The sequence below is a fragment of the Rhipicephalus sanguineus genome, chromosome 1 (assembly GCF_013339695.2).
Source record: "Rhipicephalus sanguineus isolate Rsan-2018 chromosome 1, BIME_Rsan_1.4, whole genome shotgun sequence".
NCBI classification, from domain to species: Eukaryota; Metazoa; Arthropoda; class Arachnida; order Ixodida; family Ixodidae; genus Rhipicephalus; species Rhipicephalus sanguineus.
Genome location: NC_051176.1, coordinates 281,938,525 through 282,010,613, shown reverse-complemented (window position 1 = coordinate 282,010,613; position 72,089 = coordinate 281,938,525).

The following is a 72,089-nucleotide window of genomic DNA, read 5'->3' as shown; positions in this document are numbered from 1 at the left end:
TGATTGGAAAGCTGGCAACGGAGTATCACGCAGGATGGAGACAGACAATAAAGACGCCAACCTTTGTAAACAGTGCCGATGAGTGTCAACCCTGGTTTAGTATCTTCCACAGCTGTCATGAATATTTGCACGTCTCTCGTTCTGCAGGAACGAAAAGGCTTTGAATGAAGACGAGCTGCTTCGCTCATGTTTGTCTTGGATCCAATGTCTTAGAAGCACACGGCGACGATGTCGTTAATTTGTGTAACAGGAAAGGTATCGCAACGCGCTGTCGGCGTGGTTGAGCGAGAAATACAAACTCCGCACGCTAATATAAATCAGTTCATCGGACAGCGCCCTATACAAAAGCAGAGAATTGCCAAAGCGTCCCGTAGAAAACAACAGTTTATAGTTTATAGCGGGAAAAAGAACTATACCCTGTAGTGATTCGTTTTCATTTCTTTATATTACTCGTCGCACCGTTGCGTTAAGAGGAAGAAATATACGAACAGGACAATTCTATCAACACCTGATGGCTGGAGAATCAATTAGAGACAATCTGCATGCGAGAGACCAATCTTTTTATAACCAATTGCACTGTTACATCTTGCTGTCTGACACGTGCTCCTGCGGCTATAAACTGAAAGTGCATGGATTTGGGACCCCTGAGCAGCAACGAATCCGCGGCACGCCCACGCATGCCGCCTCATGCCCCTCTCGCCCCCTTTGAGCTCCGGCGGGCCCCTTCCTCGTACCCGGCCGACCGCCCTTTCCCGCAGCCAACGTCTCTACAAGGCCTGGAGCTCCTTTCGCGGCGTCGGACGAGCAGCGCCAACAAACCGCTAAGCCGACACCACGAGGCAGCATTGGCGAGAAGATTGACGCTATATGCGCGGCTGACTGGAAAGTAGAGCACGCGTCCCCCGAGTGCACGCTAACCAAGCATATGGCGACCCAGGGCACAACAACGCCTGTGAGAAGAAACGCGTGTACAGCGATGCGCTTCAACGCCCGGCTGCACCGAAATGCGCAATCGAGGAAGTGCATTATAGTCGGCAAATTTTGTTCTATTCAAAGTCTGTTTAAGAGCAGGCACGTGAGCACGAAACGACGGAACAACTGGAGCGGTTCTGCTGAGAACCCTGCAGATGTAGTAGATTCCGTGCACCGAGGGTTTGTTTTTTGTTGTTGTTTTTTCGAACCAGCTGTAGGGCGGGATCTCCTGACCATGTCGTCGGTCCTGCAGTCCCGCCATCAAGGATGACTTTTCTAGGACAACAACAGGCATGCGTGAAATCATCGCCGCCATTTTGGTGGAGTGCACGAGCCCGCTGGAAGCTCATGTGGCCACCCCGACGACGCTGTTGGGGCAAGGCGGCGCACGCAGCGCCCCAGCAGACCCGTGGAGCGAGAAAAGCGACCACAGTCCGTGCTCACGAAGCGCGACCTCGCCGACTCGGCCGCGCCGTCGACGGCAGCCCTTCCTTTCTGGCCACAGTGACAGACCACCGCGTTATTTTACGGCGGCCAGGTGTATCATAGTATATCGTGGCGCTTTCCTTGCCTTCCTCGAGAACGCGCATTCGCTAGGGCGGTTCTTGCGCTCGCCAGGGAGAAAAAAAAAAAAAAAGAAACTTGCTCTGCGGCGCGCGCTGTCAAGAGGCGCGGCGGAGCAGAAAGCAGCTGAGCGGGAGACGAGTGGTGTCCGGCGGAGCGCGCGGACGATCGAGTCACGGTGCGAAAAGCCGCCACGGCGCAGGGCGGGCAATCAGCCGGGCCTTCGCCGCATTCGCTGAGGACACAATCGCCGTGCGCGCGCCGGAAATGGCCGGCGAGGAGGCGGCCACTCTAACCTTGAGGCCGACAACAGAGTCCATTAGGGCGGTGTGTGCCTTGTCTTACCGTCGGCCAGGGTCAAAACCCGGCGAAGATCGGCCGCGCACACGAAACTGATAGCGCCCATCTCGGGCCGCCACTTATAGGTGCCGTCCTGCTAACCACTGCCGCTGGAGAGCCACAGGGAACGCGAAGCTATATTAGGGCGGCCGACTCTCTCATCGAGCCCTCGCCGGGGCTCCGATCGCTGCCGACGACGAACCCGTTTCCGACCAGCACCCGCCGGCGCGGCGGCAATCTCTACAGTCGCACGCCGATGAGCGCGGGTTCATTTTCGCCTGCGTGAGTGTTGCCGTCAACGAGAGAGCAGTCGTCTTCCGAGCGACCGCGTGCTTAAACATGATTCGGGTGTACGGAGAGCGCGATATTCGCGTGTTCCGAAACCGGTAGTTCTGGAACGCGTATCAACGAGGGGGAAAATAAGAAAAGCGTGACTTCGAGTATCGAAACGTGTATGTCAAAAGCGCCAAGCAAGCGCATGTGCGACACTGTCGTTTATCTGTGTATAGTACACTTAACTATCCTGGTAAGGTAGGTATAAGTATAGCTGAGAAGGCAAGAGAAATACATTCCCTGCTGCTGCATTCAATGCCTCCCCATAAAATCCAGCGCAGAGCGTAACTCGGTGCACCCGTGAATTACCAGCGCGAAATTACGTGCCAAATACATGCATGCCCGGCGCGCTCATCGCTTGGAGCCAGACCTTCAATTTCAATTTTTATTATCTCAAATTAAGTGTTGTTGTTTGTTTGTTTTGGAAAAGGGGGGGTTCTAATTATGGCTAAGTCATAATTAAATTTGTAACATCCTACAACTAAACAACCGCCCTCCAGTTAATAATTTAAAAGTAACGAGTTTTTGTTAATTACTCATTTCAATGTTGGGCAAAGTATTTCCGCCTCGACGCAGAAGAGTTCGTGTGCGAAGATGACAGGTGCCTGACTGTCATAGCAATTTTATAAAAAGTCTGTATCGTCTCAGAAAAGAAACAGCCTGCATGAACTGAGCGACTGTCATGTCGCCGCCTTTGTAAAACTATGCACAGAGTACGCCTTTTCCCAGCTAGCCCGTACTGCAGCACTCAATTCAAAAAAGCCCCATTTTCCGAGCGTCAAGAAGGGTTGTAAGGCTATAGCGGCAGCGGACATTAAAGAAACGAGGTACGCGTTGATATGCGCGGTTGGTGCTCGCCGAGCGCGAGCTCCGGGTTCCGTGAGAGCGGCAGTATATACCGCGGTGCCAAGTGCGGTCTCGGTTAACGGATGGTTTGAAACCTCGGGCCTGAGCTCTCGTTTTCACCTTGGGCGGTGCACTGTTTCGTATGTGTTCCCCTATTTCTTTTTTATTTATTTGCCCGTACCTTCTGAAGGAAAAAAAAAACGTTTTCTTCCAAAGGAAGGTCTCCTCCGCGACATCACTGTCGCATGGGTCGACCAGCCTGACATCGTTTCACGAGCTGGATGTGACAGTAAGAGAGTCCCTTGCACCTCGATGTTGGAGATGGCGACAATGTGAGCCCATGCTGTCGGGGATGCCATAAACACAGATTTCTGTTACTGGCTGCGAGGACAATCGCTATCCGCCGCGGTGGTACCGCGGTTACAGTGCTCGGCTGCTGGCCCGAAAGTCGCGGGTTCGATCCCGACTGCGGCGGTCGCATTTCGATGGAGGCGAAATGCCAGAGGCCTGTACTGTGCGATATCAGTGCACGCTGAAAAACACCAGATAGTGGAAATTTCCGGAGCCCGCCACCAACGGAAGGCCTCATAATCGTATCGTGGTTTTGGCGCGTAAGACACCAGCTATCATTATTATTAATACAGTGAAACCTCGGTGATACCAATCTCACGGGACCACCAAAAATATTCGTATCATCCGAATTTCGTATCACCAGAAAGCATGGAAAATTAGCATGCGACAAAAGAAAGCTGGCGTACATTTCCATTTATTGTTTTTCAGGGCTGCGGCAACGTCAGGAAGAAGAACCCTGAATGATTGTCAGTTAAGTTTTTAGATGTCGGCAATCATACCAGCACTCGTAAATATACGGCCCGTACGCGCGCGTTTAATTAATGAACCATGTGCGTTGTGACCCACGACACTCGGAGGCGGTGACGCGTCTCTGAAGGTTTATTCTGACCGTAAGAAAAGCGTTTTTCTTACACCGTGATTCTGACAATTTGGCGGTGTGGCGCGCATGCCCACACTTACGTTCCCGTGCTCGCACGTGCTTGGCGCGTCTTCCGCGACAGCGCGGACAGCACCTCTTCGAACCTGAGTGGTAGCGTACGTTCGTATCAAACGTCACTGGGTGAAAATCGGTTCGCAACTACCGTACTCCATTACACTGAGGCCAATGGGCCTTGGCCGGGACCAACGAAAAATTCGTATCACCCCGAAATTCGTATGAGCTGTGATCGTATCACCGAAGTTTCACTGTATATGAGGTTCTATACGTCCCCAAACCCCCGTATGATCATGAGAGACGCCGTAGTGGAGGGCTCCAGGAATTTCAACAACACCTGGGGTTTTTGAACGTGCACCTAAATCTAATCACACGGGTCTCCAGCATTTCGCCTCCATCGAAATGCGGCCGCCGCGGCCGGGATTTGATCCCGCCACCTTCGGCTCAGCAGTCCAGCACCATAAGAGACCACCGTGACGGGTTCGGATATTATTATTATTATTATTATTATTATTATTATTATTATTATTATTATTATTATTATTATTATTATTGTTGTTGTTGTTGTTGTTGTTGTTGTTGTTGTTGTTGTTGTTGTTGTTGTTGTTGTTGTTCAAGGACACAGACGCTGACTTCCGACTGGTGCGGGTCATTGCGAACACACAAACAAAAGGCCACGTCACATAGGGAGGCTCCTGAAACGACCGCCATCGCGAATGCAGCAGCAGTACGTGAAATTGTTTCTCAGTGCTTTAATGACATAGTACGTGCGGCAGCACACTGCAACGCTCGACTCTCGTTAAAATACGCCGGGACGACCGCATACGCATAACCAGAGAGGTTGCGCATATGGTGTGGGAAGGTGGTTTATGTGTGCAGCAAGCCACAGCACACAGCACAAATGTTGTTCTTATCGTGGGGAAACGTTGACACGCATGCTCGGCCGCAAAGAGCGCTTTCTTGGACAGATAGCATTTCGCTTTATTTTTATCAAGTTTTGCACACATGATGTCTCAGCAATGAACCTCACCGCTTAGAAGTGAACGCGTGTTCGTTTTCCTCTTCCTGTTTGTCTGAAATTTTCTTCAAATTACAAAGAAAATTGAGAAGGACTGAACAGCCACGTTTATAGCCAGAAACAGTTCAAAGTCGATATAATATACTCGCACAGCTGTGCACAATAATACGCTGGCCCACTTCAGCATTCGTCAAGCTTTTCTTTTGTCAGATCCCCAGACTCGCCCTTGTCGCCCATCTCGATCGCGGTCTAGCCGCGAGTGCGCCAGATGAAAAAAAGAAATATATATATATATATATATATATATATATATATATATATATATATATATATATATATATATAAGAAAGCGGCTCGAATAAAAGCCATTAGTGTCATCTAAGAGCTGTCTCGGCTGTCACGAATACAGTTTATAACAGCACGACAGCTCACACTTCGCGAACTCGGTACTGAATCCTTGGTCGGGATAAGCTCGTCTTTCTTGGCGACTTCAGCCAACAAAAAGGTGACGGTGATAATAATGACGAACATCATAAAATCTAGATGAAGTACAGCTGTCACAGTCAAATTCGCGAGACGCTAATCTCAGGGCGACTGCGCTTGGCACGATCTCATCTATCTGTCAGATGGAGTCACGAGCTATACGGACTGGCTCTAAAGCGTGTATACCTGCCTCTGTCGGCAGGCAAGTTACACAGTGCGAGACTTTATGGGCAGACACAACGCACCACGAGCAGCAAAATGAATGCAACAAACAAAAACATGCATGTGGGTAAGGAGTGCACAAAGCCTTCTCGATACATCATCTTGTGCTCTCTCACGAAGCGTCACTCGGACGACCGGCGTCGGAAAATTCAGGTCGTGACCCGGGTATCCCTAACCCAACCGCCTATTCGGTTACACCTTACGCGCCTTCGATCGTTCCTGCGTCCCACCGGGTTCATTACGTCAACAAGAGATGCGACCTGAGGAGGCCGACCGCTCTGCGCGGGAAACACGGAGCTGCCGTTGTTGTTACCCAGCAATCGCAGCCAGCTATAGCTTTCACGGCTGCCTGCCGGGAACCGCGGTTTTTCTTTGGCTACTTGGGCTTCTGAGGTCGGTGCGGCAGCGCGCTGATTGGTCCCGCGCGTCTCTCCTCTGTGTATTATCGCCGACATCGACCATGCAGGCCCGGCCGACAACGATAAGCAAGCGCAAAAAAGCACGTAGCGCCGCCGAACCAGGGCGCGCGCTGTTGTTGTTGCTTTCCCGCGGCAACAGCCCCGCACTCGCCTGGTGTATAGGGTGCATCAATTAGCGGGAGCAAGCGCAGTCATGCCATAGCCTGAACAGAGCCAGAAAGCCACGGCAGAATAAGCAAACATCTCCGAGTGAGAGGTGCTCCTATACCTCTGAACACCAGGACCCTTAAATTAATCTATCACCTGGTGACGCCGCTGGCGCTTAATCTCTTTCCAATCATCGAGAATGTCACCCAAGAGGAAGACGGACGGGTGCGTGCTCACGCGTGCTTTCGATGCAGAAAGGCATAACGCTCGATGTTAAAAGCGGACAAGGTGGCACCCGAAGGAAAAAAGAAAGCGACATTATCCATCGAAGGAGCAATTACCGAAGCGGACTAGTAGCCCTTTCTTTAGGCGCGGAGGATAATTTCCGGAACAAAAACCCCTGGCATCGAGGTAACGATCGTCACACGCGGCGAGAAAAGCCCGATGACGACTTCAGGAAGAAAAAAAAAAAAAAAACCACGCGACAGGCACACGGTCCGGAACGGCAGCTCGGTGTGCGCACATGGCGACACCCACGGCAGAGTACCCACTCCAGCTTGCGGGCGATACGGCGTTTCCGACTTCCGGCCAACCACGCAAGAAGGGAGCGGAGGCAGCCGGTTCCGCGATTCGAACCCCCGCCCTCTCCCGTTTCCGCTGATGCGGGCCACCGATTGCACGGCAGCTGAGAAGTGCACTGCACACGCGCCAGCAGACAGGCGATGCTCGCCACGTCACGAATACGTCAGATGGGCATAAAAGGTGCCCCGTCATCTCTGTTGTTATGGCACGATTTGAAATTAAAAAAAAAAGAAGAAGAAAAGCTGGGCCCCTCTTAGTCGGGCCTGTAATCTCGAAGCAGCGTCGAAACGGCGAAAGCGGCGATCAGATTGTGTGCCTTGCTCGTGAATTACATACCTTCGCTTTGCACAAAGTGTTCAAAGATAGATCGCTGAGGCTACTTTGAGTCGTCCTACTTAGACTTGACAGACACGAGAGAAGCATTTCAAGAAAGAACACACTGAGCAATCGATGTAAGCCTCCCGGCATCTTGTCAAAAAAGCAACGACATTCACGAAACAACTTTGAATGAGTCACGAAGAACGGCCCTAGTTACCCAGGAAAACACCAAAATGCAGTTCCGAGGAAGCGCGTAGTGCTCATTTGAAGGAAACGACAGAACGCGTATTTATAGTGCAGACAGACAGCGCCAACCAACAACTTCAGTTGGCGATAAGGTTACACCTTTCACATCCAACGTGAGAATTACCAACGTGTGCATAGGATGAAGCTTATCGCGGTATTTATGGCGACCCCTTTATTAGCGCTATGACAGGCGCTTCGTGGACACCTCCAACATGAAGTGCAGCAAACTGTGCCTCGCCCTAATGTTATACTATAACTTGTTAGTTTTCTACCACATTGCCCATATCGACCAAAGGAAACTTGTAGGAGAGATTTTTGACGTATGTTGGTCTGGGATCACCTCTTTAGTACTTCATATACTGCCGATTTCACTTCTGACAGTAAATTACGATTCTTAGGCAGAGACGTGGAATGTTCTGCAAATACCTCCTGCCTCTTACAGCCCATTCAACGCTCGTAATACGAAGCATGCCGTCGTCAGATGACAAGTATTAGAGAAAACCAGTCCTTCGAAAAGAATGTTGCACTTGATATGCAGTAAAGAATGATTGTTAGCTCGTCTTTTACGCTGTTCGATTGGCTTCGAGTGCCAACCAGGACAGTTCAGCACGCTGCTCAAGTTGTGCGCTAGCACGAGAGCGACAAAAGCGGGCATCTCGGTGGACGGTCGATGCGAGGGTTCGAATCCCTCGAAGTACCCGACTGAAAAGTCCGCAAAACCGCGCGACAAAGCCGCATTATTTATAGCGCGTACGAGTTCAGACTTGCCACGTTTTGTCCACAATCGATCGCCGCACAGCGCCTCGTCTTGCTCTGGGCTACAAACACGCAGAAACCATGGCTCTGACATTCGCCGATTTCAGGCAACTTGAAGAACAACCAGCTGGCACAAATTGATTCGCAGCCGCCTGACCAGCGTGAAGTTCTCCCGTGACTCGTGCATGCCTGCTCTCTGGATGCAGTAATCGATCACTGCTGGATATATAACCCGCTGAATCAATAAGAAAGCCTTTTCGCCGACCCCAACGACGAAAGCTGAAATATTCAGCCTCGTTTTTATTAAGCGGATCCGCTATGTATGCCCAGCGCAGAAGCACAAAAGAGCGGATCTAGCTGCTCCATATATACAAGAGGGTAGATAAAAAAGAAAAAACCGCCGCAGCCGCGCACTGCTCTATTTTCTTACGCAGAACGAAGGAGGGAGGGAGCGCCCCGCGGGCACGGCGCCCAGCCGATTCATCAATCTTGAAAAAAAAAAAAGCAAAACTCATTCTTTTAACGAACGAAGCTTTCGGCGTTGCCTTCGCGCGCGTGGCCACGGGCAGAAACTAAATGAAACCTTTTACTGAGATTGACTGTTTTCAAGACCGGGGCAACAAAGGCGCGGCCAATTGGTCTCGGCCGCGCTGCTTTCTTTCCTCTGCGGCGCCCCGTCGGAGGATGCGGGGTTCGGAGTCCATTTGCTGTTCCCCCAGTCATACGCACGTACACAGCCGCATCAGGCCTAATTCGATTTATCTACGTTTGCATTCGTAAACTGCAATGCATTCACGGGCCCCGCCTGTCAACGCGAGTCGGCAGCGGACAAGTGCCCTTTATCGCGCATTCCCTTCGGTAATCCGGCATTTCGGGCCAAAGAGAAGGGAAGTTGCGTCGAGTGAATGAAGAGGGACGGCGTGTGACCACGCGGCCATTGTGTCGCGCGACGGTGGCTCAGTCACTGCTGCATATACTTAGCATACTGATCGGGACGTCGATTCGGACCCGCCAGTCCACATCTGTTGCCGCCGCCATTATCTAATAAGCCGGCGGCCTTCAAGGGCCCATCTTGATTTGAATTCGGACGACTTTCAGCGCCTCTGCAAGCCTTGCTCGCACATGAACGACATGGCACGACACGCGAGGTGATTTCACGGCGTGGAATCCCAAACAAGCTGCTCTTGTCAAGTAATTGTCGACTCGCGGTATAATATATACGTACGAGCCCCCTTATACTACCACATTAAAAGAAAATAGTAAAAAGATAGTAACTACGGCAGCTAACAACTGACTGATCAACCATTTACTATACCTATACTGACTAATGTAGGTGCACAGAACCTAATGCACAGTGCTACTTCATCTCTGCCACTGTACGTTATGCCGCAATGTGGGTCTCGTAGAAAATTTAAGTAAACTACAGTTTCTTTCAGTATGTCGTGAGCAACCGACATGTGCGATGGCGCACAAGTATGCAAAAGTATGCCGCAGAAATTTAGGTCCATAACTGTTATATTTCTCTAAATAAAACGTACTCGCCGGTACAACATATACTCCCCTAAGTGCTGCACGCAGAAAATGCGCCCGAAATTATTCATAACCGAGAAGCGTGGCCTGATAAATGTGTTCTGTATCTGTGCTCGCTCACGTGTCATCCACTCGCATGCATATACATCCCGAAATGTAGCACCGTGTTGTCCACGACCAGCAGCGATAATTGGTCGAATCAACAAAAAGTGCTATCCTCGTTGTGCGCCTCTTTATCTTGCCTTGTTATGCACTGCGTCGACTTAATATAGAAGTAGCGGTTTTAAACCAAATAGTGCCCACCTCATCAGTACTGGTAATCGTCATGTATTTGGGATAGCGGTTGGCTACATGTTTCGAAGTTGGTAAGTGAGCCCGGTATAACGTTTACTTTTTTTTTTTAAGTAAGTATAATGTCACTGCCGCTACTGTCACTAGCATCCCAATTAGCACCTAACCAGGGAGTACACTGTGACAAACAGTCGTACCACCTTCACGTTAGTATAACTGTATACAACGACCCTCTTTTCAAAGATCGTAGGTTCAAAAAATCAAGAAAAATACATCGAGCCAACACGATCGGGTATCAAGTGTTCAGGCTGCCGTGACAGACGCAACTGGTCTCAACATGGTACACACTGACTAAAGTAATGAAGCTCTGTCGGCACGTATACACTGCTCAAGCGCTTAATCCAGAGGTATAATAGTGGGAGAATGAAACTAGCTCTAATGTGCTTACCTATACTGCAATGAACCTAACCCATTAGGTTAGCAAGAAAGGCGTAACGCCAGTGATCCCGAAATCGCGGGTTCGATTCCTGGCCTCGGCGAGCGCGTTTCAGTGGAGGCGACATGTAAAAGCACTCGTAAAGCGAGCGTTGGTTTAAAATCCTGAGACTACGGAAGGGGCGTAGCCAGAAGTTTTACCGGGGGATGGGAGGTTTGTTCCGGTGTGTGTTCGTATGTCTGCGTGTATGACACAAGCAAACTTTAAAACATTCAATGATATCTGGGCTTTAACGTCCCAAAACCACGATATGATTATGAGAGACGCCGTAGTGGAGAGCTCCGGAAATTTCGACCCCCTGGGGTTCTTTAACGTGCACCTAAATTTAAAACATTCAAGGGGGGGGGGGGTCGCGCCAAGTGAACTACGGAGTCGATCACAGTTGTATTGGGACGTTAAACGCCGTCAAACAAGAAAAGAACGTGGACTGCCCTTCGGACCCATCTCACCGAATATTGCTACCGTTTTGCGTCTCTATAATGCAACTATTGGCACCTTCATTCAGAAAACGGTGCGCTTGCAACAAAAACGAATTTCTAATCAGGTCTTCAGGGCGGTATAGCATACAGTCAACTTTATATAAACAGCGCCTATAACGCCCTGGAGCACGTGGGGGTCGGAGGGCGTCTTTGTTACCACCGGCGGCTCGATTCGGCGCGGCCGTTTGTTGGGCGCCAGTTCCGGCTTCGCTCTCGGCGGGCTTCCGCCTTCGGCTAATGATTAGTGCACCCGCCGTCGACAGCCGTCCCTCCCGGCGACGACGCCGAGAGAGGAAACCGTGAAATACGCCCGCGATCAGACGAAGAACAGCAGCTAACGAGCACGGTTGCCCCAGAGCAGGGATCGCCCGACCATCAAGCCCCCTTTTTCATTATTAGGTGCGCACAGGGGCGTCTCTTATCCGTCTCCACGACAGAAGAAGAGACAGATGAAGAAGGGGGCAGTTTACATGCATAGCGAGTACTACATCGCGAGGAGACATTGGAAAGAATACAGCGCTACAGACGGTGGTGCATGGGGCCACGCCTTTCTTTTGTTTACTCAGATAGAGACAGCGCTGTATTCATGCCGCCTCATCACACCGAAGAAGGAAACAAACACTGCCCGTTGACATCATTTCGAATGGCACTGCGGCAATAAGCTGTTCGATCTGTTGCACGGCGGCAATATTTCACATCCGCCTACGACTGCGGTCAGCTGTTGAGCTGGGAAATGGGCTAAACATGCCCGTGACGGGTTGAGCAGATTCCACGGGTTCCGCAGAATAAAGGGTTGTCTACACGGCTCCTGTGAGACCTTAGATGCTATCAGTGCAGTATGCCGCTATATAAAAAGAATGCGCTTGCAATACTGGGCCGAAAGGCGGTGGAATACCCACAGGTTTCGACTCGACACGGCGAGGCTGAAAAGACGGAAGGCCTCAAAAAAGCAGCTGCAGGTAACATGCTCTCAGGAGACACCAGGCGATGCATAAAATAAGCGGAGCTGGAAAGGAGTAGAGCCACGAAACAACGGCCCCATTACTCAGCTGTTCGCGGCGATTAACCGCTGGAGTCTGCCCTCTTCCGTTCAACAGTGTTCACGGCCACAAAGGTATATGCTGACTAATTCTTCAGCAGACAAGCCCGCATTCGGCCATGCTCCATTGCGGTGCTGCATTGCGGACAAATATACAGTTTTTTTTCTTTTTTTTTTGCAATATATATATAGAAGGTGTTCCTCGATTCGGTAGAATTATAGACGCTCAAGTGAAGTGGACGAACGAACGAAAAACGATGCTTTATTGCCAACGTTGCGGCCGGGGACCGGCCTTCGTCAGGGCACACATGCATATGACTGTAATGCGTACGTCTTAAATAAGGACATGGCGGGGGGCGCCCCCATTGTGCATAAAAAACTGCGCATGTCTGAATATCTGTCTGTTCACAGTGAATGCCTCTGTGTAAAAATTTGTTAGCAGTGAATATGCACAATGGGGGCGCCCCCTGCCATGTCCTTATTTAAGACGTACGCATTACAGTCATATGCATGTGTGCCCTGACGAAGGCCGGTCCCCGGCAGCAACGTTGGCAATAAAGCATCGTTTTTCGTTGCTTTATTGTTGCTTATATATATATATATATATATATATATATATATATATATATACTTTTTTTAAAATAAAATTGAGGCACTTGTCGTCTTCGCACGCGAACTCTACGACGAGGCTGAAATACCTTGCTAGCCACAGCTAAGGTTGCATTGAAAATACCAATTAACAATGTTTTTCTAAATTATATTAATTAATATCAACTTGAGAGCACTTGTTGATCTCAATATAAAATATAATTAATAAAAACAGATGAAAAAGTTGTAGGGCGTCACAATTTATGGCATAACGCTTTTTGGAAACCAAGAGAATTGCACGTACTTTGAGATATTCATTACCGAATTTCAATGGCGATATTGAAACCGAGCGGGGCGGGCGCGCAGAATAGGCGGCTGCTCGGTTACGTCAGTCCGGGATTTGCCGGTACCTTGTAAGAGACACGTTGATTTATTAAATGCGAAGCATTTCTTAGCGAACTTCTGCGACTTTGAGCGTATCTATCTATCTATCTATCTATCTATCTATCTATCTATCTATCTATCTATCTATCTATCTATCTATCTATCTATCTATCTAGCCGCCTACGACTTTGTGCTCTCCTGGTCGCTTGGTTAATCGAATGTACACCAAAATTGGTATGGCGCAACATGACTGTATTACGAACATAAATGACAAGTCATAACATGAAAATCATGACACGCATGTCATGTACAGCATGATTTACATGCCACGCTCATGGTGCGCTGGCGGCCGTTTCACTAGCTTGATATACACCAAAATTGGTATCTTGCGACGTGACTGTGTGACGAACATAAATGACACGAGCTAACATGAAAATCATGACACGCATGTCATGTACAGCGTGACTTACGTGCCACGCTCATGGTGCGCTGGCAGCCGTTTCGCTAGCTTGATCTACCCCGGAATTGGTATTGCGCGACGTGCCTGTGTGACGAACATAAAAACACGAGTTAACATGAAAATCATGACACGCATGTCATGTACAGCATGACTTACGTGCCACGCTCATGATGCGCTGACGGCCGTTTCACTGGCTTGATATACACCAAAATTGGTATCTTCCGACATGACTGTGTGATGAACATAAATAACACGAGTTAACATGAAAATCATGACACGCATGTCATGTGCAGCATGACTTACGTGCCACGCTCATGGGGCGCTGGTGGCCGTTTCGCTAGCTTGATCTACCCCGAAATTTGTATTGCGCGACGTGACTGCGTGACGAACATAAAAACACGAGTTAACATAAAATTCATGACACGCATGTCATGTACAGCATGACTTACGTGCCACGCTCATGGTGCGCTGGCGGCTGTTTCGCTAGCTTGATATACACCGAAATTGGTATGTGTCGACGTGACTGTGTGACGAACATAAATAACACGAGGTAACATGAAAGTCATGACACACATGTCATGTACAGCATGACTTACGTGCCACGCTCATGGTGCGCTGGCGGCCGTTTCGCTAGCTTGATCTACCCGAAGTTGGTATTGCGCGACGTTACTGTGTGACGAACATAAATAATAGGAGTTAACATGAAAACCATGACACGCATTTTCCTCAATGACATACAAGACGATGTATGCAGCTCTTTGCTGGCTGCTTCGCATTACATCGATTCCCACAGTTCGTGGGATCTACCGTCTTTTTTTTTTTTTTTTGGAGCGTTCGCAGTGCATGGAATTGCTTGATACAGAACATTGTATCACGTCCAGTGTTGGCGGTAACGCGTTACAAGTAACGGCACTACAGGTAACGCGTTACTTTCTTCGGTAACTTAGTAACGTACTCGTTACCATTGAACTGTAACGGGTAACGTACTTCGTTACCATTTTTTCGGTAACGTGAGGGGTCAGTTACTAGTTACTTTTTATACCAATTTTCCCAGGAGTTTTATTCAAAACTCATTCGCCTCGTAGGCGCACCGCGATGTTCTTTTGTCGCAGCGGCGGACCGCTGCCCGCCAGGCGTTGACAATGGGAGTACCATCCAATGCGTCCGTCGAGCGCCTATGTAGCGTAGGTGCGGACGTGTTCATGAAGAAGTGTGGCAAGCACTGGACAGCTTTGGAATGCAGCAGTTGCTTAAATTCCACAAGGTGTAGTTATTAGGTTGTCTCTGCAACGCTATAGCGCTGTTTATCGACTTCGTTTTCAAAATGAAGTTTGCTCCTTCCTGTCTGCAAATGTGGGTGTACGTTTCTAGTAACTGAATTTCTGAGCAAACGAGGCCGACCTTGAACACCTTCACATAAACACTCGCAATTTTTGCAGTTATAGAGGTTCATAGAAAAAAAACTGCATGTTTGTGCAAATATTTTTTTTCGTGGAACTAAGCCGCCTTAGCATTTCTCTGTGGCTACCAAATTCGAGCATTTGTCTTGTTAGCACCAAAGCACGCCTTCAAAATTACTGAAAATTTGTTGAGAGTGATGTTTTCTTTGCGGATAGCGTTCATGATGAAATCTAATTTTTAATGTCACATTGAGAAAAATGGCTTTACCATGCGCCACAGACTTCTTAGCTATCACAGGCGACTTCATAGGTCACTAAAATGTTGCTGAGGTCCGGCTCATTTGTGCAAAGTATTCGCGTCAGTATTTCATGTAAAATCGTTGTTTGGGCTAGATGTTTTATGTGAAATATAAATACGAGCTTGACGTCATTGTTACTGTGGGTTCCTGCAGCGAAGATGCACTGATTCAAATTTCTGACCACGGAGTAACGGCAAAAGTAACGTGCGTTATATTTTTTTTTTCGGTAACGTTAACGGTAACGCGTTACCTTTTGTTGTAGCTTACGTAGGGCAGTAACGCGTTCCTTTTTTGTTAGCGTAAGGAGTAACATAATTAGTTACTTTCTTTCGGTAACGTCTACAACACTGGTCACGTTACTGGGTGACCAAGTGTCTGTATTTCACTTGCCTCGTTTTTTTAGTATCTTATTTGAGTTCCCTGCTTGCACCTTCGTGAAACTTGGCTGCCTGAAACATGCATCTTTGAAGCGGGCGGCGCAAAAACAAGGACAAAAGAAAGGTACGACACACCACAGAGCGCAGACATAACAATCAAGCTACTGGAGAAATTGTTGAGGCTTATCACATTAACAAAAAAGGCAGTCTATGTGTAAGCATGCCCTCAATAGCACTGCATGACCGATGAAATTTCTTTCCTCAATCGGTTCATCACATAGGAAAAAAGTGTACATGTGATCATCGTTTTTTACAACCGTTTCTAATCTTTACAGGAGCACATGTTTCCGTCTTTATTTTTTCCCGGCTATCACTGATGTAAGAGCACGTGATACTTGGCGAAGGTTTAAATAGTGAGTGTTCTTTCTAATAAAGCTAGTTGTGAGAAGGCGCTCTGTGGTGTGTCGTGCCCTTCTTTTGTCCTTGTTTTTGCGCCGCCCGCTTCAAAGATGCATAACCAATTCCAACTTGCCCAGACAGCAATTCTTCTGCGTGAAACATGCATGAAGCTTGACTCTGCTGCAAGAAAAAGAAAGCAATTCTCTCGAAAGGCCAATGGGGTCTTTGACACGCGCACGCTTCGGAAGCTGGCGGCGGAACGAGCCAAGTTGTCGCCGATGCAAAGCTCGGTTACCCACTGTCTCGAGAGAAGGCGGAAGCGCGCGACGAAAGAAACACACGCGCACCCACCCAGGGATTCTGCGATTATTCAAGAAAGCAGAGGAAAACAGGTAAGCAAAGGACGGTCATTTTGCAGAAAATCCAGCTTTGTGCACGCCTTTCGGCACGCGACAGCGTCGTCAGCAGCCGGGCGGACTTATTTGTGCGCGCGACGCACCGCTGGCTCTCCGAGCAGAAGCGGCCAGATTATCCCCCCGAAGCTTCTCGTGAGGGGCGGCGCAAAAAGCCGCCGACCGGAGGAAGAGCCCGGCGGCCCCCGGGGATTGTTCCTGTTTAGAACGCAACAGCCAACCCTCCACCGCTCGAGCGACCGGGAACCCTTGGCTGCGTTCCAGGGAAACTCGAACCGGCCTTTTTGCCCTTACAAGAAACGACCCCAACTCCGCGTGGGACCACGACCAAGCGAACATCTGCACTGGCGAAGGAAAGCAAATCGTCTCTTTTCATTTCTCTTTCGCTGCGCTTAATTCAAACACACCGAAGGGAGCGACTGCATCATCTTGCCATAAAGCATAATCGTTCGTGCGACAGCCCCTGTACTTCCGCTTTTGCGACCAACTTCCTACTGCCCCTCCAGGCCTTGAAAGTACGGCAGTCGGAGGGAGCCCGAATGATGTCAAGCCGGCCATGACACGTATACATGCGCGCCCACGATCACGTAACTCCCCAGCCGCGAGAGCACAGCACGAGTGAAAGCCGGTCGTGATGACGACGACGCTTTTCTCTTTTCGCTCAGCACTGCTAGAACGCTTCTCATATCTAACACGCGACACTCGAGATGCGTGTCAAGCGTACCATTACTGCGGCTAAGCACTGTGCAACGCTGCAGCTAAACCGCGCACACTGTTCATTCACATTCTTGCTATTGATGTCACATGTGCGTCGGACGACAATCAACAACGACAAAAAAAAAAAAATCGGGGCGGGGCATCGGCAGGTACTACCGGCAATCCCTAGACCAGTACCAACGCACTTTACAAGCTTCGCCATCGTGGAACTGCCGGTACATCGTCTTATCATCTTATCTCCGTTTATATATATATATACGCTAATGTGCCTCGTCCCCAGGCAAAATCGCCAAACAACTTACGATTTGGGCGAACTGAGGGGAAGCTTGAGTCACAGATAATTAGGCGGTGGACGAAAGTGAGTGATGGTGACAGCGCTGCCCTCAAAATCAACGCTCGCAAAGCGTACACGCCCCCCAAATAACGATTAGCTAAGAATATATCTAAAACTCGGCAGTGCACGGAGCAAACACCCTGTGCCCGTCGATAAGGGGTGCATCGATGCTCATGCAACCATCCCTTCGAAAAGGGACAAAGGAAAGAAACGAGAGAGAAATGTTTTAATGAAAAGCTGAAGATGTTTGCCTGGCTATTCGCCTGACATGCTACTCCAGGAAACAAACGCTTGTTTGCAGCTGTCAAGCAGCATTTGGTGATGGTAAGGCCATTTCCCGTGCCCGCTTTGCGGTCACTCCGATGAGTGCATCCGAAGAGCACCATGTCGTCTGCAAACCGTATAGGTTACTCAAATGTCCTCCGTTATTCCTTATTCCTATTTCTTCCCAATCTAGTCGTTTGAATACTTCTTCTAAGCATGCAGTGAACAACGCTGGAGAGAAAATTTTTCCCGGAATTCCCGCTACTACACGACTCATAATTATATCTTGCTTTTGGCACGAAAAAAAAAAAAACGATAACGTAATTCATAAATACTCTTCGTTATAAAGATGCAGTGCACTCACGCAACGACGTCACTTAAGCCGAGCAGCAGAAGCCACCAGTGGTCACACGGCCCCTTGCAGCCAAACAATGATATGAGCAGAACAATTTGTCATATCATGTAAGGGCGAGCCAGTGCCTCGCCAGCCGCGTGAAGGCCTACTATATACGTTCCCAAATTCCGCGCCGAGAGGTCTCTCGTCCAGGCAGCAATGAAGAACGCTTCTCGAGACGGGTGTTTTCGCATACGCGTTGTATATGCGCAGCTCGGACGCGAATAGGACACCTAAAGGCTCTGGAATTCGTCCGTAAGTGCCGAGGAAGAATTTATGCGCACGCGTAAGAACCAAGAACCGAACAAAAAGTGGTGGGAACAAAACTCCATCTCGGTCGCTTCTTTTTACACCTCGAGGCGCGCGTGCCTCGTCTTAACCCGAGAGCACGCACGAGAGCTTGGAGATGATTGCACAAGAAGCACGGATGAAAACTAAAACGCGCGTGTTCGGTGACGAGATTGGCAGCGAGGAATTTTTCGATTGTGGTAATGTCCCTCGAAAAATATAGTCGCGAACATGAATGCAGTCGTGCTTTCACGTTTGGGCAAGTGGCGGCTATTCGGTCGCAGGCGCTTAAGCTTTCTCACAATATCTATACTCTGGTTTGAAGCGCGCAGCGGCACCGGCCGACACGGTGATCGCACACCCCACTGTAGTAAGCCATCTTAGCTGGTATATGTAGACTAACTTGACACCGGCGTAAGCGCGTTCTTATTCATACAGCCTCTGCACATCCGGTGGTGGTGCCACCGTCGAGGCGCGCACACGCCGCCGCGTTTTGCACTGCACTCCCGTACAGTCGGTGGGTACACAAACGCATTGACGGTGATGGGACGGATGGGCACCGCCGCCCCAGCGAACCGAAAAACGGCGCGAGTTTGCGCAGCTTCTCGGAGGAAGGGCGCAGCGGAACAAGAGCAGATCGCGTCGCACCGCCGGAGCCGATTTTCGCAGTTGCGTGCGCACGCGCCAGACCCGAGGCGGCTCGGCAGCCGTTTGTTCGGGCCGTGGGCGGTGATGGATGCGTGCTCTCAATCACAGTGCTCGCCGAATACATCAGCGGCAGCCAAGCGAGAAGTCAATACCGTCCCTCGAAGCAGCCGACGTTTCGCAATCCAGGATATGCCCGCCGCCGCTGCCGCGTTCTTCCCTGCGCGCCTTTCCCGCCGCGGGTTCAAGGACGGCGCTGCGAAAAGTGTCACGCCTAAGGCTTCTCGCTTCGCTGACCTTTCCAGAAAAAGCTGACCAAGTGTACGCCTCAGTCGACAATGTTCAGAGCATTGGCTGAGGCTCGAGCCTATAGCTTCAGGGCACAACGCATTGCTGCTGTCTCACTGCTCGTGTGAAGCAGTGCGAAAAAGCAAATTTCGCTTGACGAAGACAAGAAAACATGAATGATTTGGTGACATACAATGTGATAAGTCGCTAAAACCCAACGAGCTATAGTGCGCATTTCCCCTGCAACTCGAGATGCAACCCTGCTAGAGTCCATAAGGGATGATGAACACATACGTATCATACGTTCAGCTGTTCGTCATTCATCGACTGACTCCCAACTTCACGCGCGTTTGTCAAGTGCGTTTACTCCACCAATGAAAGTGCCGGTCCAAAGTGCAGTGGAGATTATACGTTGCTTTTTTGGCAAGAAACTGCTAGCGGCAGCTGGTATTAATAGCTGTGTGACGATCACTAATTAACTAGAATTCGTAATTAATTCCCTAACTGCTTTAGGGGAAATATTACTGTAACGTAACTTAAATCCTGCCAGAAGCATGTAACCCCTCGAGCAATATGAAACGGAACAGCTAAATTCCTTTCAAGAGGGTCTATAAACGCACTTCGCCAGCATTAGTGTTTAATCCAACTACGTACGTTCAATAGGAAAGTTATATGTTAAATACAAAAAGGCGTCACATTACAATCCATTGAATCCACACATATTACGAGTAATCGTTGATGAAAAACAAATTCTGTTCTTTCTCTCATATTGTTCACAAGTGTAGCAAAGTGCCCTGGGACTAGCAAGTTTCGAGATATCGCTCGCCAAACTTGCAGAGGCGAGCGACTTGCCGAAACGTTCAGTAAGGCTTGCGCACGCAAGTGCCAGTGAAATTTAGGCGGGCCTTTCCTGCGTACGCAAGGGGGCGTGTGTGCATTTCTCGTATAACACGCTGCAACTAACCCGACCACTGGCCTCTTATAGGGCTACGGACGGTCATTCTCTCATGGAGGGATGGGTCGGGGAGAGGAGGGGGGGGGGGGCTGAAAGGTCGCAGGAGCGCCTGAGAATGTTCTCCAACTCGGCCCTTGTACCACGTCAAGGACACACGTACGCCGAAGTTCAGTCGCTGGATTTAGCTCACAATGCAAATGAAACTGAAGGACTGGATGAGGCATGGCTTCCGCCGCCGCAGGTCTGGCTGCCAACGAACGAAAAAAAAGTATCCCCGTTCGATACCGCAAACAAAAGGAGCCCCGCACGCGGAGCCGGCGACCGTAACGCGACCCGGGCGGACAAGAAAAACAGGCAGGCCGCGCGTCATGCACGATTAGTGACGAACGTCCCCACGATGCCCGCACGATGCAATCTACTGCCGCCAGCGTGTGTGCTCGCGCGCGGTACGAGATTAGGTAGTGGTAGCAAGAAAGGGGGAGGCTGGGTCAAAGAACTCGGGGCCCGTCCTAATCCCAGGGCAGCAACCGTGTGCCCGACCCGTGGCCGGCCACCGCGGTGACATTCACCCCGGCCGGCTGCAACTTGTTGCTTCCTCCACGGAGGAGGCATTTCCGCCGCTGCTTCCCCCCCTGCACACATACCAGCCCCCTTCGCGCAGGAAGCCGCCCGGGCGCCGCCGGTCACTCGAGCATGCAGACTGCCGCCCGGCTCACGACACTGTTTCATCCCTGAGAAAGACCGCGCCGCCCGCTACACCGTCCGCCGCTCCCTCGCAGAACACAAAGAAAAAACAGCCGCGAGATCTTTCGGGCCGCTTTTCTGACCCATTTCGACGCGCTCGTTCGGAATCGCGGCGAAATTTTCGGCCCGAATTGTTCTAGCGCAGGAAGGGAGCCATTGGCCACCCCCCCCCCTTCCCCGACGGGTCGCGTCTTGGGCTTCCGTTCTCGTAAGCCGACGGTGATGACGACTGCAGTGCGGAAACTTTCACGGCGAGGCCAGGGCGTCGGGGCCGCGCGCACACATTGTCTGCGCGCGAGGTGCGCACTCGAGGACACTGGGCGGAGACCCTGTCGGTGGGCGTGCGCAAGCTACTTCAAAACGACGGCACCGTCGCAGGCAAGGGTCACACGCCGTCTGCGATGCACGACGGGCTGCCAGCGTTTCCTACCAGTTTTAAGCTGCTGCCACAGCATAAGGAAGAGAGCGAATAAGGCCCCCTTGCGTTTTTCTTTCTTTTTTGTCCGAACTCGGACATTACATGTCTTCCTTTTTTTTTTTTTTCCGTAATCGCCTGTGGGAGAGAGCGGAATTACATCGTTCTGTCCATTTCTGGACTCGTTTAATGTCTGGAACACGAAATACATACTATGCGGTAAAGACTCGTCCTTCTCACATACAATTTATTATCTACCTGTACGAGCTATGTTCTGTATTCCACCAGTACAGAATTCTGCTGGAGAGGTCTGGGTGAATCGTAACGTACGCCCGTTTGCTCCATTGGAGCAGGCGAACGTGCGTTACGAAGGATTACAGCTCTCCGTCATGAACCGAGAACGCTCTCGCCCTCACCGCGAGCAGCTACGCGCTCCGAGTATCGAGTTTCAATCGCCGAGCGCTTTACTCACTCCTTCACAACAAACGCGCAGTCATACAGCGCACACGGTACCATACATGCAACAAGTGACGTCTTGTTTCGTACTCATTGTCAAGATGCACTATAAACAGTCGAAAGCGGTCACACTCGTCAGTTGGCCATATACACATACGTTGGAACGGATATTGCGTATATGTATGAGCCAATGTAAATAAGCTTTTCATACGTGACAATTTCGTTTCGCAGCTAGAAAATTTTAAGAATATTCGATTCGATTCTATAGTCCAACACAGTTTTTATCGAATATTCGTATTCGAGTCGGACGTTTCGTTATTAGAACACCCTTGAAATAAGTAGTCACTTCATCATCATCATCATCATCATCAGCCTGTCTACGCCCACTGCAGGGCAAAGGCCTCTCCCATGTTCCGCCAATCAACCCGGTCCTGTGCTTTCTGCTGCTACGTTATACCTACAAACTTCTTAATCTCATCTACCCACCTAATTTTCTGTCTCCCCCTCACGCGTTTGCCATCTCTTGGAATCCAGTCAGTTACCCTTAATGACCACCTGTTATCCTGCCGACGTGCTACGTCACTTATGAGACCTCAATTAAATAATGCTTCAATAATTACAATAAAGTACGTGTTGCGATTGGTGAATGGAAGCCGGTGAGCCGTCAGGGCATGCCCACTTCGTAGAAATATTAAAACCAGCCATATAGTTTTGAGATAAGCGACGTCATAGTTCGGTAAATTGCGCGACTGTTTCACTGTCGACCAATGCAGAACGAAATGACAGCAACGGCCATTTCTCAGTACATTTTGGGACCACGTGTACCACGTAACGGCTGCGAGCCTGACAGCTACTTCTACGTCAACGCGACCTTTCCAACTCATCGACTGAAATTCTCAATAATAATAATGAATTCCTGGGGTTCCACGCGCCAAAACCACGGCAAGATTATGAGGCAGGCCGTGTTGGAGGGCTCCGGAAATTTCGACCATCTGGTCTTCATTAACGTGCACTGACATTGCACAGTACACGGGCCTCTAGCATTTCGTCTAGATCGAAATGCGACCGCCGCGACCGGGATCGAACCCTGCCGCGTCTTTCGGGTCAGCAGCCGAGCGGCGTAACCATTGTACCACCGTGGCGGAAAAAAAAATATTAAAAAGCATTACGTTCAAAAAATGTCCGCCTCTTCAGCTTAGAGAGAGAGAGAGGCAGGGAGGTTAACCAGACGCACGTCCGATTTGCTACCCTGCAGTGGGCGAGAGGGATAAGGGGGCGAAAATAGAAACATGGACAGAATCACGCGCGCACTTGTGGCAGCACATCAAGACTACAGGCGGTCGCACAGTCCTGTTGACTTTAAGTAACACTAAAGAGCAAAACGATTTGTCTCATATTAGTAAAGTACTCTTTCACAATACCGAAAACACCACGCTTGCTGCGAGAAGACGCTTAGTAAGCGAGAAAGCGCGCAAAAACAAAATGTCGGTGGCGACGCCACCTTCAAGTTTCCGCACCATTCGCCGTGACGTCACATGTTTTGACGGCGCCTACTAGGGACTACGTAGTCCCTAATCGGTAAAAATGAAGTACATTTTCCTCTGAGGGGGCCATAGACTTAAAATACCAAGTTTGGGGTAATCTTGTTGAGCCAATGGCACCAAAATACGATAAATGCAGTTTGAAATCTGTGACGTCACGCGGGGAGATTTCGGCGCGAAATTTAAAAATGAAAATTTGAACTTGATGTTCTCCTCTATTAATAAATCTATGGTGGCGAAATTAACGACATTAGAGTTCTCAGAGCACAATTTATCGATCTAAACCGATTCATTGTTTCTCTTTAGTGTCCCTTCAAGTACGTCAGCAACGCTTCCGTGGCCTTCTTCGCCTTCGAGGCACACGTCCACGGTCCTATATAGAAGTTAGGCTACAGAAAATGGCCTTGAGTCCAGTTGGGTCAGAAGCACCCGGAGCGGGCATCGCTGGATAATCATGCGAGCGCAGTTGCACACGAAGCTGAAGTAGTGCAATCGCTTTATATACTGAAGCCGTTTTTTTTTTAATTGCACGGTACATTTTTAAAAAGCGAGCTCACAAAACTAACGAAAAATGAAAACACTACACTATCGATCACGCGCTCGATCGCTGCTCTGATACCCAATTACGTCGGTGGAGACTATGTTGACGAAACGCATAGAGCACCCAACGTTTTTCATTATAGCTAACAAAAGTTTCCATTATGCTACGAATGTACATTCATGCCGCAACATCCCCAAGTTTATCTATCATCCAGTCCGGCACAGACGACATCCACGATTGATGCGGCACGCGTAAGATCTAACGAGGTACATTTTAGTCTCCCCGAATGGCACTGGGAATTAATTAGCGGCCTCTGAAATTTTGTTCGTGCGCACGTTCTGTTTCATAAAAAAAAAAAGTTAGCCGCACGTAATTAATCCCTTTTACTAGCCCGGCCTAGAGAGGCGTATCACGGTGACTGAAGCTGGCAGAAAGGATGAGTACACATGGAGCGGATGTTCTATCGTGATCAAATAGCTGGCCGCCATGGAACGCAACCTAAATAATAATAATAATAATAATAATAATAATAATAATAATAATAATAATAATAATAATAATAATAATAACGACATAAAGAAAGGGAAACCGCGGCGCTTCGTTTCCAGAAAAGAAATCTGAGCAAAATAAAGAGAGAAGGAGAGGTGTCGACAGCCACGTCATGGTCCCTTCTACCTCTACGCCCACCGAGCCAACCATCCCCCTTCCGCGTATATAGAGCCTTAACGACCCGTGTTTGCGTTTCATTTTGCGACCCATCGCGTTTCAATGAGGCACGTGCCGAGTAATTCCACCAAGAGTTCCGCGCGGAGCCCATTAGCGATGTTTCGAAATGCAAACAGCGCCAACGAATAATTGTCTCTCCCTGAAAGGAACTGTAACACGGAATGACCCCTTCGTCCCTCGCCCCAACATCGCCGCCTTTATCCGCAGAGCCAAAAAGGAAACGAGCATAAAAGGGGCGTCTGCAGACGAGACACACCATCCCCGAATTGCCGGCAAAACTCAGCCGATGCTGCAGGCGCGGCGGCTAGCTTCTTTCCGCTCTGCATACTGCGTGCAAAGCCGGGCGCAACAAACGGACCCCTCGACCCAATTTTCATTCTGCGCGAGTGGCGTCATTATAGCGCGTCATGCGTGGTCAAACACGGTCAACGTCGACTCGCGCCTCCGAGCCCTTTTTTTTTCCCCATTACGAAAAAGCTGAGGCTACGGTTCGCTCCTGTATACACGTATTCCGTGCGACGCGAGCGCAGGTTGACTCTTAACTTGGTAACTGGTTATATAGATATGGTTTTGAGGTGGCAAATGCAGAGCGAAGAGCGCCAAGGACAGCGACGTAAAACAGCGTTCATTGCTACACTAACTACAGCACCAGGAACGGCGCGCATACGAGAGCAGCAATCAACGTGAGAGGAGGGCACCACATGCTGTGAAGGTGATAGCACGTGGAAACATAAGATGTCATTATACGGAAGGTCTCCACCTCTACAGAAAGCTGCAAGCTCTGCTGTGTCAGGGAAAAGGCGACAGTCGTTTCTGTTTTAACCATATTCGCTAACTTCAGTTAACAACCTTGCGCCCACATGGGACGCACGCACATGAGAGAGTAGCACACGACTAGGCACTACCACGCATGCAAAACATAAAAAAAAGGAAGAAAAAGAACCGTCGAAAAGAAATGCACGTGGCGAGTGACTAGATGCGTTTCGCTCCTCTTAAAGGGGTCATGAACCACTTTTCCAAGTAATGATCTAATGGCCTCAGTATCGGAGTGTACTGCCTCCCGAATCGATTGCCGCAAAAATTTCTCGAATCTGTCAAGAATCAGCGGAGTTACGGGGGTTTGGCGCACGCTCCCAGCGCTTTCTCTCTTTTCTCGTGCCGACGAGCGCACTGGAAGCTAGACAGGGAGGGATGGCATGGGGGAAAGAAGTTACGCCAGCGCGCGTCATGAAACGCGATCGCTCTCCCGCTGTGATTCGCTTGCGCGAGTGCGGCGCCGGCAAGTGGCGGCATTCCGCGGCAAGAAGCGCATCTGATCCGAACGCCGCTCTCGATTTACGTCGGCTATCGGCCAATAATCATGCTATGTCTTTGCGACGTACAGCGGACAGACGCCCCGCCCACCGACGAGAGTGAGAACCGGCCTCTGTTTGAAAAGAGGGTGCGTGGGGAAACGGCAACTTCGCGCTCCGCTTGTGGCCATTACGCGGCGCGCACGACTGTAATATTTGGCAGAGCAGTTCATAGCCGTGTCAGCTTTCCGCAGGATGTGTTTTTTCAATCAGCCCAAGGGGTGCTTCATGACCCCTTTAAAAGGACACTAAAGAGAAAACCGATGTATCTCGTATTAATCAATCACTCTTTCACAATACCGAAATCACCGCGCTTGCTGCGAGAAGACGCTTGGCAAGCGAGAAAACGCGCAAAAAGAAAATGCCGGTGGCGACGCCACCTTGAAGTTCCCGCACCAATCGCCGTGACGTCATAGATTTTAAAAGCGGCCTACGTAGTTTCCTAATCGTAAATGTGAAATACAATGTCCTCTGAGGAGGCCAGAGACTTAGCGTACCAAGTTTCAGAAAATTTCGTTGAGCCATTGCGACCGAAATACGAATAAAACATTGTGAAATCCGTGACGCCACTGCGGAGATTTCGGAGCTAAACTTAAAAATGAAATTTTGACCTTGATTTTATCTTCTATTAATGAGCCAATGACGGTGAAATTAAGGACGATAGAAGTTTTCAGAGTATAATTTGTCAGTATAAACTGATTAATTGCTTCACTTTAGGGTCCCTTTAAGGCACAGACGCTGCCTCTCTGGATCGAACCCCATGCCCGCCGCGGTGGTCTAGTGGTTATGGTGCTCGACTGCTGACCCACAGGTCGCGGGATCGAATCCCGGCCGCGCAGCCGTATTTTCGATGAAGACGAAAATGCTAGAGGCCCGTGTGCTTAGATTTAGATGCATGTTAAAGAACACCAGATGGTCAAAATTTACGGAGCCCTCCACTACGGCGTCTCTCACAATCATGTCGTGGTTTTGGAACGTTAAACCCTAACAAGTATATTATTATACTAGATCAAACCCGTGACCTCGTGTTCAACAGCCCACTGAGACACCAGGGTTGTTCCCCGCTGCAGATGCATGCCGCGCACGTACGCAGTACCGCATTAATCGAATTTCTTTTCTACACTCGATCCGAGTATCGGCTTCGGGTCGGAGCGTGGAGTGCACGCGACGGGTACGTGCGAGATCTTTCCGGGCGGATAAGCTATACCGAAAGGCAAAGCTAGGAAATGTCCCCCTCTTTACCCACAACGACTCGACAGATACGAGTACCCACTCCGTCCTTTTCTGTCGTTGTTGGTCTTGTATTTGTGAAATCTTCCCGGTCAAGGCAAGTCGGTTACAGGTTTGCTTAACTATACGCGCGTTAAAACCGCATCGCTCAGTCGACGTCAACGGCGCGTGCACGTAACGGTCTTCGTTACTTGGCTTTCGGAATGCCCAACCTCGCTTCTAAGCCCGTTTGAAGAGAGAACGCAAGGACGCCTGTTTCACAAGGGCATTTGCTCCGCCCGGTGTGTTGCCCTCGCCACTGGAAAGGGAGGAGGTGTCGTCATATCATCGCGCGACGACTCTCCTTGTCTGTGGACTCTTCCACCGTGCTTTGGGCTATACGCAGCGGAACACCGAGGTTAGCGCTGTATACACACCCTCTCCAGAATGCGCCATCATTTCGCTAAGAAACTTGAAAAATCTGCATGACGAGGGCGAGACTGGAGAAAACAAGGAGGCTAACCAGGTTGCGATATCCGGTTTGCTACCTTGCGCCGCGGAAGGGGATACACAGGATAAAAGGTCGAAAGCACAAGAACATCAATGAGTTCACAACGCACGTGCGAAGAAATCATCCTTCAAGCGTAAAGGCTCATTCACACCTGCGACTAGCACCGGTCGCGCGACCGTTTGCGACTGGCGGTCAAAAAGCGACTCAAAGCGACCGATGTTCACACCTGCGTGCGACCTATATACGTCGCCACATAGAATTCACGTCTGCTCGTATACAGCTCGCATTGCCGTTGCCCCGTAAAATAGGCTGACGTCCTGTTTCTGCGCATCTGATAGGTTCAGAGGTTTGCGACTGCAGTCGCGCGACTGAAAAATCGAGCAGCCAGCGACTGAGCCAAAGCAGTCGCTTTGCGACCAAAACGGCCATTTGCGACCGTTTGCGAGACTAACTTTGTCGCGCGATCGTTGCTAGTCGCCGGTGTGAATGAGCCTTAAAACCGATGTACCACCTCGGTCATCCCACCGAATCTTCATGACATCGAAGCAAATACAACGTGAACGCATATTCACAAGTGCTGCCCGGATTTTGCCAGGCGTTACACAGTACGCACACACAGGCGCCATTCCACCGGATCGCTACGCGACAGGCTGCGGCGGGGAGGCAATGGCCGAAAAGCTGCTATGAATGGGGTGGCGCCCCATTGAGCGGGCGTGCAGCGCGCTTCACTCGCGGTGCCATCGAAAGCGGCGGTGATGTATCGCTTCTGGCGCGGAATCGGGGCCAGTTTACGCAACCCTGACGAACGTGCGTCACGCGTGCCGCCGCGTCGCGTCACCTGAGCTGGCTCTGCAGCCGTGTATCAGATTTGGGCGACGAAGAAGTGCAAGGGCCGGCCCCGTCAACGCCGATTCCGTGTCAAGGACGCGCCACAAGGCTTTGCCAAGCTCGCCGAAGAACGGGCGAAAACTGCGGTTTCGTGCCACCAAAGAAGAAGCACTCGCCGCGCGAGTCACTCCACGAGCGGACCGAGTGCGACAGCGTGTGGACGTGACCCGCCGGCGGACTGGGCGGGCGCTATTTATTCTAACTACTCGACCCTTTTCCTACCCCTAGGCGCACTCTTTTTACCACATTGCAACAAAAGGTCACCTCGGAGCTGCCACCTCTCGAGAAAGATGCGGCGTGTGCGGTCGAGGACAGTGCGAAAAGCCGCGCCGAGGTTTCTACTTTGTCAAAAGATGCCCGCTTTGGCATTTCACCAACGCCAAATGGAAATACATCCACAGGCGTTAAGGAGACCGCATGCGGAGAGCGAAACAGTCTGCATTCTCCACAGAAACAAGTCGCAGTGTTTGCGCATACAACACCCGAACGGGAAACCGCACCCCCGGCGGACAAGGGCGCCAAATCAAGTGCCGGTGTGCGGCACGCGCGACGTCCTGACGAAGCTGATTAGCAGCGGCTGTTATAAGCGCATGCTTCGATGCTTCATAGCAACGCACGGTCGAAGTGTAGACTCGACTGGCTGGTACCATCAGCATTAAGCTGGCAATTAGGTCTCGTTCGAGGTCAGTTACCAAACTGAGTAAGAAAAGACTGGAATCCCCGCTGCTCATTCGGCTGCTGTGCTTATTTGCGTCGACGACAGATAGGGGACAAAAAAAGATGCTGGCAGGATATCTTAGTCAAATACTTGCCTTAACTTTTGTTTGTTCCCGCTCAAGCAGACATGCACTACGTCCGTGACCAAAGGATGATGCGATACTGGCGACGGCCATGACCGATGAGTCGCTGCACTCTTAATTCACCCGGTCGGCTTTTCCTGCAGCCTCAGGAGAGAAACCATGAGGAGCGATCGTCACGCAAGCATTGCCGCTAGCAGCCAGGTGGCAAGACAGGCTTCCGGCCATTGTCCCGACACTCGTACGTGCCTCGATGGCATAGCTGTAAAGGAAACAAATGCCATTAATTGACCTGCTACGATGCCTTCGGATCCGAGTGCGGCTGAACATTACGCACTCGACAATTACACCGAGCGTATATTGCTCGGTGTATAGTTTGGTTGCACGCGCGCCGCAGCACGTTTCATGCCAATAGTGTGCCACTTGGCCAATGCGACCTCTCAGTTAAAAGTGTACAAACGGAACGAAGTATTATATTGGATGCTGCGAGAACATCCATTACATTCAGCATATTCGCAAGCGTAAACAAACTGGCAGCAGGGGCTTCAGGCTAAATATATGCTTCAACTGGCTCTTTCGGAATACAACTATTTTCGGCTCATTGTCGACCGTGTAGCAGGGACGCACGCTGTATGCGATTCCAGTAATGGAATGGCGATTCGTGCGTGAGCGTGGGGGTGTTAATCAGAGGTATCCAAAGTGCGGGTAGCAGCGAGTTTACACTTAGACGCCTTAAACCATGCAATAACAGTTTTTGAACAAGGATGGACCGACAGAAAGCTCGTCGGTGAATGTGTCACCATCGTGCTCCGTGGTAACTACAGGAAGCGCGCACAGACTTTAGCACTCACAGACATCTCTGCGTAGAATACTAGTTTGTTTGCATCATGGAATCTTATCGTTAGCAATCCCCCCCTCCCATCAACCTCTTTTTTTTCTTTCAAGAATGCTCAAAACATTAGATTTGAATATATTTTGTGAGCTAATCTTGGTGCATCATGTTAATTTTCGTTTTTGTGCGTGCGATCAAGGTGACTTGGCATTGTGGTTGGTGTAAGAAGCTTCGAAAACTTGTAGAAAACTGCCGAATTGTTTACATCGTTCATTATACCGACGACGTCCAAGGCCAGACGTGACTATAGCGTGTCACTTGAGATGACACCTTCAAGTTCGAAGTTGCCTTACACCATTATTATTATTATTATTATTATTATTATTATTATTATTATTATTATTATTATTATTATTATTATTATTATTATTAATCAATATTTAGGCTGGAGGTGAGGATAAAGTTGCCTCGCTAAAGTCTTCTTGCTTCTCAGACACTGGTTCGTTTTGTAGGTCCCGCATGGGGATTAATCAAGTTTAAGGCCAAAGCTTCTACTTCTGATGTCATAAGCGAATAGACGCTGTGCCACCAGCGATTTCATTTTCCCTGTATATTTGTAGCGCTGTAAATCCCGTGATGTAGACTACACGTGGTGTAGTCGATGTATCCCACCAACCACCTTATTCACGGTGCACCTTATATTAGGTATTTTGAGACCGTTTTCGCCATCGTCTTGTACGCCTCCCTCATGCCGACAACGTCCAGCACGACAACGAAGAAGTGCGCGCGCAAATGCACCGCCATCTTATAAAGAACAATTCCTTATGCGGAGCACATGATGTAATGCTACTGTCCACTGTAGTATAGTACTGTTCGTTCTGGCCAACCAAATGCACGCAAAGACGCCCCTGCTATAAGAGCCTGAATGCGACGCAAAGCCTCGCAATAATTGTCCAGCACTTTTGTCGCGCGATAGCTCAGTGGTTGGCGCGTTCGACTCTCGGATGCACATCATTGATATATATGGCTTCGAATATCAATGGTTTCGCTTTCTTTCTCTGATGGTGGCGTGACGACGACAAAAATCGTCGTTCTGTGTTTCCCATGACCGCAACGGTCTCGTCAGCGTAACAGAACGGATGGGCGGACAGCCAAGGCTAGCCAGATTTCGAGCACTCGCAGTTAAATGGAGCGGCACCACGAATGGCAGAGGAAGATCAGAGCGCAGCTGCATGCTCACCGATACCGGTCTGCGAGGCGCGCTTGCTGCCGCCCTGGCGTTGAAACCGTTGCTAAAAGAGGTGAACTGCGAGCACACACGAGCCCCTATACAGGTGCATCCCGCGAGCGGCGAAAGGGCGCCAAGCAGGTACGCAGCAGAACAACGCACGCTCGGCGGCGCGCTCCCGTGGCGTCCCCATTAGCGGTCGGACAAAGGCGCGGTATTAATTGTCCATCCGTAGGCGGAAAACAGGGGCGTCGGTGCGGCTCCCATGGTGCGCAAGCTTTTCGGGCACGGCACTGACCCAGTTGAATATACACGGGAGAAGAGCTGACCGTGTAGGAAGGAAAACAAAGACGCTATGTCCGCTTTTATAACACACGGACAGTTTGTATAGCGAAGTGAGAACCGTAGACGAATCAGGAAGGAATTATGCACACTGCCATCACAGACTGTGACGACTGGCATCCCAAGAGAGGTCTGTCTTCGGCAGGCGAGCTTCTTGCCCTTTGAGCGACCATGCACAGGTTTCAATGTCGAGCGCAAAGAAGACACTCTTGTGCGCAGATGTTGAGCGACCGTTTTGCTGCCTAGGTTGCATCACCTCAGCTAGTGCAGCTTGGTCCGACAACCGCACGCGCACCCACGGAAAGGGCAAAATGCATAGTTGCACAACAGCGCAATACGGCGTATATAATTCTGTTTTCCTTCATCTTGTATATATAAGGACGAATAAAACGAAGCAACCAAGACGAACGTCGTAAATTATTCAAGCTAAAATTTTAGACCGCGCTTGCAGTGCTCAATGCAAAGAAAACGCTATATACAGGGGCGGCGCTCACTCAAACAAGCAGATTTCGGCGACAGCCTTCGCCTGAGGGCGCTGCGACAACTACCCATGACGAATGCCTCGCGGGCTATTGTGGGTCCACTACACCGAAGCTGTAAAAGTGGAAGAATGCCTGGGCGTCTTCCCCACGGGTGTGGCCGCGACTAGAACTTTCGTATCGCCGGACGTGCAGCAGGCGCTCGCCGGCGTCTTGGTGGCTTCGGTTTCGGAATGGTCGCTCGTGCCCCGCGGAGTCGAAGGAACCCGACAGAAGAGCTCTGCCTTTTGCCGTTTCTAAATTTGTAACGCCCGCGCTGCCGCAGGGAGCAGGCGCCCATCCGAGCGCTCGAGTGGAAATCCGGTGGCACGTGACGCAATTATTTATCGGCTGCCGCCGTCGGCGGCATCTTGCATGCAGGGTAGCGCAGGCAGCGCGCGGCGACACCCTTCGGCGCCGCCACCGGTTGCGAACACAGAGACGCTCCCACACGCACAGCGGGAAAACACCTGGCGTCGGTGCGCGTTTGTACGTATACGCGAGCTATGCGCAGCGCGTGCGTTTTCCTTTCGTGCCCACACCGACCAAATTCCAGACGACTGTGGCATCGGTAACGAGCGAAATCGGACGGGAAGCGGCGCACGTTCGCTATGTCCTACTTGATGCGAAAGCAAGCCCGGAGACGCGGAAGCTATAAAAGGTATAAACGTGGAGAAGATGTGTGGGAGCTATTCATCCATATGCAGCTGTTGAACCTGTTGCGATGTGCCACGCAAGCACAGTTAGCGAGCTTGTATATGGCACTCGTGTGTCAATAAGGAACCTAATAGTAACTCTAGGGTTCAAACGCGAGACAATTGACGCCTGTCTGATTCGATGTTTCCGTTTGCATAGTCGGCCTCTTTTGCGATATTCGGCTTCGAGAAGTTGGCAACATATCATAAAAAGACTCTCTGTTTTCAATCAGCTGTCTTAGTCGTGGGGCCGCTGTCACGGGGTTCGGAATTAATAACCGACTACTCGGAGCCGCTTAGAAGAAGCATCTTAAGACGATGGAAAAAGTTCCGTGCAGATAACGGAACTGCTGCGTTAAGTGTACGAGTGACAAAGGTAAAAAAATATTCGAGAGTGCGACTGCTTGTTGGCGCTCGATGGATCAGAAAATGTTTCACGAAAGTGATCCCTTATAAGGGCGCAAGAAATCTATAATGACGTTTTCTTTTTTCTCCTTTTGATCCGCACCGCAGCGTAAAAACCTTTGTTTTATGTTCCCAGAAAAGAACAGTCACGTTAATTATAATACATGCTCGAGCTTACTAAAACCAACGATTCATAGGAGATGTTACGAGGTATAAATTCCAGATGGCCGGCGCTGCAGCCTCTGCGCGCATATAGGCATATCGAATCCGGAGTAACGCGGATGCCGGCACGCAGGAATAGAGCGGCGATCCTGCTGCACTGAGTGCCCGGATATCGACAGGCAAGGCGCGAGCAAGAGGCGGCTCTCTAGTCGGATCAAAGGGCCCTTCATTTCGTGACGTTGGATTCCTACAGGCTTGGGATATAGCGAGGAAGGGAGAAGGGCGGGCGACTCCCCAACCGGCGGCAATCACCGTGGATGCTATTACGATACGCCCGCGCAAATATCTTCAGCACGAATGGCCGTCATCGCCAAAATCATCGTCAATGACGCTCCCCTCTCCGACATTTCCCTGGGGAAGAAGGCGAGTGATTCGCCCCCGTCGTCGAGCGCTCCCTTATCAGCCAATTAGCCGCGAGCAACGGGGACATCGCTCCTGCGGCGATCCTGTTTCCAGAGCGCGGGAATAAGACACGCGCCGGATTACATGCGCCGCGCCTCCTTCGTCGCTCTGTTTTCGTTACCGTCGGGCGAGGTCGGCACCCGCTCCAAGGCACTGCGGCCAAAGCAAACACACGCCGCGGCAACGTCATGTGCGCGTCATTAGCAGTAATTTTAATGCGATTGCCGGCCACGAGGATAACCCACCGAGCGAAGCACGCTGACGATGAGGACAGGAGAAACTTCCGCGCCGACCGGGGGATCACTTCCGGAAACGCCAGCACTGCACGCGCGCTTGCGATATATTCGTAGCCGTGCGTGCCCGCGGAACGCTTTCTGAGAGTAAGCGTATTCGAGTCAGATACGTTCTGTAATCAGGCCTCGGCGTAGAACGACGGCCTGAGTTGCGGAGGACTCGCGGAAAGCGTGCGCGGGCGTCGACCGAAATAACCTCACTTAGGAGTACTACTCGCGAGCGAGTCTCCGCTGCGAGCTTGTTGTGCCACGAGGTGCAAAAGTGGCGTAACTTTTTTCGTCATCATTCAGTGGCAATCTTACGACAGGAAAACATTCACATTGAAAATGTAGGTATGGACTTAGCAGTACAAAGTCATTTTCAGCGTCCTCTACCAAACTGTGAGCGATTTTTCTGTTAGCTTCATTCCAAAGAAATCACGACCCACACTGTACAAACAACGCGCAAGACTTGAAGAAGATTAGCCTAAATCTCCTTTACCCGAGATCGTCAGTGCAGTGCCATTTTCTTTCCTGGGCAATGCGGCCGACAGTGCACAATCACGGCTCTTCGTGCAGCGCGGAAAAAGAAAAAGCCACAAGACGACTGCACTTGAAGACAAAGAGCGAGTCCTCTGCCCACGTGGCTGACCCTTCGTATACATGCTCGCGTGTTTGCCACTAAGCCACGTGCCGGTAAGATTGCTTAGCTGAAGCCATGCGCATTCGTCAACAGGGTCTTCCCCATCAAGGAAAGCAGCGTTGGCGAAGGGGGTGACAGCTAGAGCCGGCGCGCTCAGACCCGCGCTGGAAAACGCGGCAGCGAGCGTGTGTGACCCCGGTGGCACAAGACGACATGTTCCCTCGCAGGAAATCAGGGCCGACTCACTCACTGGAAGCGCGCCGAGCGAAACGCGCCTCTTCCTCACCGCGTTCTTTCTCGGCCGCGCCCCACGTTGAGTGATTGGCCCGATCCAGGGTAAACAAGCCGGGGTCCCGCGCGCGCGCGCCGGGAATCGAGAGATTCCGAATGAAAACAGCGCGCGGCAAGAGCGCTGGCAGCGGGGGCGAGCTAGAACTCGAACAGGCGAGCGACCGTGTGTTGAAACACGGGGGCTCGCACTCCGCTCGGTCAGGCTGCCAGGAAACAGACGCTTCTCCTCCGCCCCGCGCTCCTCAAAACAAAAACCTCCGCCGCGAAATGTCAGCGCTGTACACACACACTACTTCTTCCTTCCACGGTGGCACCCAAAAGGTTTACTGCCATATAAGCCGACTCAGCGGAAGAAAACCAGCGCTTATCGTCGTCGCTCGTATTTGCTATTTCCCTCTATTTGTTCTCGAAACAATAGGAAGGAAAAAAGAGATATTCTTTGCGCATACTAAATATACAGTTCAGGTCGCAGCATAGCCGGGGTGCTCACCCTGGTCGCTGCAGTTATTATTCCTACGACAGGTTCTTTCATGCCCGGACGCGCACTTATAACACGTTTGATAACCGAAAAAAAGAAAACGAACAGCCCTCAGAGACGCCAAGACACCAGCGAGTTCCACAACTGCTGCCAGGCCGCAATTAACGTTGGTATGCCACGCAATCTACTGCCGACCCAACGACGCGGGCATGACACCGGACACTCGCAAGAAATCCCGAGAGCTTCCCTCGGCTCTCATTATGGAAATGTTCTGTCGCGTGAGATCCGACGACGGGGAGAACCGCTCTCTCACCTTGAATTCACGGCAACCCTTGCGATCGGGTTGCAGCCGGGAGCACAGAGGAGCAGGGAAAGAGGAGACGCGCTGGGAGCAGTCTGACGTCGCGACGTCAGATCACGCTCGGCGACGCTTCCGAGACCCTCGGGCGCACAACACGACGGCCATACCGTTCCCGAAAGCCAGCGCTGGCCCACACTAAATATTGCAAGTTGAAGAGCGCCAGGAATTGACGGTTCAAAAAGCTCGTTTGGTTATGCGGGATTACTTGATCATTACTGCACATAGTTGCACAGCCTACTATGGCATGCAAATTGTGAAAAATGGTCGCGCTGGTTATGCATGGAAATGTTTGCTCCTTCTATCTAAGGAGTGAGAGATCGTTAATGAAACTCCCGGAGACGTTAGCCTGGTTTATCGCCTGGCTTGCTACTCCAGGTGCTAATCTATGATATATACTATGTTATATACAATGATCACATATACACACAAATAGTACGTGCAGTCTCAAGCACACGTATATACACAAGAGAGTCATTCACAAACTTTCGTTGAGTCGAGTGTTTCTCAAAAACACCAATAGCGCTTTTGTGTTGCGCATCGCACAACCGCTGTCTTTCCACGGGCCAACAGGTGCCGCAGCTACAAGCTCAATCCGCGTTGCAGATGAAGTGCTGCCTTCAGAACCTGTCGTTCTGCCTTCACCTTGCTAGTGGCCTGAAGTGGATGCATTCATTTAAAACAGATCCGGCAAGTAGATCATAAAGCACTGGACGTGGTTAACGCAAAGTTGATCTCAAAAGGTATAGTATATATGCGCAAGAACATAGCGGAAACAACGTTCATGGTATGTTTTCGCGCATGACGTCGATGCCTAGGGCAGGAATTTAACGGCCTAACAAATGGTGGAAACATAATGCTGTTCTGATATTGGGTGATGGCATGTCTCACCGCTTCTGCCACTTAGTATAGCTTGTTGCTGGGATATGCAGTTGACGCTATGCCCTATACTGCCTGTTTCTTCCCATGTTATATTGCATCTTATTTCCTACTAGGAGCATATTGTGTCACTGTTGGGAAACTTGGACAATCACATCGCTGTCACCACTGTAGACATAATGGTCATATCCCGTACAATCTGTGGGCCTCTTGACAGCGATTTGGAAGCTTTGAGACCGATTGAGTGGCTGGTGGCGACTCTCTTGGAAACGCGGATTGATTCTCTGTTTTAACAATTGACCCGTTGGTCTTGAATGCTTTCGACGATGCGACCCTGCCGGTGCAACGCCGTACAAAATAAGGTGGGCCAGGTGGTGTCGTCACTCGTCTCACATTCCTTCTCGTCGCCTAACGGGGCCCCTCACGCTATTTTGTAGCTTGCATGGATACCAACTGCAGTCATTATGATAGATCTGGTCCCTGACACCATTTCACGTGTGACAGGGCACATCTGACGAACACGGGGAAGCGTCCGCCGCTGTACTCGAAGGAGGAGGAGGGGGGGGGGGCAGCAGTGCACTGGCCCTGTCCCTAAAATACGATATCTACAATTTGGCGGAGGAATTTCGATCAGTGGGACATGTGCGCAGTTTACTTCAAGGCGCTATCGTTCTCGCGTTGCTCTGCACACTCTAAACAAGGTATATTCCGCGGCCACGCACAAAGTCCTCAAGTGTTATGTTGTTATTAGCTGACGACGCTCAACGAAGGCTTAAGCACGTTATCTAATAACTTTTTACTGGGTATGCTGTATTGAATGCGTTGATTTTGTTACTCGCATTATACATTATCCTTTGCTGAAAAAGAAACAAGCTACCTCGCTGTCTTTTGTATAATGCATATGCACAGAGCGAACGGGACATACTTCGGGTGGTTCACGATTGACAACCGGACCCTGTACAACAGTATGCATATTTCGGTCAGTTACTAAGAGGGACGCCGTCTAATCCAAAGGAAATTCACCGAAAAATGAGTAAGAATGGGCTGGAGAGCATACGGCAGACATTCCCACATCATGAGTGGCAATGATATATACCGCTGTCCCTAAAGCGGAAAGTGCACAACCTCAGCATTCTACCAGTACTAACCGACGAGGCAGAAACTTGGAGCCTAAATGATAGCTGACATTAAGACATCGGTCAGTGAAAGTGGATACCAAGGGATGTGAAACGCAGCCGAGAGCGGCAGAGATGAAATTAAAAAGTTCGAGGGAATAAAATAGAATCAGCTCGCGCAAGGCAGGGTAAACGGATACCATTGGGGAAGCCTTCGTCGTGGAATATCATGATAACAACCACAGTTTTCTTAATGTCCGTCCGAATACCAAACAGGGGTTAATTAGTATATTTCTTTCTTTCTTTTTAAGATGTCGTATGTTGTTGCACTCAACGTTTTACAATGACGCGATTACAATGACGCGATTGCCCAGATCTCGATGCATCTATGACTCGACAACTTCCCACGTAGTGTATAACGAACATACACTAACTATTCTCATGCATGGAGCAGCGCCGCATGCGCGCCCCGCGCTGCAAAGGTATGCGGCCCCTCTCCCGGGCCGCACAACTTAGCAGTTTTAATTATGGGCAGCATTTTGTTCTAAACATGTAGTATACTGCTCGAATGAACCTTCGGTAGACAAGCTTCCATATTTTGACACCAAAACAATGAGAGCTTTATTCTTCGTGCCTCACGTAATGCTGCAGTTAGTCAGACGTGACTCCTTACCTTACTTACCCAGAGGCCCCTTTACTTATATTTAGGTGCAAGTTAAAGAACCCCAGCTGGTCCAAGTTTCCGGAGCCCTCCACTACAGCGTGCCTCATAAACATATCGTGGTTTTGGCACGTAACACCCCAGAAATTATTATTATATCAGTGCAAGGTAGCCAACCGGCCTCAGTCTGGTTAACCTCCTTTTACTTGCCTCTACAAAACATTGTTCAGTTCAGTTCTGTTTATAACCTTAAAGCCCCCCCCCCCCCCCCCTCTGGGAGGCATTGCATAATGGGTGGGGTTCTATTTAGATTAAAAAGTAAGCAGTGAAGAATGTTTTAGTATTTAAGGTGATCAATAACACGCTTTTGAAAAGTAGAAGATGAAGCGGTCGTGACTATGTGATTAGAATACGGGTGATTGTAGTACTCGGAGAACACACTGTCACCGCAGCGGGGCCTAGAATATAGTTGGGTGCGAGTGCTTACGAAAGCGAAATGCAGGAACGATGTTCCTTGAGGTGTTTGCAAACAATGTGTCATCTGCTGAAACTTCAGCCTGGATATGAACGTGTGCAGTATGGGCAAGGTGGAGGGCAGAAACAACACCACGGATGTACGCTATCGTTCACGGTGATCTCGTGTTCAAGGCTAGAAGCAAATGCCAAGGAGCCACTGTACGTGCGACAGTGAGAAAGTGCTACAAGACCACCAAATTCAGATCGAGTAACGCAAACACGTGAGAAATGGGCAAGCACTGCGCTTCCTACTCGACCGGCTCCGGTCGGAAACGAGGTTGCGCATGCACGATGGAAGCTACGCATCCCATTGCGGAAGGCAATGGTAACAATGGCATCAGGGCTGCAGAATACAATCGCTGCGAGCAGCAATGAAGAGAAGAAAATAAACGCCGGCAGGAAAACGATTTCCACCTAACGACGCAGCGCGGAAGTGTTTGTTCTTTCTCCGAGGCATCCGACCATGGCGCCCTGATGTTTCTTTCGCGAAAGATGAGGAGGCCCGACGTCGCGCCTCCTCGAATCTTTTGCAATGATGCATCTTTCAATAGAATCGCGTCTGCTACTTCCATCAAAAGCCTCGAGGGTTGCTGCATAAAAGAGATAGCGCGCAAGACGCGTCACGGCGCCTTTGTGGCGACGTATCATCACTTCATCTCGGAGGCTGCCGCTCCGGAAGCCGGCGGCGAGCACACGGCCAAGTCTTCGCCTGACTCATATTTTGACTCACCCCCCCACGGGGTCTGTCGGAGGCCCTCACCAGGCATGCCCCGACGTCCGGCACGGGCCGAGCGACGACAGGCACCGGGAAAGATCGAGGTCAGCTATCTTTCCGATGCCTAGTCCAACCACCCCTTCTCCCCTCCTTCCTCCATCGGAAGAAAACAAGCGCGCTAGGGAAAGCGGTCAAAACGAATTGCATCACCGCGGAGAAATCGCACAGGCGACAGTGGTCGCCGCCGCATGCGTGCGAATGCGATATCGCAGCTTTTGACAAAGGCGACACGCGGGCAGGCTGGCCGGCACGAATCGCGGTTACGGTACGTGTGCGCGCTCGCTGGAACCCAGCCCGACCGGCGAGAAGATTGCCCCACGCACAATGACAGTCGTCGCCGTAGTTCGCACGATGTCGGTAGGAGAGGGACAGGCGCAAAGCGGGTGTTTGCGATCACAATGAGCAGCAGCAGCGAAAGGGAAAATAGAGCCGCCTCGAAACGATTTAGGAAGGAAACGACGGCAGTCACAATCAATCGCGAACACTGCTTTGCGTGGGACGCCTATCTACGTAAATAATGGGCCCTGCATGTGGGTCACTGAAAACGCGCTTCTCTTTTGAAAGGCACGTCCCGCAATCTTAGCCTTTGAACCGGAGCACCCACGACGAGCAGCGTCTAGGTTTCGCCCACCACACGCACTTGTCTGGGCCTGACGCAAAATCAAATGCCGCGCTCCGAGCGAGCGCGGAAGTACGCAAACTTTTCTCCGCTCCTCTTTCCCGATAGGGTTGCGGCGAGCAGCTGAGCCTCGTCTGCGACCACGCCGGTTGCGGGCTGCTGTTCTAAAGGTTGACTGACGCAGACAGGCTCGCATTTCGACGGCCCGTGCGCTTGACATCTCGTGGGACAGGCCTGCCGCGGCTGGTGCATATTTGCCAAGGAGCGCAGCCGCAGCGAGCTCGACCCCCGCTGACCCCACACAACAATCCCCCGACAAACAAACAGACGCGCGTGTCTTAAAACAAAACTTGCCTCCCTCGACGGCGGCGGCGGGCCGTCGCTGGTGTTGCGTCGTCCAGGCTACGCAATCCTCTGCTCGACCAACCCGGGCTGCAGTCCGTGTGGTGTGGTCGAAGGGTCAGGCACAACAACGTCCATGATTGGCACACGACTGACGACCACGACGTCGCAAAGCAACTTTCGCGACTGGCCCGGCGCCCGCTGGTGCGGCGGTGCGCCCTACCGAAAACGCCGGCTGCTCTCCCTCTTTCCAGCGGCTTCTCTCTCTGTACTCGTCTGTTCGCTCGTCGACGAAGGGGAGAGAGGCGCCCCCTCCGGGAGAGTCCACTCACTACGGGCGGGGGTGGGCCGTAGTGGAGCGCTCCGCACGCGGCGGCCGGCCCGACCGGCTTCTTGCTAGTGGCTTCGGCAGGGGTGTGCGTGCGCCAGCTGCATGTTCCATCAGCCTGCAGCGGTGCTATATGCAGGACACACACACGCGGCACGCACTTGGCGCTACTTGTGTTGACTTCCTCCCTTTCCGCGATCCTGCATCGTTCGCACAAGACAATGAAGGCGCCGCATGGCGACCATAGCATAAGGGCGATGCGATAGAAAGCAAGCGATGCCACGACAGACATATTGCCCTGAGGCGATGCTGTGTGAAGCTGTTACTAGTCGACCACGCCACAATTTAAGTTAGACTGGTGTCACGTTTGCAACGGCCCTCGTGCTTCGACAAAGATGTTGTTTGATGGTCATGGTGTTACGCAGGAAATAGAATTACTGTATAAACAACAAGAAGCAGAACACGTTAAGGCGTTAAGCGCGCTGTCAGCTATCAGACGGTAGAGCAAACAATATGGCAGGGACAGGACTCTCTTTGTCGTTGGTTTCACGAATGCCGAGCGTTTCAACCTCCCCGATAATAAAGCAACGCTCCGAAAAGGTCTACGAAGCTATCATGAGGGAGAAAATAAAGGCATCGATAGGACATTCGTGCCCATTCTGCGCTAAAGATACCGACCGCTGTCGCCCTGATAACTCCCTCGTTCTTTCCCTTTCGTCGCTGCCGCCGTGCACTTGCCATGCAGGATCGCAGGGAGTGTCAGAAGGCCCGGCGCGCCGCGTATGCTTGGATGTCATGGGTGCCCGGTGCCGTAATTGCTATCGAAAGAAGAAAGAACCGTTTTTGTTCAACAAATCAAATTAAATTGGTGATGGTCACCGGCTCACTTTTTGGCTCCCTCCGAATAATGAGAAACTGTCCTTTCTCTCTCTCTCTCTCTCTCTCTCTCTCTCTCTCTCTCTCTCTCTCTCTCTCTCTCTCTCTCCATTTTTTTTTATTCATGAGTTTGCTGGGTGCTTGGAACGAGTCAAAATTCTAGCGTGTGCGTGAACTCTGAATATCTTCGTGTTTGGTCTGGATATCCCTCTGCTCGTTATTCTCTCTTCCTTCTATTCAGGAAGTAAACTTCTCCGTTACTTCTCATCGTAGAAATTCGCTGTATACCTATAGAAGCAAATGGATGCGTGTAGTGCGGTCAGCCAGAAACATGTGAGGCGCCGCTTCTTCCAGCATGACCCTTATTTAACGCAACACCAAGCATATATTTGCGTCCACTCTTCATCTTTTTTTCTACAAAGACGCCTGCACTTCCCCTGCTTCTACTCGGGTATGTAAAAATGCAATGCTATCTGCCACAGAAGCGGAGAAGGCGCTTGCCACGGACACGTTATGACGCGCCATGAACGGATGTGCGGGGTGAGGGTGAACGGGGGGAGGAGACTCTTGTTGCGAGGAAAGAAAGTGGGGTAGACGCAGGGCTGTCTCTGATGTGGACACCTCAACCACCCTGCACCGGAGCGAAGGCATCGAAGAGGGGTCGAGGACGTCGCGTGATTCGGGTTGTTTGGGGGAGTTCGGTGCACGGAAAGACGCCGGCAGCCAAGGCGGCATCAGGAAAAGGTAATAACGCAAGGCGAAGAAAACAAAAGGTACAGGAAAGAGGATGCCAAGCCTGAGGAGAACGCGGCTCCTGCTCCATTGACTCCTGAGAAGACGCTGGGAGAGAGAGAGAGGTGGATGGGTTCAACTGGAGGTGCACGTGAAAAGTGACGGGACTAGTGGCGATGTTGCTGGGCCGTAACCGCAGGCCGAGATTTTACCATACGTCGCCATAAACGTCGTCATATGGTGTACACTTTGAACATGATAGTGACAAGTATATATATATATATATATATATATATATATATAGGCGGAATCACGACGAGGAAAGCTAAAGGCTCTGATCTTCGCCTTGGACGATAACCATCCGGTCAAATTTATTTGCCCGGCTGTACGTATATTTCGCCCTTGTATAAAATCTCGTTGCGTAAGTGGTCATCGCTCCACGATTTGCATCTCGAGTTCGTAATAATCGTGTGCTTATTTTACATGCGCTGCTGTTTGTATGCTCGATCTACACTCAAAGGCCAAGGAGTATCCGGCGCCTTATTTGTGCGTCAACATCTCCTTTTACATTATGTAAATAAAAAAATATTCGATACACACAGATATATATATATATATATATATATATATATATATATATATATATATATATATATATATATATATATATATATATATATATATATATATATATATTGTGTGTGTGTGTGTGACAGCGAAGAGAGACCAATGAGCACTAAAGCCGTGCATGCAACCGCATGTTGATCTTCTATATGGAATATTCCGACATGGAATAAATGAACGCAGGGGCGGCATTTTCTAACTACTCTTTTCATATTATGCTGTTATTGGTCCACACCACTGATACCAACAAGCCGCGTTATTGCCAGAATAGTGCACTCCGCGGGGTATATTAAACTAATAGAAATGGGTGAAAGGTATCCTCCCAAAATGCAGCCCTATAGATAACTGCCAGCGTGGAAATACGGTGTATATGCGCACCAGGCACGTAGGCAAGGGGGGGGGGGCCCGCCCCCCCCCCCCCCCGAAATTCGTCCGGCCTTCTATATTCCCGGGCAACTTTTGTTTTATTTTTGCCATGGAAATACTTTCTTTCGAACAATTAGGCCTTGCCCCCCCCCCCCCCCCCGAAAAAAAAATCCTGGCTACGTGCCTGATGCGCATTACAACTCCTATTGCAGCATATATCGGGGCAATTGTATAACGGTTCGGATAGCGAGCCGTTCTCTTACATCACGAAGTGGGCCCCTCTCAAGCCGGAAATGTAAGCAGAGAAGGGCACGACAGTCATGGAGGAGAGGGTGCAACGCTTGACGTTCGCGTCATCACATTTCGTGATACAGACGATACCGCAGCGGTGGCGAAGCGGTATAGAGCGTCCGCCTCCAATGACGGAGCCGCCGGGCACCCACCGGTTTTTCTAATTGAAAGAAAAAAAAAATGGCGACCTGGAGCTCGATGGGCACCGATCTTGTTCTGGAGGAGCGTATGACGCTTATCATCCGCAGCCCTTGCAGGAGCACGGCTCAGTGGCCTCGCCTCTCTTTCCTTTCACTCCTCTTCTAGCACAAGACGCATGCACCTTATGTGTTGCAGAAAAAAAATAGCGTCTTTCCCACCTTCAAACCACAGTGCATATATAGCCAAGAAACTTCTGACCGGTTCTTCTCAACTCTAAAATATGTGTTAACAGTATTTTGCAAGCTTTATAGGCGCCTAGTGGGTGCTCACGCAATGGTTGAAGTGCCTTTTTAATGTCAAGACTTTTCATTCTTATTCGGTATACGTAAACACTGTCGCAAGCGTGAGGAAGCTGCCTGATATTTAGAATTTCAAGCGCCCATCACCTCGTTGTCTGCTAACAAAGACTCGCGCGTATACACTTCGTCTGCGTACTCTTACGAAGTAGCGAATGGAAGAAAACCCGTGAGCAGGCTCTTGGGGCCACCTAAATTATAACGTTCGGTGATCTAGCCCTTCGTCACGGGCTCCAACATGGCTCACACATGGTTCACACATGGCTGCCGTTATCGCTGCAATCTGCGTCCCGGCGCCCCGTGTATTATTGGAATAATAGAAAGTGAAATTGAACATCCCAGAAAAGAAGGTCCTGTATTGGAAGTGCAGGAACCACAGACGCGTGTCAAATCGAAGACAGTGGTGAGAGGTCGGGCGCTCTGTGAAAAAGATAACGAAAGTTCGGCGCTCCTTATGGCCTATGTGCCGTACCACGGAATACTATTCCGTGTTGGTCCTCCTTATTGGCCATTCCTAAATACGTCAGTGCCCTCCACGTGAACAGAGCCGGCGGTCCGAAGCGTGATGACACGGAGCAAGTGGAGTAGTATTCCGTGGTACGGTATAGGCCCGCTGAACATAAAAAATGCAACCAAATCCAAAAGATCGCTGTACGCTTCTCGTAACACCGCAGTCTTATCGCCCGAATAGATAAAGCTCTGAAGCGGCTTGAACCCGCCAAGATGGGTTATCAATGGCGATCAGCATGCTATACGCGTAGCTGCGGGCACTGGCGAGCGCACCCGGTATTCGAATGCTTCGTGCACGCATGCAAACATCTCGGCCCTTGGCGCTGGCTTTGGCAGACGCAAAGTCATATATGGGGAAGCTAATCCAGCCTTTCCACTGGGACATAACATTAATTGCGTGAACCACTTTCTCAATAGTATCTGCGACAGGTAACTGGACAATTACGATGAATTATTCACTTCCGACAAGCCTCCGGACGCTGCCACTCACGCAGAGCTGCCGCGCGCAATGGGCCTTGCTCTGTGTGAAATGTCCGCTGGCACGGAGTCGCCTTCAGTTTGTCGCGCAGCCAGCGGTAGGTCTTTTTGGAAAGCTGACAGTGACGGCTCAATTCATCTTCCGTCACCTCTGTGAACGCATATCGCACTTCCAGCCGTCGCCGACACCGGTAGGGCAACGCGGAGCTGCAGACAGGGGCAAGGCCTCCAGCCGAGGCATATACAACGCGCACCGCCCGCACGTCTCCACGGCTGTGTGGCCGGGGCAGCTGCGGCCATGGGCGCTAGCCAACAGCCACAACCGAAGGCGAACCACCCCTTCGACGATTGCAGGATTCTCGGCGGCGCCCCGCGGTCTCTCCATGGGGTCGGCTCACGAAAGCGGGATTCTGACCAACCGTGGGATGGCAAGCGAACGACTGAACCGTGCGAATCTTGTGCCCCGTGCTATACAATCGGAAGTACGGTCACCGGTCAAGCCATGTGCGCGCCAAGAAATCTACGGAAACCGACATCGACAATTTTTATTATCCTCACTTTAACGTGCTTGCAGCAATAAATTCCTGAAATACAGGTATTTTGTGCGATTTGCCAAGTTTGTGATTTTTTTCTTCAGAAGTGCTTCGACAAGCAATGAAAATAATAGCCTCATAAGATTGTGTTTCACTTGTTCTTTAAGGGGAATAAATATTGTGACGAAGAAGTGCACCGCTTTTTCCCCTAGGTGCGCTCAAATTTCAGAAATCACGAAATTGGCGGAAAAGCGTTTTTTGCGGCCAAAATTTGTATATTTTTTTTTCAGGCGAACAAAATTTTTTTTTCGCAAAACTAACTGCGAAACCATTGTTCTGGGTGTAATGCCTAGACCTGCAGTTAATTTCATCACAATCGGGAATGGTGACCGGGACCTCGTGTTCGATCTTATCTGGACACACCCAATAATACACTTAAAAGAAATCCTCAAGTCTTTAGAAAGGGAGAGACGACTACTGTGTTGTCGACCATTCTGCGACCATGCAACTTGGTTTGTCGCGCAATAGCTCGACAAACATGGTTTAACTGCGATGCACGCAGCCCAAGCTTTTGATCGCCGCTGTGTTGATAACCGGATGTAGGCGTTTTTGCTTAAAACTTCAGTGTCGCCGAAGTGATAGTGTCATCCATACACTATCATCATTACGAGATTGATGGCTTTGTTGGCCTGACTCTTGGCGATACATTATGTAGGTGGACAACACAGCCGGTTTGTGTGAGTCCTGCGTAGCATGACGTGAATGTCGTACCTGCGTGAATCCCCCGCTAAAGATAATTACAGAGAATAACAGAAACATAGCTGAATGGGAGGCCACCCTGCTCACCCCGAATCCTGACTGCCAGAAGTGGCTGGCGGACCGGGCCATCAGAGCTACGGCAAAGCCAACGGTTGTCCCGGACTATAGGGCTCGCCCGAGTTCTTAGTTTCGTAATAAATAAAGTTTTCCCTCTCACACACATTGAAATTTGGCACTTGCGTTTTATTCCCAGTAATTCTATCGATGTGTTTCTATTACTGTGTTAGGCTTCACTGTGTAAAGATTTTACTATGCTGCAGCTTGCATTAGTCAGTTCCTGTCTTCGTCTTGTATAATATACCTGAAGGTGGGAAATGCGGTAGCATTCAGCTTCAGAAGTGCGATTCGGGTACACGTCTACATGAACACCAACAGACTCAAATGATGTTTTTGTTCTTGCAGATGCAGTATTCAACGCTGATGTTTACCTACTTTTGGCGTTAATGCCCATGCTGTAATAGTGAAACTTCACTTGAACAAACTTCAAGGAGCCCCAGGAAAACGTTTGTTAAAGTGACAGTTCGCTGAACTGAAATAACTATATATATGTTCATGTTGGAACTTGTTATGAGGAGCTGAAGAAAGTATGAGTTGTTGAAATTAAATTTGAACCCTCTTATTTCCAGTGCTGCTTATTTGAATGTGAGTTTCTACTTATTTAGCATGTTTTGGAGAATGTAGCAATCTCTTGCCGCACTTAGGACTGCAGTGGTCATGAACTGAGTCAGTGTCCGAGATCTCGTGAACCTTCTCCGGCACAACACTCTGCTGGGCAGCGAACGACTTCACTCTTTCCAAGTACATCAGTGCTGCTTTTTCCTTGGTGCTTCTTCTACAAAGGTTACTTTTTCCTCCTCCTCCTCTTCTTCCTGAGGTAGGACACTCGCTACAATCTCGATTGTAGACAGAGTGACGCATGTCTCAACGCGAGAGTCACAGGTGACATAGTCCTCAAAACACAAAGCGCTGTCTGTACCCACTCTTTCAGACAATTTCTGATGCATATGACGTGAGAGGCATTAGATGGTGTTACAAGATATGTTCGGAGAACTGAAGTGCGCTCTGCAATAATTTTGTTAAACTGAAATGCGTTACCATTGGGTCCAGTGGCGCTTCGGTGGGGTATTCAAAAAAAGTTCGTACAACTGAATAGTTCGTTCAACTGACGTTCGTTCAAGCGGCATTTTACTGTAACTGGTTTATTTGTTTCGTTCCATATTTAGCCATATATGTAGTGTTAGGTTGAATAGTGCTTAATTTTTACGCTTCAGTTTTTTTTTTTTTTTTTACGTTTCAGAAAGCGCCACCTTGACTTTAGTCACTGTTGTATTTCAAGTACCCACATTTACAAAATATATCGAAGGCTCCAGTCACTGCTGCGTACACAAGCTTAACTCAGTTTACAGAATTGTCAGTGGCGTAGCCAAGGGGTGGAACACCGGTCACGTGCCCCCCTCCCCCCCCCCCTCCCCCCCAACCCCCTCGACACTCGATCACACTTGCCTGCCCGGCCCCCACTTCAGATCAAGGATGTGCCCCCCCCCCCCTTCCCCCCGAAACAAATTTCTGCCTACGCCACTGATCATTTGGTATTGTTTTGTCTGTTAAAATAAGCAATCCTAATGCTCTATTCTTTAAGTTTGTGAATATTTGTTATAAAAAAGTTGTTGTGAAGTTCTCGGGCTGTTTTGAAAATGGTCGCCATATACTATTCCAAGGCTATTCGTATTGAATGCACTGTTCGCACACCCCTACAGTTTTTTGCTTTGTGTTTCCCACTTGAATCTGCTTCGCTTTACACTCTGTTCACGTGCACTGATATCTATAAAGCACAAAATCTTGGAAAGCATGACTAATGTTTTTCGGCGGCATGGTACTGTAGTGCTGTGCGTCGCAATGCACCACTGACGCGAATGATCAGGGCGTAATTTCACTTGTACCTCAAGGAATGAAGGGTAACAAACTTCGCGAAGTGGGGCTGATAAAGCTTAGAAAGGGCAACGAACCCAAGTCCCGCGCACGTGTTTGCAACAAGCATTTCCGAGACGACGACTTCGTGTGCGGACCGCAAACGCAAATGTTGAGGCGATCACAAGCGTTCAATATGATCTTCGCACAGTTTGCTCACGCCGTTGTAGCTCATTCTGATCGCAGTATATGAGCTTGCATCTACAGCTTGCATCTATACAAGAAATACGAGCTGTTCATATGGCCCGCGACGCAGAGCAGATAGCACAGATTGTAGGGCTGCCTTTGAGTCGCTGAAGATAGACCAATGTTGAGGTGGTTCCCGATTAACCAAACAAAGTGCAGCGCGCAGAGCAGCTAGTTCCGCAGCTGTCGACGTCGTGGAGTGGTCGGTCCTAAAGCTGATGGTAATAGCTCTTGCTGGGACAACCACCGCACCGGACAAACACTGGATGTTTGTGGAACCATCTGTATATATACGTACACTGTCCGCATACTTCTCGTACAAAAGAAGCAGAGACAGTTGTTTCAACACAGGTGACGACAGCTCAGATTTTTTCCGGATCCCTGGTACACTGAGTTGAACTGTGGGTCGAATAAAACACCAAGGGGGCATCGGTGGTTTAGATGCAGTGGTGAAGCCCGAGGGAAGTTTGTCGTTGTACTTGACGATAGTTTTAGAAAATGATGCGTGGCGCCTCTCTGAAGGCAGCGTTGCAAGGTGATGACAGGGAGCACGTGCAAAATATCTGATGTGCGTTCTCAGGACTTCCACCGTAATGTGAGTTCGAGGTCTTCTCCACACTTCATATGAGAAAGGGCACCACGTGACGTTTCAATGGCTGCCAAGTCACTGCGGCGTCATAGGGAACGAACAGGCCGATAATGCCGCTCGGACAGCTCATGAAAGCACACAGGAAGATACCATCCCACTTTCAAGGTCTGACGCTGCCAGCAGCCTTCGAGGCCTTGCACAGGAGATCACGCTCGCTCTATGGTGCCCACCAAGCAGCCAAACCAACCGGACTAATCGTCAACGCCACCTGTCCTCTTTGATGCATATCTGTATGCCAACTGGACTCCGCCGAAGAGAGGCCACACTGCTTTATCGCTTGTGGCTGTGGCATTTACGAAATCCTATTCCTTTCGAATTGGAATGGCCGACAACGCTCTCTGCGATGCCTGTCGTTGCGAGGAGACGCTACACCACGTCCTGTGCGACTGTCCGGTATATAATGCTCAGAGACAGTCATTGGCGTCCGTTCTAGCGCGCCTTGATAGTAGACCAATGTCTGTTCAAACAATACTTGCATGTTGTTAACAGAAGACATCACAACTGAAGGCGACGAAGGCACTGCTGAGGTTTTTGAGAGCGACGAACTTGGCCAAGCGCCTGTGACAGAAATGTCGCGTACCACGCAGAAGTGACCAACTACCACGCAAGAGTGACCGACTGTTTCTATGTGTGCTATGCTACCACGCAAGAGTGACCGACTGATTCTATGTGTGCTGTGTCATGTGCTATCTTTCTATCTTTCTCTCTCTCTCTCTCTTTCCTCTCCATCTTTAAATCTCCCCCACCCTGTCCCCATGTGTAGGGTAGAAACCGGTTGTCCTATACTGGTTAACCTCCCTGCCTTTCCTTCTCTACTATTTCTTCTCTCTCTCTATACAAGAAGTGGTTAAATATTAAAGTCGTCCCGTTAACAAACGTGTGCTCGTCGTCACGCTAGCGAAAGCATGAACGGCTGCGTAGCTGCCAAGTATCAAACAGAATCCCTGTGAGAAACATAACAAAGATAACGCGTGAGCTCGCATATAGCTTACGTTTGTTTGCTTGAGAGTAGGTTAGAAGATTACGGCAAGAGCGCTAAGCATGTGCAATTGCTTGCCTCAAAACGGAGAAAGCACTTGCGCTGTGCCCTGTATGGGAAGTGTGTGTCCTAAACAGCAGCATAAATTCGCGAATCTCATTTTTCGTCTCGTATAAGCCGCAGCCCGCTAGCAAATGCAAACCTGTACCGTATAAAGAAACACGCTGCAGCCATTCTTACAGAAAAATTGCATTTCTTTACTGCAAACACACTATAGAGCCCATTTAATGATAACATGGTTTCTTAGCTTTCGCAAAACCAGCAAACTCAGCCTCCATGGCTTCCGTATTGGTGACCGTACCAAATGAAAGCGGCAGCCGCGGCGGTTTAAGGCTATATATATATATATATATATATATTATATATATATATATATATATATATATATATATATATATATATATATATATATATATATATATATATATATATATATGGAATAGTCGTTAGGCACGTCGTATACTGTCTGCGTCGATGGGACATCAATATACATATATTTAATTCTTTGAACGCACAAGCCAATCAAGATAGACAACATCAAAAACGCGAGGGACGGCTGCGGAGCAATCCAACTTAGCACGTCACAAAGATGATTGGCTGCGCCACGGTATATCATCGCGCCCAATAATCTGCTTGTTTTCGAGAGTTTCAAAAAGTGAGCCACGCATTCTGACGTTCTAGCGAATATGTATGCCTCCTACATGCACTTGTCTCTACAGCAGTTCGTCAGGCCCTTTGTGTTCCAGAGGAAAGAACTGCCCAATCAGGGCGATATTCTGGAGATAGGACAAGCAGCATTGATGACAGAGCGATTGCAAAAGAGACCCCCGGGCAAGTGCTTTGTCCTAACAGGTATTCTTCAGGGACCGCGTCCTTGTGCTTTAGCAGTTTTTCGATAGAACGCATCGCGAAATGGTGTGTATAGTTTCTCAGTGAAAGTTATGTGGTCTAAGGGCGGTGAGCGCACAACCACGGTGTAATTCATTATTCCACAGACAACCAGCGAGTGCTTCATGCCTGTATACATGAGCGTTCACTCACTACATCTAGGGGCGTCGGCAGAGTCTAGGACAACGCCGGCATTTGAGAGAGACCACATAATTCGCGGTTACTTCCTTGACGCCAGTTCAACGAAGTCACGCTCAGCAATGCTCGTTTAATTTCACCGACTTTTCAACACGCGGTTCTATAATTAGTCGAGTGTCCGATACACAGGGATGCCGGGCGCAGCTAGGCCATAGAATAAAGAACCAGTTCGCTAGACCGCTCGTCAAGACGATGAATCTGGTCACAGATAACTTGGGCAGTTACATTTTCAAGACCGCCGGCAACGCCTCCTGCTGGTCATGCGATTCCGGAGGAATCCGATAAGGACTCAGTCGTGGTGCGCTGTCCCGCTCGCGGCTCGACCACGCGCGCCGTCGGTGTTTCCGCGCGAATAATTCACCCCCAAGTCCCGATGCAGAGCGCTCCGATGACGCTCCGCCACCGCGCAAATCGAACTGGCGCCCGTGGGGCGCGAAACCGATGCCTCCACGTGGCGGTGTTCTTCCTTATCGCATTCCTCGAGTCGAAGCGCCCGCGCCGCTATATGACATAAACACCGGCGGCTGAGCTCTGGCGCTGCGCATGACGCCGCGGACTCGCGCCCGCTTCGTCCCCGTCGCGTCTCACTTTCAGAATCAAGCGATACGATAGGACGATAGCGAAGAAATTTGGCCGGGGTCCTCGGCGAGTGGGAAATGGGATATACTGCGAGGAGGATTTCGCCCGTCGGTGATCGTTTCGCAGCTCGCGTAGATGCTGCGTGCAACTCGAGCGCGGCACACAGTCGCGGGCTCGGGATTCGCTCGATTGATTGCTGACACTCCCAGCGACTTGCGTGGACACATTGCTCGTGTTCACGCACTGAATCTCTCGCATTAGAGTTCGTTTTCTTATTGTTTCTTTCACTCGTGTGTGTTGTAACTGAACCTTTGTCTCACTGCGGACAAAGCGATCAGAATTAATCGCAGTCTCAATTACAATACACGAGAAACGAGAAGAAGATATGCGCTGTACTGAAGTTTTTATTGAAAGCGCTCCTTATAACCAGCTTGTACTGGCCACGCAAACAATCATACACGTGTGAAGCAAACCACGTCAAGGTTTTCACGTCAAGCATCTTCACGTGGCATCCTGCCAGACCTGCCTTACCATACTTGCCCACCTATCCGTTATTCTCAACTACAAGACGGAGGGCGTCACAGTGAGGTGAGCAGATCAGCATGACACGCCTGCTATCTCGGTCAGTATTATGAGCTATACAACACGTGAGCGGGTTTTAGGTAAGTGTAAGTGTTTTCTGAGCTTGCATATATATTTTCTATGATGACCACCAGTGGCCTAGCCAGAAATTTTTTTCCGAGGGGGGGGGTTCAAACATACTTTATGCACGTTCGTGCGTGCGTTTGTACGTGTGCGTGCAAAACTGAACCCCCTCAAGCGCCCCCCTTTCTTGGCCACGCCAGTGTTGACCACGACAATGCGCCTAGGACTGGGTGGCCCTTGGAGACAGAAAGCTATCTAGCCGATTGCTTTAGGCCAGCTTGCAACAGCACGCGCGTGTGTGTGTGTGTGTGTGTGTGTGTGTGTGTGTGTGTGTGTGTGTGTGTGTGTGTGTGTGTGTGTGTGTGTGTGTGTGTGTGTGTGTGTGTGTGTGTGTGTTGTGTGTGTGTTGTGTGTGTGTGTGTGTGTGTGTGTGTGTGTGTTGTCATATTGCCTTGGGCGTACTAATTAGATGTTATTTCTAACTCTGTCTACACTGTCTGTGTAAACAAAGTTCCCAATGGAATTCCAGTGGGATTCCGCGATCCTGAATAAGAAGCAGCGCGTGCACTGGTATCAATTACTAATGCGGCAGTGACGCGTAATCTTTCGCACAAATGAAGAGCTCGCACCACTCGTCACACCCATCCAATGCTTTCACTTATGTAGGAGCAATATTTATACAGGATCTCGGCTGCCGTGATGAGTGTCATCCCACGCGTGAGAAGTGAGGACAACAGCGCGCTACTATAGACCGTCCATGATGCTTCCATGAAATCCACTGATGCCGTGGATCGCTCCCAAGTATAATGTCATAGGCAGACTGCGGAGGATCCCGACTTTGTTGCGGTCATTCCTATACAAAACGAAGGCGCGAAAAGGTATATGCAGCGAACACTTGAATGCTATCGCATCCGGCGACGTGGCAAAACCACCTAGCTTCGTGACTGTCATCTTATTTGTTTTGTTTTTCCTTAATACTTAAGCGGGAAAAGTGCAACCCAGCTTGTTTGCATAGCGGCTGGATCTTTAAAAGTCGGATTTGACGCGTGCCTCCGAGTATCTAATGGCTGTCGTTTGTGCCGTGCATTTCCTTGGAGCCAAAGAATGGGCAACCGGATACACCTCGCGGGAAAGGGCGTGCGCGTCTACAAAAGGACGAAGAAGTGACGTGCATTCCAGTCTGTCTACACGGGATATCGCTTTCGAAGCAAGTGCACACGCCTACTATATAGCATGTCAAGCGCTACGCACTATGCGAGCACTCCTCAACAGCGATCAACGAGCAAATAAACCATGAACGTGAGAAGGGCTGCGCGGATCGCCTTGCCGAAGCGATCGGCCAAAAACGACAGTGCGTATCTCGTGGCTACGTGCGCCCAAAAGGATCGCGGTGATAAATTAAAGCTACGCTGATACACACAAACAGCTTGCACGTACTACACGAGATTAACTACAGAAGAGGCATTGAACATGGCGTTCTGCACGTCGGCTATAAGTGCTGCCTGTAATGCGCAAGTATTAACTGGATACCGCAATTACCCAGGTCGCAATGTGCTACCATGTAGCTCATTGCGAGCAGACTGCACGTGTGAATCATAATTCGCAAGAAATTGCAGAAGAAATTCTAGAGCTTGGAAACAAGTGGTTTGAAGAATATCTATAAAATATACAATCTAGATATGTCTAGCTTTGCGCAAATATTGTTTTTTTAATGGTGCGAATTTCAGCAGTACACGGATTCTATAGTGAGAAAAGCCAATAGAACTTGCTTTTCTTGGATAAGCAGATTATATAATAATAATTGTTGGGGCTTAATGTCCCAAAACCACGATATAATTATGAGGGACGTTGTAGTGGAGGGCTCCGGAAATTTCAGCCACATGGGGTTCTTTAACGTGCACCTAAATCTAAGTACACGGGCCTCAAACATTTTCGCCTCCATCGAAAATGCGGCCGCCGCGGCCGGGATTCGACCCCGCGACTTTCAGGTCAGCAGTCTAGCACCTTAACTACTACACCACTGTGGCGGGTTGGCTGACCAGGCTAAGTTAGCAAATCAAGTAACCAGGTCAAGTTAGAAAAGAACGTTACACCTAAAGTATCTTCCGGCACTTCAGCCATAAGTCATTCGAATACTGTCAAAGGTAATCTACATTTCTGTAAATTACCCTGTTTTGGTATAAGTAGTGCAGTGTTTCAACTTCTATTAGGTTACCTCTCTAACCGGTGGTAATTCGCTGTAGCCGATATATCAGCTAAAATGGAAATTTCGTGCGACGTTCCTCAACGATTTATACGGGTCCAATGCCGTTTCATGTGTATTGCTTTTTTTTCCCCACGTCACAGGTACATTTTCCACTTCTGAAGCAGCATCGCTTGTGTCAGGTGGATACTTATGAAAGGAACTTGTCAGGTTGACTTAATGCTAATCAGCTCCAACCAAACGACGCTTTCGGCACAATATATATCCTTCAAATCGTTTCGAAGCAATGCTGCTTAGGAGTTTCACGGATGCCTTACATTGTATTCGCGCATTAATTACCTTATATGTAAAACTGCTGAGTACATTATACATTAAGCTTATTAAACAGATTTATGTGGAGCGTTCTATTTTTTTTACACCGATTATTCTCTTTAATTGATTGTGGTGGATCGCTAGAGAAAATTACTGGAGAGAGAGATGAGTAAGGAATGTCAGGGAGGCTATCTAGACGTGGTTTGCTACCCTACACTGGGGAGAAGGGGGCGTCTCGAGTTCACTTGGTTCAGAAACGTCCGGATCGGGTATCGCTGGGTGCCACAGCGAGCGATATCTAAGTGCATTATTAACCTAATAACGCTAACTCCCTAAGCTTTGACTGATTCCTTTTGCAACACGTGGTGCAGTTTAAGGATTGTAGCCGGCGAGCTTGGAAGGCGTATCTACTTGGAAGGAGTTTTCAAGATGGCACCAATTCGCTATCTGCCACGAGCGATTATTCGTATGTGGTCTAAAAAGACGCTGTATAAAGCGATATCTTTACCCGTGTACGATCCACGCACGCTTACCTTACCGTTTACTCGTGTGATGTGTGAAGTACAGGGCTATAAATGCGATACGTAGAAAATGCGCTCGATTTTTCAGACCCTTGCGAAGTATGAGCACACATTACTATATTTCAAGCGTCACGAGATATTGTCGCTCCAGGAACACCGCTTTTCATGAGTAATGTTTAAAAGAAGAAACCGCTAGTTATCTTTACTGCATTTATACACATACTGTTACACTTTGTCGCGTGCACATGGTGTTACGCTTTGTGGCCAATTCTTCGAAGCCATAAATGACAACTGCGGCAGATTAAAATGGCAAATATCAATTCAGCCTACTGATGACTTCAAACTATAATAGGTCGATGAAACTTATGCCATATTTGCATTTAGAAAGAGACTCCATGTGCAAAAGCAGTTTTTTTATAGTCGCATCTCCGTATATACGTATTAGCGGACATATATGATATATGTATTACTCAAATGTTGTCGCGATCATGATGTTTCAGTGGTTTTTGAGGAGCACATTTTTTCCTTTCCTTGCTCGAAGAGCGGGCGCGTCTTTATCGAGCTACGCCCCAGAGCTGCTTCGCAGTTTGGGCGCTCCAAACTTTACTGAATAGTACTGTCTGTAACTGACGCTGTTGTGTTGTGTTTGTATACGTGGTGGCTCTGACGGGCTCAGTCAGGCTACCACTCGTGTTCCCCACAGCCAGGAGTGTCACCGCGTGAGTGTTTCGTTGGTTTCAAGTATAATGAAGTGCACGAGGTGACACCTAAGAAAATCGAATTCTGGAGCGGCATCAATCGAAATTGATTTCTGTATAGAACAAAAGCAGCGCCCGAGATTTTTCTTCCTCTTCACCCACGCAGACTTGGAATAGTGCGTATACAAAGCCCGAAAATCCTTACGTAAAGTATAACAACTCTAACGTGTGCTGCCGAAAATGGGATGATGTCGAGTCCGGGCAAGCGTTACCATCCAGCGGCACTTCCTACACACAGTTGGCGTTTTTCGTTGGGAAGACTCTGGTTTGCCAGTGGAGTAAGGTGGATGGAGCGACGTGCCGATCCACAGAGACTCGCATGCACGTGGATCGCATACCTAACCGCGGACGTGCGTGCACGCCACGAAAGAAGAAGGGACCCACTAAAACGCTCTCGCACCGCGACACGAGTCGCTGTAGCATATGCTTCGCGTGCAGCGCGGTCTCCCGTCGGCTCGTGCCGAGAGCACCTCCTCGGTGTTCAACTGGTGTCCCGTTCTGGCATCTCCCTTCTTTCCCCGCTGTATGCGCGCACGTCGGTCGCAATGCTCAGCGCGCTCGATGCTGGCACGTCGAGCAATCTGTGCAGGTCTGGCCTAATCAACACGTACGATCCGCCGTCACTCGTTCACGAGGCACGTTGTTGGCGCTCGCTGTGCCTCTGCTGCCGAACCCCTTTCGAGTCGCGCCATCAAGAAAAGCTTCCGGGCCAACCGCCTGGGGTGTTTCACTTTTGTAAATAGTGGCGTTTTCTTTCGAAAATATAGCCTGTCTTTTTTGCCTACAAAATGGCTACAACATTTTTCTCGCTTGAGTCTTTTTATTCTTAGTGAATTGTTGCACGCATGTCCTCAAAACTCTCGGCCTTCCACTAAACAGCACTGTATTTCCTCTATTTCCTGAATATGCTGAAAAGACATCCATGTAAAACTTTCTTCCTTTATCGTATCGTCACGATCTCTGTTACTTTCTATGAGAATGTGCGATCGGGTTTTTTTAGGCTGACACTAAAGAGTTCTGTAGTTTTCGAGCGTTTATAGTGCTACGCTTGATGCCAGGGCATTTCACAAAGTGGGCTCGAAACTCCTTAAAAATAGGGTAGGAGTTAAACGATTTTCCCGTGATTGTTTTTTACCGCAGAGATGCACTCGACAAAGTCATTCGAGGTAGTAATTAGACAGGTAATGGCAATTTGACTAATTAAACTCTTAAGCGACAACGTGAGATGATCGATATTGAAGCAGGGCTTCGATCAAGCCGTCACTCCATGAGTTCCGAGCCAGTTCCAGGCCTGCGAGAAGCCGCCGACGCTGCTAATTTCTGCTGGGGTAATTAATTACCATCCAATTAACCCAGAAGAACCAAAATGCCGCAGAGACAGCGTACACTACACTTGAAGTGGTTTCATTGGACGACCTGAATAGACCGTCGGGGCTAGTTGCTCCATGATCGATAACTTGCAGCGCTCGGCAATGGGACCAGAGAAATACATGCAGCGCTGACTGGCGACTTAATATTTATATGAAGATCTCGGCCTTTCATACAAAAATGACAAGACTTTCTTATCGCCCATTACAATGCTGTGTAAATACATTGCCACAAGGAGAAAAAAAATTGAGAGAGAGAGAGAGAGGCAAAAGACAGGGAGGTTAATCAGAAGAATCCTCCTGTTGGCTACACTGTGCTCGGGAAGAAGGGGAAAGGGGTGTGAGAGAATGAAAGAGGATAAGAGCCTATACACTACAAGGTCACGTAAACAGCGCGGCCCACGTATTGCACACCAGAATTGTCAGTGAACAGTCACAATGTGTCGTTCACACCTGGTTCTCTAAGTAGCCACTGTAAGTATATATTACTTAGCTCGAGGGCAGTACGACCCGAGGTATGAACTGCATGTCTCTCGTGATTGTGGCAGACGGAAGCGTAGGTGTTAGTTAGCGATGGCCATTTCGCAGGACCGCGTCAGTGACTTCACGTATGACGCGGTAGGGGCAATAGAACGTCACAAAAGCTTTTTTTTTTTTTTTTTCATAGGACAACGCGACGTGACGGTAACCATCGGAAAACGGTAGATTCTGGAGGTAAGTGCACCGCCCAGTGTAGGTTGTCATGAATGCATTTCTGAGTAATATGTGAAGCCAATTTATGCGATCACGGGAAGCGTTGTAGGGGATCCGTAGGGATACCATGCATAACGAAGGGTCAGGGTGTGAAGAATTGATGATACGGTCCGACAACATTTCAGTTGTTTTCCAGATACACCAATGGGTTGCTTACAATATGGGCATCGTTCTGTCTGAAACGTATATAATATCTTCATGATCAGGTTACCCAGACTGTCTTGCATGAGCGCACGTAGTTACATACAGTGCTCAGCAAGCGAAACGCGGTAATCGGCCCGCATGGCGGCCGGCATATTTTGTGTGCCGCCTGTGAGCGCTTGAGACACCGAGCTGGCTCAATATGATGTACGCAATTAATGCGAAAGCCTTGCTCTCGCGTTGTGATGGCATTTCAACCAAAGCTTATCACTCCGGCGCTTACTGGTGGCACATAAAGTGCCCCGGCCGTCATGCGGGCCGGTAATTGCGTTTCACTTGCTGAGCCCTTTATATGCATAGAAGGGGATCATGCATTCCGCGCAACGCAAGGGCAAGGTATACGACACGTAGTAATTCTGTCAATGTTGTAGTTATACAGTGACCACGAGTTGTGAACTAGCTCAGCGAATTCCACGAATGGTATTTTACGTCCGCGTCGTTCGTGCAGATAAATTTTTGTGGGTATAGGAAAAAAACAACAACACATTTATTTATTCAAAATACCCCTAAAGGCCCTCGACGAGGGTATTACATAGGGGGACATTTTACAATAAATTGGGAAATATAACAGAGTGAGAAAAATGGTAAAAAGTACGATCTTGACAATTGGCTGGTATACATACAGTCAGAAAACAACAACGACAAAGAAATAAATGCAAACTACAAAATACATGGTATTATAAACTGAAGTAACTAGACACAAGTGGTAAAAAAAAAGGTGCAAGCATAGTAGGCAGTTACCGAATGCCTTCGCAAACAGAGTACATGAAATACACAATGTGTACAAGAAAGTACACAGAAAGTTACAAAAGGAATACCGCTACAATATGCGAAAAAAAAAGGTGAAAAGAAATGAATTAGGTAGGACACCACGTTTAGGCAATACGCTCAGTGCGTAGAAGATCTTGAAATTTCGTTATGCCTAAAAAATGAATTATGTGAAATTCTGTGCAAATAAGCCACCAAAAACGTTCCATTTTCCTCTGCTGGACGCCTCGGTAACTTTCTAGTCAAGATGTCAAACGTAATTGGTCGATACATGAGTATTTCGTACTTTCCTCCACATCGTTCAGGAAAGGTACGTCCTTAGCTGCGCACACTGACCAAATCGTTATCAGTAAGAAAGGTTACTCGTGGTCTGCTTGGGTGTTGTGATTTCGATTGGTGTTTTAAGTGATTAGAACAAGTTTGTCTCTCTCAATTAAAGCCAGAATGCAATTAGACCTTCCTTGACGCGACTGTACTTCCAGCATTGTACAGTATATACTCTGGCGTCACGTTTATTTCTTTCTGCCTGGGTCTGTATAAATGAGACTTTACGTTTCATGTTTGGTGTAACACTGTATTATAGCGTCTGAAGCAAATTATTTTTACCGTTTCTGAGCCATCTTCAGGCTGTTGCAGCTACTTTGTCTTGTTTTGGCAGCCCGTTCAGCTGTAAAATTTTCTGCAAGGAGTGTTCCTGTTCGTCGCTTATTACGAATTGTTGGGGTTTTAATCGCCATTGCCATGATAGAGACAGTGGGCGACTCCGAACTAATTTCATTAAGAACCTGGGGTTCTTTAACGTGCACCGTATACGGGCGTTCTTCCATTTTGGCCCCCATCAAAATGCGGCCTCCGTGACTGGGAATCGAGCCCGCGTTCTCAAGCTTAGCAGCGCGGTGCTATGCCTGCTAATCTACACCACGGCAGCCTGCTCGTGTTTGTAGCTTATTAATACACCATTTCCTCGTGGCAAGCTATTTGAAGCTATGCTCGCTCGCAAGGGTATTGTATATTGTACAGGTTCGCCCTGTTCTTGGCTTTTAGATGTTTGAGCGTAAAATCGGAGGTCGCTTGCTTTTACTCCCATGGAGTGCGGGGGTAAGCTTCTAGAGCAATGGGACCCAAATGACAGACAAGTTCGTTGCTGCCATGAGAAGTGTTTCATTGTCAAAGCAGCCCGCATGTACCGGTAGTGAGACCACTTGTGGAACAATATATGCTTCGTGTGTAACGTTTTACAGTTCTCTCTGATACGTTTGGACAAATGTACTGCCGAACGTGCACTCCAACAATCAGAGCGAAAGCTTGTTAAGAGACTGTAAATCTGTGTGGCTATAGCAGCTCCAAATCAATGATAGTTTGAGGTTCTCCTGTACTTGGAGCGCGACATCTGTGAGGTAAAATGTTATGAGCGATACTGCTCTTCCTGTGCAATGGACGCAATAAGGCGTGCATTTGTGGGCGACGGCCGGTGATGGTAGATTACACAATTGTCCGTCGGGGATCATGCGAAATTTCTATGTAATAACACAATCTCTCTTCTATACCCTTCCTATTTATCTCTCTGGCGCGAACCTTACGTTCGTTTGGACATCTTTGTTTACAGTCGTTCTTTGTCGTAGGTTAGTGGATCGTAATGTCCGTCTCCTCCCATGGCGCTGTATAGGTACTGGGATGGGAATGCCGAGCCTCGGTTTTCCTAGTGTGAATACTAGAAAGTCGTTTATCGAAATAGTATTGTGTCTTCATGCATTGATAACGTCCCAGAGCAATGGCGAATCGACGTAACGCCATGATCTGTTTTGTGTGCCTCAACAGGCCTGTATTACGGCTCTTAGCGTCATGTCGTGTAGTTATTTTATCTTGGAAAAGGTTTGTTTTGTGATTTTTGTCTCCATGGTATCCATACTACGCTTTTGATGAGAGGCTCGCAATATAGATAGGATGCGTAACTTATGTACAAGCTTTTGAGATGTACCTGTTTTCCTTTGATGATGGGGAGTTCGCGCTTTCATGCTTGTTTAAGGTTTGTAAACCATGTCCCGTGGTATTTTCTTGATTATTAACGTGTATGCCTAGAAAACGAACAAATTTTGGTTTGGATTGCTCGAGGTTCATATGCTTGATTTAAAATGCATTTTGCTTGGTTATGCTACGGGGAGCCTTTTTATCAGTATGTGAGGAGCTAGAGTTTGTCGGTGCCTTCGATTGTATCACAGACTATAGGTCAATCCGTGCTCGCACTGCGCATTGTGTTTCTCCATGTGAATGGGCCTTGTTTTAATATTTGCCCAAGTTTTCAATACCCCTTTCGTACGTTGTTAAGCCTATATTTTTATCAACTCGGGGGGGGGGGGGGGTTGTAGTGGCTGGCTTTAAAATTATGATCATGCATCACGATATTAAAAAAAACATATATCAGGGTTATGATTGTGCCGTGTCGTACTCTTCAATCTGTGAAATACTATGCGACTTTTTCAGCAATTCAGACAGATCATAAGCTAACGATGTTGACTGTTTACGTGCTCTAGTTCTATGTAGCACTCACCTACGTTCGATATAGAACCGAGTGCCTTTGGCAGGTTAAGTACTGTCACGATGCTCGGGATTCACTCCTTTATTTACTTGGTCTTGGTTCTTTTTTCTCCTCTTAACGAAAGCTAAGGAAATAAGTGCTTATGCTTTCGGGTAGATAAACCTATTCCCGTCTGTTTGAAACCAGGGGATAGAGTGCTTTCTATGTGATACTCTAGCCGGGCTAGTATCATTTTCTCGAGAGGCTTACGCTACGTCTGTGTAAACGATGTAAGCCTCAGGTGGCAGGTCGAATACTCTGGCTATCCAGGCCCTGGAGTACAGTATAATATGACGTGCTGCAGCTTGTGTACTACTGCTGTTTTCCAGGCTTCGCTTAATTCGTCGAATAGCTTGATCCGATCTTCGATGTCCACGTTCCTAATTATTGCCTAGGTAATCTTGTCCTCCCCCGGAGTCGAATTATCAGTATATCTCGCTGCTGCTATGTATACAGTTCTGCAACAGCGAAATGGGAGAGTCCATCCCTTCTGCCGAGTTAATGAGAAGGCGCATGATATACTCCGCTATTTCTGAGTTTGTGGAGGTTCGCTACTTGGGATAGAAAGTTAGTGCTAAGTCGGCCTCTAAGTCTTTGCTCGGCACGTCTAATTGGAGTATAGGATTGGTGTTATGTCGCGCTGCTTGTTTTTAGCCATCATAGCCATAGGTGGGACGGATCTGCAACACCAAGTTGCAGATCCGGTTCGCTCGTCGAAGCTACTACAGTGATTGGTACCGCGATCACTATAATGAGCTCTTTGGTGTATACATCTTGATTCCCAGAAATCTTTTTTTTTTTCTGGCACTAGTTGGATCCTTGCGTCTTAAGACACAGCATACTACACTCTCCAAATCCTTTGCTCGAACCTCCACCAAGACTGCACCGACGCGAGGCATCTGTGTCGGTTGTAATTAGGAGTCGCTCTCATGAGATCTCACTGCGCACCAATAATTGGGCTGATGGACACTTCATGCATGCATGCGGCTGTGAAGAGCACGTATACCACATACTGTGCCAGTGTCCTCGACCGCCGTTAGGAGTGCATATATGCTATGTATCTCTTATCTAGTGTCCCATTCGATCGTAGATAATAGGAGTCAAAAGTTAAAATATATTTAACACCATTTGAGCTATGTAGTTGAGGAAACCGGTCACAGATAGCGCCAATGTACATTAGTTTCTGTGGTAATCTATCGTCGCTTCGTCGTGGAGAATTAGGGGTCAGCGAAACTTTTTCGACAGCACAAAGTGAGTAAATAGCAGTTTTGTTGCTGTCGATTTAAGACCAAGAAAGCCGGGCAGATATACGGATGAACGAAGATAGTCAAAACTTTAGTCTCTGATATGGTTTTTGCCGCTATAGTCTTCAGCATAATCAACAATTCTTCTGCGCAAAAAGTGTCTTTACGCTGTCCCGTATTTTTAGGAGGAATGGAACAGCGCAGTGAAGGAAAGAGTGGGACACCTGCTCAACCCGTCTCTGAATGCGGTTCATGTTTTTTTTTTTTTTTAACAGAAGATTTACTCTCTATAATTGACTACACATTCTCTCGTGTTTATGCCCTTTTCCTAAATATTGTTTTAGAACAAAACTGCGACTCGTAAGCGCGTGTATACTACGGAATAAACAAACTGGCACGGGAATCGCGGCAAATAAAGGTGTGGCAAAAGAACGTAAACGTTGAGGACATCGCTGGCACACCGAGTCCCCCCCCCCCCCCCACTCCCTTTTTACAGCGAAAGCTGTTATGAGATCATTTCACCGGCCGTTTTTGGCGCCGTAGTTGTCCGCCGGCGCCGCCGCCGGTGTCCGTAACCAGTATCGCTCGAAATAAGAAAAAAAAAACGAAATAAGAAAAAAATTCCAGGAGGAACGAGGTTCGAACCTGGGCCCTCTGCGTGGGAGCCCAGTATTCAACCTCTGAGCCATGCCAGTGCTTGAAACTGCTTTGCAAAAAGGTCCTATACAGGCTTCATGTTGGGAAGGAACCACATTAGCATATGCAATATAGCGTGGTAGAAGAGTAAAATAAGCACCAAGCGTCGCACAACGCGAATTCTGTAACCAAGCGTCACACAATGCGAATTGCGCAACGAGTAGGTTGTTGAATGCTTCCAACCCATTACAAAGGGCTCTGCCATAATTCTTCATCGTCATCAGGCACAGCATCAACAAAGTGCGCATAATGCCTTACATGCGTTTAGCAGGTACCAACGCTCTCCGTAGAATGACGAAAAATGGCACAGTGCCTGCTGCCCTACTTCTCAAAAATTACAATGATTTATAGCGTAGTGGGTTCCTCGCAAGTGCACTTGTATTGGTTGCCAAGGAAGCCCATAAGCGCATGATCGACTTCCTCGGGGTCTCAGTAAAATTACAACGATTTATAGCATAGTGGGTTCCTCGCAAGTGCCAAGGAAGCCCATAGGCGCATGATTCATTTCCTCGGGGTCTCAGTAAAGTTCTTCGCCCCCCCCCCCCCCCATCTCTCTCCCACGTCAACGTATGTTATACAGCATGACGGGAGAGGGAAATAGCGACCGGGCGTCACCCAATGCAAATTACATAACTGGTGGGCCGTTTAAAGATTCCAACCCATTACAAAGGGCTGAGCCATAATTCTACATCGTCATCAGTCGTCGCGTCAACAAAATGAACATAATGCCTTACAGACGTGTAGCTGGTGCCTCGCTTCTCCGCAGAATGACGAATAATGGCTTAGTAGGTGCTTCCCACCTTCACAAAAATTGTGATTTATGTCGTAGTGGGTACCTTCTAGTGTACTTGTATTGTAGCCCCAAGAGAGCTTAACGGGCTCTAGAAACGCCGCTCTTCCAGCTTTCGCTGTGACTGTGCTGCGGTTTCAGCGCAGGGCTGGCGTTTTTTCCTTTTTTTTTTTTTACGCTGGAAGAAACCGAGCCACAGGTCCTTCCAGCAATCGACGTTCAAAGGCCCCCAGTGAACCTAAAAAAAAGTGAAACAAAAAGATGAATTTTAATTTCTAAGGTTGTGCTTATACAAGTTTTCATGAAAACATGAGGGCCAAGAGTACTGATGACATGGATGTAGTCTTGATGGTCGTGAAATGAAAATAAGAAGTATGGGTATTCTTCTTTTCTGCCCATCCGAAAGAAAGACGTTGTGCAAAAGCTACCAAAGCAACTATAGGGGCAGCGTAATCAAAAGGCTTACATCCATGCTTAGCGTTGAGCTGGCTCTCGTTTAAGTACGAGTGGTTTAGCATTGTGCGTCTTTGGACTAGTTGGTTCGTATTTAGTTGGGGCAAGTGAGCCCATATTTAAACGGTGGGATCGAGCACAAAAATTTGATAGGAAAAACAAAGGACAAAGAGAGGACTCTTTCGTCCCTTTCAAATTTTTGTGCTCGATTCCGCCTTCTAAAGGTCGAATACACAAATATTAGGACCATTTGTGAAGAATGCCTATTCTTCCCTGTGGAAAAGGATGAGTAGGACACGTTTTGCCGTGTGAGAAATTTCCTCTGCAAGTATGGGTCGAGGTGTCCTTGGCGAAGTACTTTGTACGGGTAATCGGTTCAGTCATTCACGCAATACCTTTACAAGCGACCCGTGTGCTTACTTCATCGCGCAATTGGCTTTTTTTTTCTTTTGCTGTTCGTACGTGTTAATGCATGACCGTTGCTAGCACTTCTCCGCATCGCTCCATCTGTCATTTGTAATGTCATTTTTTTTCCCTGAAGCGCTGAAGGAGCAAGGGTAGCTTCATTGCGCTTTTTTTTTTTTTTTTTGAGGAGCCTCCCCGGAATCTCTTATTTCTGATTTTTCACTGACTATAGAGAGGTCACACGAATGACAGTCAGCAAGAGCCACGGCAAAAACTATCGGTTCGGTTTCTGCCACTCTACCTTGGCAAACACAGGCATGTTTTCGAGCTAAGTTGTTTGGGGAAGCGCACTTGTGGCAGAAGCCAGGCAGGTTCTATAGAGGCAAATGGTGCAGGTTCCCAACTCAGAGGCTGTCCATGGCTATACGAGAATTTTTACATACAGGGAGGCTCCGAATTTCGAATGTATGGGGGTTCTTCAATCTGCGCCTCATGGAATTCAGTCGTGGTGGACCGGAAGTAAACTTGACATATTCTGTCGAGCAGCGTCCATTAGACGCCAGTCACAGCTGCGAGTCGGCAAGGGCGAGCGGGCTCACACTTCGATGGCTCAGTCGCTGGCGTGCTCGAAGCGGATAAGGGAGAAATTGCCGCCGGGAAGCGCGAGCTTCCGTGTTAGATTAGAGCCACTGGAGGTGGCCATAAGAGTGGCGCAATTTGATTTAGACGCGCATTGCATAAACCCACGGCAAATGCGGTACGCGCATAAGCGCAAGTCCGGGCTCGCGAGGGTAACTGCATGTGCTGCATGTACCGCGACGTGGTCTCGGCAACCGTGTGAGCTTTCGTAGATCTTCGACACATAAACAGTTAGCGCTCCGAAACGATCAAACACACACAAACAAAAAAAGAGAACTGTGCAGCTACAATCATTCTTATCTGAGAACCGTCTCGCGGGTCTGTTATTCCGTAGTAGTAGTAGCATAAAACTTTATTGTGTACAGAAACCAGACAGGCTAGAACCCCGGTGCCCCGCAGGGAAAATGGGGGTGAAAAGCGTAGCCTGTACGGCAGGGTGGTGCCCCTATTCCAAGGCCCCACTGGCACGAGCCATCCGTTCAGCTCTGTGGATCAGTCGTAGCTGATCTTTCAGGGCCGGGCTAGACAGCAGCGCCTCCCATTCCTCCCATGTACCACTGGTGTCGTGTTCTTCTCCATGCTCCGCACACTCCCACGTGATGTGAAAAAGTGTTGGTGTTGCTCCACACCACGGACATATGTCCCTATACGCTGTGGGGTAGATCAGGTGGAGAGTGTGCAGATTTATGTAAGTGTTCGTCTGTAATCTTCGTAGCACGGTCGCCTCCGCAGCGCCAAGGTTGCCATGTGGGGGTGGATAGATTTGTCTATTTTCTCTATAGTACCTAAGAATCGTTGCGTACGCTTGGAAGAATAACGTTGATTGATTGTTCGGTTCGTCTATTGACTGATGCGGGGCGTGACTACTCATTCCTCTAAGCAGCCATCGTATGCTGTTCACTGAATGTAGTTCTGAGCATGCGCAGTGAGTATTCTTCAGTCTTCCTTTGTGTTACGATGCCATATGAGAAAGAAAGAAAGAAAGAAAGAAAGAAAGAAAGAAAGAAAGAAAGAAAGAAAGAAAGAAAGAAAGAAAGAAAGAAAGAAAGAAAGAAAGAAAGAAAGAAAGAAAGAAAGAAAGAAAGAAAGAAGCGCCCCTGTCGTCCGGCTCGCGTGGAGACAACGTGGCGATGTCTGAACGACCGATATCAGTGGTGGCTGCAGAAGAGCGAAGTGGGTAGAGGATGCTTTTCTGCTCTCATGTACGCCTGGAACGCGGCCCGCAATATGATCGGTCGCCGCCGCTGCTGCTTCGAGCACGGGCCCGACGTCACCCGAGCCCGAGTGACCTATACGCGCCGCCGTCGAGCACAGGGTGTATTGATTCTTTGGAATGGAGTACCCGACCTAACGCAATTGTCTCTCAAGAAGAGGACACCTCAACTATCTATATAGTCGAAGGACAAAGGGGACGATGCATGTATAGACAAAAGAAAAGGGGAGACACACATGATAGGGGTCACTTTGTGGAGGGGGGCCCCGTTGTAAGAACAGGTTTGCCAGCCTAATAATTCGATAAAGGAAACGAGGACCCTGTGGTGGCCGTGATTGCTTCTTTTCTCCGGTCCACTTTTCTGCGAGGCAAGGAATGAGCGCGTCGCGGTGCGTAAATAAAGTTTCTGAGGTAAAACTTTCTCACGGTATGGTATACGTTAGGCATAAACGCAATCAAGCTAGCTTATTCTTCGTATGCTTTCCCGTGTTGCGCCATAGTTTCTATTATAGGTAGGAGGAAAGGAAGGAAAGGCCAACCGCATCCCGTCTGTTATTCTGCAGAAGGGGATTAAGGGACGGAAAAGAAAGGGAGAGAAGTCCACAAAGGCTGGTCCGCAAGGCGATACGTTAAGAAGTAGATTCTGCCGAAACAATTACGTCGTACTCTCCTACAAACGATGAGAAACAATGAGACTCATATTTAATCGAATAACGAAAGGAAATGGAAGTGGCTCAAAAAAAAAAAAAAAATCTGGCCGCCAAGTGGGCGAACCCGCGTCTTCGCATTTCGAATACGATGACATCCCGGCCGCGGCGGCCGCATTTTCGATGGAGGCGAAAATGCTTGAGGTATACGTGTAGTTAGATTTAGGTGCACGTTAAAGGACACCCCAGGTGGTCGAAATTTCCGGAGCCCTCCACTACGGCGTCCCGCATAATCATATCGTGGTTTTGGGACGTTAAACGCCAGCAATTATTATTATTCGAGTGCGATGATCTACACCTTTGAGCTGCCACGGCGCCGTTTTCTCGACCGCTTTCTTGAGTACTTATTTGTGCCGGTACTAATCCTGGGACTGTCAGACAGCGCCACCACTCAAGGCCATTGCAGCTTATCTTGTGTAGCGTTGGCGTCACGTAGTATGTGAACTTTCTCGAGTGGAGGAGATCGACCGATACACCGCGTCCTGAAGGCGTCAGAGTTGCTGAAGTCGAGATCTACGCTATATGTAATCAACGAAATTTGTTCATCAACTCCCGTTCTATAGGAAGGTGAACAAAAAAAAGCTTCGTTTTTTAAAATATAACATTTAGATGTCAACAATATTTCATTAATCCTATCATGGCGGACTGTTGCGCCTCGTCTAACTATACTGCTGCATCCTAGCTTTGGCAACTCCATAGGACAACGAAATGCCTTTTTTCTTCAGCAGAATTAAGCGACGGTGCATGGGGAGAGCCACAGAAAGTTGATTGTTGTTGTTTTCTCTGCGCATGTGAAACCAACCAACATTGGGGGATCGGTCAGGAATTGGATGATTGCACTAAATGAGCAGAAGTTTATAAGAAGGAAAGCCAAGTTATTTTACTCTATTTAAAGTCACGTGGTCATGTTGCAAGAATGAACTGAAATATGACAATATTTTACTTTTTTTAGGACGGCAACGCTGCGACAAATGTTCTTCCTCGACAGTGAGCGCGAAGTTGTTTTTCAATATGTTATACGTTGCCAGCCATTTCGGTGCTAGTCTTGAGCGTGTTTATGACCGGGCTCGAGTTATCCTGGCCAATATGTTGACCCATTGCACCAGTGAGTTGTTTTTCCTACGAACGAACTACATGTTTTCAAACGAAAGCGGGGCCGGTACCGACCTCCGACAGGAATAGCAAACTGTAGCGCAATCTAAACAAGACAAAGGGGTCACGGGAAGCCTCAGCAGGGAGCGGCAAACGTTCGCTGAGCTTTCCTTATTCGCCCGTTGTCGATCAAAGCGAGTATCAATGACACTGCTCGCCCCCTTAATCAAATATTTTGTTCAAGGAGACGAGCAGTGTCTTGCAGCTCGATTTATGTATACAGTGTATACCATTTCTTCGATGAACGCGAGACGTGTTTACATTCATTTTGTTGAACAAAGGACACAGATGGAATTTGAGAGGCTGCAGGCCACCTCTCATTTTCTTTAAGGGTAAACACAATGGACAGCAGGCATTTCCTCTACACAATCTGATTGTCGAGACGTCGGCGACTCTCTGTGAATGCATGAAAAGCCCCGGTACGTACCGCGGCGCGGTTACGGTAATATCTGCGAACGGGACTTATTTCTGGATGCGGGCCTCGTGATCCGCTCTCCTCCCTCGCTCCCGTCTCTGGAAATGTGCTACTCGACACCGAGCTTATAAAAGGGATAAATAAAAGGAAAAAAAGAAGGCACTTTAGGGCGACGTGACAGGCGCGTCGTGGTGTCCTATCGTCGAGTGACGTGCACCTGGACTTGTTTTCTTGCCATCCTGAACGTGCGGACGGAGGCGCTCAATGCGATCAGCCGGCTCGACCGGAAGCCCGGCGTCACACGCGGCTGAGAGGCCGAGGCGCCTCATCCTGTATGTATGGAGACGCTCAGGCCGGTCGATGCATACAAAGCCGCCTTCTACGGCGAGTTCGCTCGCTGACGCGAAAGAGCCCCTTCATCGGTCTTCCACCCCGTTTCGGTCCCGCTCGGCCATTTTTGTTTATTTGTTTTCGCTTTGCATTTGCCCTCTAATGATGCATCCCATGTCTTGGCCGCTTGCATGCGACAAGTGAGGGCTCTCTGCTCGTGATCACCCTATTTTATATGTAGCCAAGAAAAACACAAGAAAAGGGGGACCTGTTACTTCTTGCGCCCGACCGAATCTATACATACATCCCAGTGTCTTGCACGATACGATCTGCAGGAATGTAATGGGTGCATGCTGCCCCGTTGAGCATAGTAAGAAAGCCAGGAAATGGATTCATTTACTATGCAAGACACACCACTTTACGTGCACAAGTAAAGTCTTAGTGTAGCATTAAAAAAAGATCGACTGTCTCTCCTGCACCCAGAGGGAAATCAGTTATCGAATGATTTCTTATGCCGCTTACAAACGCATGACTCGTAATGCGCCGTTGAAACGAAACATTCTCCGTCCATTCGACCTGGCAACCACGTGATATACAGAGTTGTAGTCATTACGTAAAGTCGCGATCATTGATCAAAACAATGAACAACCTGAGGTTGCCATCGGAAAAAATTAAATCATTCGAACTTCATGAACTCACACGCACTGAACATTGCGTCAAACTTTCTCTCTTGCGTTGTACGTACGTTGTTATTTCCTGCTCACTTAGGTTAAGCACATTGTTTCACTTGTAATCCTTCTCCATTTCGCATCTTTTGCTCTGTCACAGATTATGCTCGCTATTTTATTGTGTTGCTTTCCGTTGATTCTTTAAGTCTGCACCTTATTTACCAATTTCGCATCGCCTTTTAATACCATCTCTGGGGGTATTGGGGGTATTGCATAGCAGACGCACAGCACCTTTAAAGGGACGGCGACAACTAATTTTTACGGTACCTGTTTTCTTTAGCGGAACAGAAAGCTTATCGGTCCATATGTCTAATCAATAAATGGTATCGCGGAAAACGCCGTGAAACATTAAATGACCAAAATTTTTCGATCTGCGGCGTCTATGAAGTCGTAAACACAACACATGCGGCAAAAAGTGAGATCTGAGCGCGAGAACAGTTCGTGTTTGTGCGCGGAGGCTTGCTGCGCATGCGGGCACTCCGGACGCATGCGCCGCGGCTCGACTCGAAGGCAGCGCCGCCTGTCAGCGTGCCCTTTTACCTCATAAGCAGCACAGAATAGAGCGGGGAAGGAGAATAATATACGTACTC